At 39.6% G+C, this 60,948-nt stretch overlaps 2 protein-coding genes across 3 annotated transcripts; both read left to right on the top strand.

The window, feature by feature from the left end:
• The first annotated feature begins 817 nt into the window (after positions 1 to 817).
• Positions 818 to 31,863, top strand: ASB13 (ankyrin repeat and SOCS box containing 13). The gene is made up of 7 exons (XM_043968784.1): positions 818 to 1,052; position 2,380; positions 9,105 to 9,292; positions 12,140 to 12,290; positions 19,110 to 19,244; positions 27,007 to 27,198; positions 30,582 to 31,863. The coding sequence occupies exons 1-7, from the start codon at positions 846 to 848 to the stop codon at positions 30,707 to 30,709; spliced, it is 1,002 nt and encodes a 333-aa protein (XP_043824719.1). The 5' UTR covers positions 818 to 845; the 3' UTR covers positions 30,710 to 31,863.
• Positions 31,864 to 41,866: 10,003 nt separating this feature from the next.
• MMGT1 (membrane magnesium transporter 1) lies at positions 41,867 to 54,944 on the top strand. Of its 2 annotated transcripts, none has more exons than XM_043968293.1 (2): positions 41,867 to 43,105; positions 54,300 to 54,944. In XM_043968293.1, exon 1 carries the CDS (start codon positions 41,973 to 41,975, stop codon positions 42,366 to 42,368), a length of 396 nt encoding a protein of 131 aa, XP_043824228.1. In that variant the 5' UTR covers positions 41,867 to 41,972; the 3' UTR covers positions 42,369 to 43,105; positions 54,300 to 54,944. The 2 variants fall into 2 exon arrangements, with proteins under 2 accessions (XP_043824228.1, XP_043824227.1); XM_043968292.1 differs by having other exon boundaries at positions 42,366 to 43,105.
• The last annotated feature ends 6,004 nt before the right edge of the window (positions 54,945 to 60,948 follow it).

The raw sequence follows: 60,948 nt of genomic DNA, 5'->3' as shown, positions 1-60,948 counted from the left end.
ACAAGGAAGGGCTTATCCTAATTTGGAGTTCCTGGGGTCCTAAACCAACCCCCAAGGCAGGTACCTTTTTCTGTGGAGGTGTGTTTTTGGAGTTTACACGTCATATGGTGAATCTGGGGACAAGTTTGGCCTTTTCTGCGCATGTCTCTTTCTGATTCCCATGGTTTATTTCAAAATATCTCCATTTTTCATTAGAATTTCTATACCCTTGTCATTTAGTCTAAGGTCATCATGGCCTCTCTCCCTCTGTTCCCATTATGGGCACTGATTTCTGTAGGTACAAGAATCTAGTATGCTAACTTGTAAGTTATCCATTAACTGGGGTCTAACTCCCTTTTGGAGCTAATATCTGAATTAGAGCTTGGGTCTTAGGTTTTTCTATTAACCCCTTTTTGCCTCCTACATCATTAACGTATGTATTACTTTAAGAAGCAGTCGGCTGGAGTACTGTTAGAGCAAGGCTGTGCTGAGAGTCAAGGAAAGCCTGAGTTTCATGTGACCCCTAAGCAAGAGTAGCAGCTGCTCAGCATTAGTAGAGGTTATAGGAAATTCCTCATCAGAAGTTCCCTGTACTGAGGAGTTCAAGGGTCATGCAAAAGGAAAAAAAATGTATATACTTGTATTTGGTTATACACATTCTCCGAGGATCTATATGGTTAGCCTCCCTTCTTTCATTTTAACCAGCAAAACACCGAAATTCGAAATTCAGATCTAACCGCTAGGAGGCAGAGGGGGGGTCATCCAGGTTTGTGCTTCTACCAAACTAGAGTTAAAATGGAAGGGCACAGGTCCAGAGTGGGAAAACTACAACTCCCAGCGGCATCGGAGAGCGACCTTTACCCGAGATGCCCCCTCAGCCTCGGAGCTTGGCGATAGGCACACGATCGGCTCCGGCCCCACCGCACAGCGGGCTCGTATCCTCGGTGCAGTCCTCCTGGCGTCCTCCACCGAGTCCGGCTCAGTGCCGGCTTCCACGAAGGGAAAGCAGGGAAGGCAGGAGCTCCGTGGACATGATGGAGCTGCGGAATGCGGACGGCTCCTTGGAGAAATTGGTGAGTGCGTTGGAAAGGCATAAAGAGAGCTGGGAATAGGGGCAAGAGCTGAAACTCGCTCAGGTTCCTGCATCTGCAGGGGACGTGCCAGGGAATGGTGCAAAGTCTCATCTCCCTGGCCTCAAACTTTTCCATTCGTTATCCTAGGAATTGTGGTCCCCACTAAGCTGTCAGCGTCTTTGCGGGTTGGTAACAGCTACACACCTGAGCTACAGATGGGGCGGGGGCGGGGTTTGTAAAGTAAGATAGTCAGAGGATGCTTAAAATGCTCCTCTCTGTCCATACGCTGTAGGCCAACGTATGACCCTGAAACACAATGATCTCAGCCTCAGTTTTCTCATCTGTAAAATGGAGTTAGCAGCACTTACCTCAGTGTTGTTATGAGGATCCAGTGATTTAATTATTGGTGATCACCAAACCTTAAAGCACTGGTATAAATACTAGCTGTTATTATTTTGATTCCTCCAGTAATTGTAAGCGCCTTAAGAGGGGAGGGGCATTGGTTTTTGTTTTTACCTTCCCCAGAGGTCTTACACCTAACGAATTCTCGTTTAATTGAATTGCTTCATATCATAATGTTTAATACCTTTTGCCCTGTGAAAAAAGTATTTGTTAGATATCTAAATAATTTTAGAGTACTCACCTCTCTGAAGAAAGAAGGAGTATTGGTGTAATAGGAGAACTGAAAGTTAGAAGACCTGGGTTTGGATTTTGTTAATACTGCTGGACCAAGTGCCACTCACCAAACATATTAAGACCAGCCTCCTCGTCTGTAAAACTGAAATAATACTTGCATTACTTACTTCAGTGGTCTTTTGTGAGGAAAGGGCTTTGTAAACCTTTAACATTATATAAATGTGATTTACTATGTAATAAGCACCTGCTTGTATTTGATGCACAGCCAAACAAGTGTAACTTTGTAATCTCTCTGAGAAAGTATTTTTATACAAGGACAACCGAATAAGTATTGAATGAGTATTTGAAATACATAAATTTTAAAAATATTAAATGTTTATCTTCACATTCAGTCATATTTTTATTACTTTCACCTTTTCTCACAAAAGGAATGGATGAGAGTGTTCTGAACTCATGAGGTTTAATGTTCACAGTTCAGTTTATAATTAATTGTTGAGAATTTCATGCTTTCTCAGTGGTACTTCTTGATGCATCTCCTTCTTCCCCCCTAAGCTCTGCAGCACTCAACTGAAACGCTCAAACTCCAGCCAATAGTTATGCTGATAACTATATTTAACTCAGAAAAAATAATGTTGAACAAGGTTTTTTTTTTTTTTTTAGTGAGGCAATGGGGGTTAAGTGACTTGCCCAGGGTCACACAGCTAGTAAGTGTTAAGTGTCTGAGGCTGGATTTGAACTCAGGTACTCCTGACTCCAGGGCCAGTGCTCTATCCACTGCGCCACCTAGCCGCCCCCAAACAAGGTGTTTTTATGCACAGTAGCTATGAAAAACAATATATAGGCAATTCACAGTAATACTTCTGGCACAATAGGAATCATTGCCAAGTCGTCAAACACTTAGTAAGTCAACAGGCTTTATTAATAAGTGCCTTTTATGTGCAAGGCACTGTGCTAAGCCCTGGGAATATAAAGACCAGTCTCTGCTCTCAAGAAACTTGTAGCCTAATAGAGGAGACAATATGCAAACATCTCTGTACCAAAACAAGATATATTCTAAGCAATGATTAAGGTGGATTGGGAAAAGCTTTTTGCAGAAGTTGGGACTTTAGCTGAGACTTTAAGGAAGCCAGAGAAGTCAGGATGCCTGGAGCCCAGTGTCACTGGTTCATAGAATTGGTGGAGGGGAGTAAGGTGGAAGAAGACTAGAAAGATAGCAAGGGGCCAGGTTATGAAAGCTTTAAAAACTCAATAGGATTTTATATTTGGTCCTGGGGTTGATACAGAGACACTGAAGTTTAATTGGGAGATGAAATGGTCAGACCTGTGCTTTAGGAAGACCACTTTGACATGAGTGGAGGATAGACTGGATTGGGGAGAAACTTAAGGAAGGGAGACCCACTAATAGTCTCTTGCAATAGTGCAACTGTGAGTTATTGAGGATCTACATGAGGATGGTGACATTGTCAGAGGAGAGAATGGAGAATAAAACAAGAGAGACTGGGAAGGTAGATTTGGTGGGATTTGGCAATTGAGTGACTATGGAAAGAGAGAGAGAGAGGGGGGGGGGGGGAGAGGGAAGGGAGGGGGAGGGGGGATAGAGGAGAGGGAGAGGGATGGAGGAGAGAGGAGAGAGAGGGAGAGGGAGAGGGAGAGGGAGAGGGAGAGAGGGAGGAGGACTCCAAAGTTGTGAGCATGGATGACTGGGAAGATGGTAATACCCTTGACAATAATATGGAAGTCAGGAAGAGGGGAGGGTTTGGAGGGGAAAGATAATTAGTTCAGTTTTGGACAGGTTGAGGAATATTCGTTTATTATACTAAATCTTCAGATTATGTGATATGTAGTAGTCCCCTTCTAAAATGTATTAAGTGCTTCATGTGTCTCTACTGCATCCTGTAACCAGGTTAGGAATTTTTCTAATCCCTATAGTCCGCGACAATAAAGATAAAACAATGACATTCCTATAGTCTAGCCTTGTCAACTCATGCTGGAAATTTAACCAGGCCTCAGAGGCACATGGAGGTAAATGAGATAATAATAATAATAAATGAGATAAAATGGGATCACACTGATTTGGATCTTCTTTCTGCTAGTACATATCACACACCTATACATGACTATGGCATTCTGGTCTCATTTTCCTATAAATCATATAGTATCGATGCAGTGATGGAGGTCTTCATTTAGGTTCCATAGACATGTTTAAAAAATATTTAGTCCTGTGCATTTTATTTTATGTAAATTTAAAACATTATTCTATCTGAGCATGGTGGTTCATGTCTGAATTCCCTGCTTCTGGGGAGAAATGAGGGCTGGGGGATTACTCAAGCTCATTTCTCATCCACAGCAAGGCATAAAACTGATTGAATATGTCTGATACTAATTCTGGCACCTAATATAATAGCCAGCATTATATAGCTCTTTAAGGTTTGCCAAGTACTTTACAAATATTATTTCATCCTCACAACAACTGGGGGAGGTAGGTGTAATTCTTATCTCCATTTCACGGCTTAGAAAACTAAGGCAAATAGATGGTTAAGTGAGTTGCTAGGGTCATTCATCTAGTAAGTATCTGGGGGCAAATTTGAGATCGGGTCTGCTGACTCCAGTTCATCACTCTATCCTTGGGGCTCCTAGCTGTTTCGTGAGTAATGGCTAGCACGTTAGTTGGTCTGTCATTAATCATTTATCAAGTGCCTACGGTTTGTGCCAGGCCCTCCCTAAGGGGGTGAACCAGTTCAGGTCAGAAATGGAGCAGGTAAAAGTTTCCTGCTCCCATCAATAGGATAGATCTATGAGTTGCTTTCTGGGCTTAGATGAGATAGGGAGGACCAAGTCTCAAAAAATAAAGGGATTCACCCATTAGAAGGGGCCCATAGGTTTTACCAGTCCATGCAAAGAGATGCATGACACAAAAATGGTTGTAGAACACCAGTTCTGGAACATTTCTAGATATTTGATGGATCTATGATCTTACCTAGCACAATGATTACTTATTTATGATGAGTGCCAAGAAGGTTGGAAGCTCAGTCACCAATACCTTTACTTGGAACCTATTATGTTTTTTGGAACATTTTTATTCTGAGCTTAGACACCAAAATAGAATATTTCCATACACAAAGCAGAACCCCAAAGGAGGATTCTTTATAAAAATGTGACTTTTCATTTCATACTGGTTACTTTAAAATATATATGTATTAGCATATATGTATATATCTTTTAATAAATAAATTCTACACATTAATTTCAAAAACTGTCCTCTCTGTCAGTACTTCCTTCTGTTCCTTCTGTTCTCTTTCTTTGCATTTTATACCATTTTATACCATGTTATGGTGGCCCCTCTTTTTGGGCATCAGTTTCCCTCTGACTCTCCCCCCATTAAAAACTCAGAGAAAGAAAGTGAAAAAAACAAACCCTTGTAATGATTTAGTAGAGTCAAGCAAAGAAATCCGCCTAAAAAAAGTATGTCTCTATCTCTTGTGCCTTACCACCTCACTGTCATGAGGAAGGTTACGTACTTCATCAAGAGGCCCTCTGGTGATCGTTGGTTTTGAGTATTTCAAAGTTGTTTTTCATCAACAGTGTTGATGTTCTTGTAAAAATTGTTCTGGTCCTTCTTACTTCATGTTGTATCAATTGATATTATCCAGGAGTCTCTGAAATTTTCTCTTTTAAAATTTCTTATGGTGCACAACAATACTCTGTTTGCCCACAATTTGTTCAGCAACTCCCTAGATGCTAAGAGGCAAGCTAAGGTACTCTTGTGGATTCTAGTCTTTCCTTTTCTTTTTTCCTCCTCTTTTAATCAGAATCAGAGAGTTTGTTTGCTTGTGATTGTTACTATTTCCTTCCTGTTTTTATCTTCACTTACCTTGTTTTTCTATTGAGTGTGATGTATTTCTCCACCAAATTGTCTTTGTGTGTTCAACCCTTTTTTATCCCTTCTAGATAAGATGAGATTTATCAAATATGCACCCTCCTTTCTCCATGTTTGTATATTCTTCTCAAGCACTTCAACTATGAGGAAAAGGAGGTTCCATTTCCTTTTTCTTTATCTCTACATTAGTGTATTTCTCTTAACCTTCACTTCTTTTTCCCCTCTCCAGACCTTCAGAATAGCTAAATGCAATGACAAACCACAATTCCAGAGGACCAAAGATGAAGTGTGCTACCTACTTCCTGACAGAGAGGTGATGGCCTAAGGATGCAAGATTAGATATACATTTTTGGTCTTGGCCAATGTGGAAACTTGCTTTGTTTGACTATGCATACTTGTATCATGAGGATTTATTTTATTCTATTTTTTGTCCAATTGGAGTTCAGAGAGGTAGGAAGAAGGGAAATAAATGCTTGTTAAATGAAAAGAAAAAGACAGTAAAGTTTTGAAGGTAGATATCATCATACAGCTTTTTTCTGGTTGCTCAAATAAATGCATCTTTTCTGGATTTCTCTGGACCTTTATTTTTCTATTTCAGAGTTCCTAATCAGCCCTGGTCTTTTCATCAGAAATGCTTGAAAGTTCTCTATTCCATTAAAAGGTCCACTTCTTTCCCCCCTGCCCATCCCCTTCAGGATTGTACTCAGCTTTGAAAAGTAATTTATTTCTGGTTGTTAACTGATTTCTTTTGCCTGTTGGAATATTGCATTCCAAGATCTTTTGATTTTCGTAGAAACTGCAAAATCTTCTTTCTGGCGGCTCAAAGTGTTTTTTTTTTGATGTGGGAGCTCTGGCTATTGTCTGTGATATTTTGGGGACTTTTCCTGTCAGGGTTCCTTTCTGGACATAATTAGTAGATCCTTTGTCTCTTCACTTTGCCCTCTGGTTCTAATAGATCTGGGCAGTTTTCCTTAATGATTTTTTAAATATAATGTCCAGATTAAAAAAAAATTTCAGAGAATCCAGTGATTCTTAAATTATCTTTTCCTTGACCTGTTTTCCATGGCAGTTTTTTATATTATGTTTTTTATGTTTCAGATATCACACATTTTCTATTTTTCAGTCTTTTAATTTTGTATGAATTGGATTTAAGTGAGGCATAGTTGCACAAAGTTGTCAGCCTCACTTTCTCTTCCAGAGTCATCGAAGTCCAGTGCCAAGACAAAAGTCAAGATGACTGATGATGGCCCAGAATGCAATGGATGAACTTAGCATCTTCGATGTCTGACCAAGCTCACAGCCTTCATGGCCATTGGAACAAATTGTTCTCATCCACCCATTCGCCAGGGGAAGCCTTCACATATTTGGGGTAGATATCACCCTAACTCACCAACAGGTTTGAGGCCCGTCAGCCTGGTTTAGCCTGTCTGCCAAGACGGTTTTACTGGGGTGTGGCCGCTGTGCCTGCTACAGCTTCTTGGAGCCACAGGTGAGAGTTGAGTGCCAGGTGGACACCAAAGGTGCTAGTTCTCCCTGAATACCTCATATACTCCCTGTTACATAGTAGGCACTTAATAAATGTTAATTTTCTGATTAATCAACTCAAGGGCATAATGGAGTCTGGGCCCTACAGACTTGAAACATGCCCGAAAGCTGCATGAGTCACCATATTCTGCCCTGCTGGACATGATGGTGGTGGTGGTATTTCCTATATGTTTGCTATGCTATGCTATGTTATCTTTCTATGCCATGGCTAAGCTTCCTCTTATTAACTGTTGGGCTATAAATGTCTTTCTTGTTCCAGTATTATACCTAGATCACTGAGTCAGGCCCAGCCAGGGAAAAATAACAATTTATAGTGATCCAAGTGGATTTGGTTATGTGATTTTCTTTAGCCCTATTGAGCAACACATGAGTAAGAGCAGGAGAGGAGGTCAATAGTGGGAATGATCCAAGGTTGGGGTTTGGCAAGTTATAAGCATCAATAGGAAGAGGGGGCAAGGGATTCAAGAATAGAAAACAGTGCAATTAATGAAGGGAAAAAAGTGAAATTAGATTGAAGTTTAAGGGCAGTTTGGCCATACTTTACAAGAGCTAATGCCAATTGACTTCCATAGAATACAATTTTATATTTACTGGGAAATTCTATAATTCTACCAATTAGAGGTTTCAAGGGGCATTTTATTTACTTACTGCTTACAATGAACAAGCGATTGTATACAGGAACAAGATTTTTTTTTCTGATTATTTCTATCATGTCCTTATAATATCATTGAATGCTTATTTCAGAACCATACCCAACTATAGTAAACTCATTTTATTATAGACTCCCTGAAAGAAGAGAGTTAGTGTGGAGGGATATTTTACCACCTTCTTGAACTTTGAAAAAGGAATGGTTCGGGCAGCTAGGTGGCACAATGGATAGAGCATTGGCCCTGGAGTCAGGAGGACCTGAGTTCAAATCTGGCCTCAGACACTTAACACTTACTAGCTCTGTGACCCTGGGCAAGTCACTTAACCCCAATTGTCTCACCAAAAAAAAAAAAAGGAATAGTCACTTTTGGCCTGGAGGTTCTGGAAGGGCTTTCTGGAGGAATAGATCTTTGAATGAAGATAAAGATTTCATTAGGCATAGATGTGAAAGGAAGATGTTCTGGGCATGGGAGGACATCCTTTAGGAATGTGTGGAGAGTTGCAGAATTGAGATTAAGGAAATTAATTTGATTGAGATTGATTAGTTCATTTGACTGGAATGTAAAATATTTGAAAAGGGAGTAATAAGAAATAAGACTGTTGGAACTAGCAACTAATAAATTGGTGTAGTGTTTAGTGTTTTCCATTCTGCTTATTTCTCTTTATATCTGTTCATCTAAGTCTTTTCATGCTTCTCTGTATTCATCATGTTTGTCTTTTCTTAAAATCACAGTAATATTCCATTACATTCATGTGCCTCAGTTCGTTTAGCCATTTTTTTCTTTGATGGCCATCTACTTTGTTTCCAATTCTCTGTTCCCCTGAAAAGTTCATCTAAATTTTTTGGTAAATATGGATCCTTTCTTTTTTCATTGACTTTCTTGGGGGAGGGAGGTCTAGATTTTGCATATACTTTGCTTTATGTGTACGTATTGTCTCCCTACCTCTTCTAGAATGTAAGCTCCTTGAGGACAGATAGTTTTTCTTTTTTGTATTTATGTCTTCAGCACCTAGCAGTATCTGGCACACAATAGATACCTAATAAATGCTTGTTGTCCCATTTCCATTTTTAAATCTTGACATTCTCTGTTTCTATGCTAGTTTCTCCCTTAAAAAAAGACACGTGCACACAATAAATAAGGCATTTTACAAAACAGATATTGCGTGGGTAGAAATAAAAAATAAATTCTGTTTCTGTTTCTATAGACACAATTTTCTTATCTCTAAATGAGAGCAAATGTATGTATTGTATGAGAAATAGAAGAGATGTGGTGGTGAAGGAAAGAGTGTTTTGAGATTCCTTGAAGTTGTGTGGCAGTATTTAAAGGCTCCCTTTTTCTTCCTAGGTTTCTGGGTGGATAGGACACCTGTTCATGAAGCTGCCCAGCAGGGTGAAACATTGCAGCTACAGCAACTGATTGAGAATGGTGCCTGTGTCAACCTGGCCACTGTGGACTCCATCACACCTCTGCATGAGGCTAGCCTTCAGGGTCAGACACAATGTGTGAAACTTCTTCTGGCTGCTGGAGCCCAGGTTGTTCATCTTTGTACAGAGATATTTTTATAGGGAAGGGTGAATCTGCAATATAGAGATTCCTTCTGGGTTACTCAACTTATTCCTGAGGAGGATATGCTTTTGATAGTAGCACTTTTTTGAAATTATAGTTTCTTTCAAAGTTCAACTCATGTGTCACCTTCTATGACCAGTCTTTCCTGATCACCTATGTGGGTAGCTTTGTTGAAATGTATAGTTATGAGAATTGAAGAGGTTGATGAACTGGGAGATAAAGATTTTTAAGGGTATATCTCTATATATCTCTCTATATATAGATATATGTATTTTTTTTGTGAGGCAGTTGGGGTTAAGTGACCTGCCCAGGGTCACACAGCTAGTAAGTGTTAAGTGTCTCAGGCCGAATTTGAACTCAGGTACTCCTGACTCCAGGGCCGGTGCTCTATCCACTGTGCCACCTAGCTGCCCCCTCCCCCCCAATATATATTTTAAGGGTTTGGGGTAAAGAAGAATACTATGGGTTGTGTACTGACCTCTTTGAGAAAGGAGACAGTATATTCAAGAACAAACTAACTACATTTCTTTTTTTGATAGTATTACTAATAGTTAAAGGAGGGGAATGCTGTGGATATATCTTATTTAGATTTTAGAAAAGCTTTCAATAAAGTATTATTGTGAAGAATATAGATATGGATTAGATGACAATACAGATTAATCAGAACTGGTTGTATGGTTAGACCTGAAGTACTCGTTAATGTCTCAGTGTCAGCCTAGCAGGCAGTCTGCATTAGAGTACCTTAGTGATCCATATTTGACTCTGTACTGATTTAACATGTTTATCAATAATTACTTGGGTAAAGGCATAGATAGTATACTACTGTCATTTGCAGATTACACAAAGCTTGAAGTGATAGCTAACATGGTGGGTGTCACAGTCAGAGCAATCTTGACACACTAAAGTAATGAGCCTCATCTTATCAGATGATTTTCAGTAGAGATAAATTTAGTCTTGCTCTTGGGTACAAAAAAATCCAGTTTCACAAATGCAGAATGGGAAAACTATGTAGATATTGCTTGTTCTGAAAAATGTGAGTCAGCAGTGTGCTGTGGCAGCCAAAAAAACTAATGAAATCTTGAGCTGCTTTAAGATGGGGAATAGCTTCCAGGAATAGGAAGGTGATAGGGAGGTCCCCTTGTACTTTGCCCTCATCAGATCTCATCTGAAGTATCGTTGTCTATTCTGGAAACCACAGTTTAAGAAGAACACTGCATAGGCTGAAGAGTATGTAGAGGAGGACATCCAGGATGCTGAAGGGCCTTGAATCTGTGTCATAGGAGAATTGGTAGAAGGGCCTGGGCACGTTTAACTTGTAGAAAAGAAGACTCTTGGAGAGGTAGTCTTCTTTTAACTATCTTAACTTTTAGCTGTTTTTAATTATTTGAAGGGCTGTTTAGTAGAACAGGGATTAGTGTTGTTTTGTTTAGCCCCAGAGGGCCAAACCAGTAGCAGTAAGAGGCAGATTTAGCAGGAAAAATTTCCCAACAATTAGAACTGTCCAAAAGTGGAATGGCTTGCCTTGAGAGGCATTAGGTTCACCCTCCCTGGAGGTTTTTGAGTGGAGGCTGGACCGTCACTTGTTTAGTAGATCATAATGGGGACTCTTTTTTGTGTATTAGTTGGATTAGATGGCCATTGAAGTACTTTTCAGCTCTCAAGAGTCTGCGATTCTGTGACCTGGTAGATTATAGCAAATTAGTGATTTAACAGCCTCAGAGGACAGGTTTCTCAGTGATGATGCTGGGCTAGCCAAAGGAGGAGGAAAGTGTTGGGGTACTGACTCATCAAGGTCATGGGAAGGCAAAAGACAGTGTCAGTGCACTGAGGAGATGGAGGTGGTGGGAAATTTGGCTGAGTGTCAAGTAACTATCTAGTGATTGGGTCCTTTTTTTCTTTTTAATAATAAACATTTTTATTTATAGTTTTGGGTTCTAATTTTTATCCCTCTTTTCCTACCCCCTCCCCCTCAGATATGGGTTATACATGTTAGTGATTGGGTTCTTAGGACCAGGACTGAACCCATCAATGCTGAGGTGACTGGAGCTATGGTCTGGGCAGGGGGTATTGGCACTGAAGGCTGAGGGTTGGATGAGCACTAGCGGGGAGGAGAGGTAGCAGGACCTCACTCACATTGCTATTGATCAGACTTCAGTTGAGCTAAAGGGTTCCAGTCTGAGCCAAGAGAGGTACCTGTATAGACTCCTTTCCTCTCTATTCCTCCCATTTTATTCTCAGGAGAAAAAAAGAAAAATCCAACAACAGCAACAAATAACCTTCTATTTACTGAGTGTTTCTAGTATTGAAAGGAGTGATGGTGGACACTACATGCCACAGTACTCTCCCCTTGGGGCCAATACTGTCTGCTCCTGTAAATAACCCTTTTGATTTTATTGGGGAAATGAAAAGTGTCCTCACAGAGAGGTAAGGATGACATCTGGCCTAGAATAATACATTTGAAGGGGGTAGGATGGGTCCAGGGAACTGGGGTTTGGCAGAGCTTTATTCAGGCAACTCCTGGTATAGAAATGTCTTCAACAGTGTAGATTAGGAGCACTGAGACATGATCATGTAGCTTGTATGTGTAAGAGGCAGGATTTGAACCTCACAGTAGAGTTGTGACTACAGTGCAGTTCCCTGCCTTCTGGTAAAGCACTTTATACTCATAAATACTATATAAATGAACTGACAAAATAGCTGCCCTAGGGAATTTTTCTGTAGTAGAGATTCTTGACTATAGTGAGATATGTATTACCTGGAGATATTTTCCATCATGTGTTATGTTTGTGTGTGTTCTTTTTCCTCCTTTTGAGGTGGATGCCCGGAACATTGATGGTAGTACTCCTCTTTGTGATGCCTGTGCCTCGGGTAGCATTGAATGTGTGAAGCTGCTGCTTTCTCATGGGGCAAAAGTCAACCCACCACTGTATACTGCATCTCCACTACATGAAGCCTGCATGAGTGGTGAGTAGTCTTCTGTAGAGCCTCACTGACTTAGTTTTCTTTCATATTCTCTTGTTTAAGGCTCCACGTCAATCAATCAGTAAACATTTGTCAAGGGCCTACTATGTGTCAGACATTGTGCTAAGATTTGGGGATAAAAAGGGAGGCAAAAGATAGCCCCTGCCCTCTAGGGAATTGAATGGAAGAGACAAAATGCAAGCAAATGTATACAAAGCAAGCTATATATAAAATATAGAAGAAACATTTAACAAAAGGAAACCACTAAAATTGAGAGAGGTTGGAGAAGGTAGAAACCTATAAAAGTCAGAGAGAGTAGTAGGCAGATTTGAGGATACAGAACATTCCAGCCAGAGAAAATGATGAGAGCTTAGAGACAGAGAGTCTCGTTCATTGAATAGCCAGGAGGCCAGTGTCACAGAATCAAAGAATATATGTCAGGGGATAATGTATAAAAAGACTGGAAAGGTAGGAGAGGGCTATATTATGAAGGGCTTTGAATGCCAAAACAGTAAAATCACTTTAGTGACTGAATGGACAATGGATTCGAGTGGGAAGAGAATTGAGGCAGGCAGAACCACCAGCAGGCTACTGAAATAATCCAGGTGTGAGGTGATGAGGTATGAGGCCTACACTAAACTGATGGCAGTGTCAGAGGAGAGAAAGGGGCATATTAGAGAGGTTGCAAAGGTGAAATCAACAGACCTTGGCAACAGACTACATATGAAGGATTAGAGAGTCAGGAGCCCATAATGACTGAACCCGAGGTACTGGGAGGATGGTGTTGCCCTCTTCAGTAAGAGGGAAGGTAGGAGTGGGGAAAGTTTAGGGGGAATGAAAATGAGTTCTGTTTCAGACATATGGAGTTTAAGATATCTACTGGACATCAGTTCAAGATGTCTGAAAGGCAGTTCGAAATGCAAGATTGGAGGTCAGCAGAGATTGGAGCAGGATAAGTAGATTGGAGAATCATCAGCATAGAGTTGGTGATTAAATCAGTGGGAGCTGATGAGATCCCCAAGGGAAATAGGATGGAGGGAGAAGAAAAGAGGACCCAGAACAGAACACTTAGGGACACCTACAGTTAGGGAGTGTGATCTGGAGGAGGATCCAACAAAGGAATGAAAGAGTGGTCAGATAGGTAGGAGGAAAACCAGGAGAAAAGGGTCTTCTAGAAACCTAAAAGGAAGAGAGGATCAAAGAGGGGAGAGTGGTTAGCATTGTCAGAAGTTGCAGAGAGGCCAAGGAGAATGAGGATTGAGAAGAGGCCTTTGGATGTGGCAACTTAGAGATCATTGATAACTCTAGAGAGACTTGTTTCAATGGATGAACAATGGATTATAAAGAATGAACAAGAGAGTGGAAGAAGAGAAAGTAGAGGCACTTATTGTACATTGCCTTTTTGAGTTTAGTTACAAAGGATAGAAGAGATATAGGATGATAGTTAGTCGGGGTAGAAGGATTAAGTGACAGGAGATATGGGCATGATTTTAGGTAGTAGGGAATGAACCAGTAGACAGGGAGAAATTGAAAACAAGTGAAAGAGTGGAGATGACAGAGGAGGCAATCTTTTGGAGGAGATGGGATGGAATGGGATTGCTAGAACAAGTAGAGGGATTAGCCTTGGTAAAGAGTCAGGCCATTTCATCATTTGAAACAGAGGTGAAGGAGGAAAGAGTGGCAGAAGGCATCTAAGTTACATATAGGAAATGAGGAAGAGGGGAGAAGAGAGGGCTCACAGGATGACTTAATTTTTTATCTGTAGCATATGAGGCAAACCTCAGCTGGGAGAGTAGGGGAAGGGGAAGCCATGGGAGGAGAGATGAAAAGGTTTGGAAGAGCTGCTGTGGAGAGTGAGATAGGGAGTTGATAAGAAAGCTATATTGTAGGATTGCCTAGCATCAGTGAGGGCCCAGCTGAGATTGTGTAGTGGACTCAGTCAGAATGGTTGTATGATTTTCTTTCCCTTTGTTCAGCAGAACGTGTGTAGGAGCAAAGGCAGCAAATGGTAGAAGTGATCCTAGGCTGAGGCTTGGCTGGGTGTAATCAGCAATATGATAAAGGAGGCAGGGATTCAAGAGAGGAGGACGCTGTAGAGTTGAATTGGTTCACCAAAGGGTCAAGATGGGTAAGAGAGGAAAAAGTGCCTAGTGCAAGGGAGATGGCCTAGGAGAGAATTGAGGGGTCAAAGAGATCATGGGTACAGATGAAGAGTAGGGTTATGTAAGGGAAGGCGAAAGGAGAGGCAAAAAACCAATAGGTTATGGTTGGGTAAGGGGATTTGGAATTCTAGTGCATTTGCAGGGGATGGCAAGATCAAGGGTATGACCATCATTCTCTGTAGCTGAGGTGGGATGGAGGAATAACTCATGGAAATGAATAACTTGAGGAACTGAGTGGTTAGAGTGTGTGAGGGAGAGTCAGTATGTATGCTGATGTCCCCTACTATGAGGGCAGGAGTTGGGGAGAAGAGAAAAATTATGAACCAGGTACTAAACTCATCGAGGAAGGAAGAGGAGTGATTTGGGCCCAGATCTGTAGACAACAGCTACCAGGATTTTGATTGGGTAATAGAGATGAATATCATGAACGTCAAAGGAGGAGAAATGCAGGTAGGGAGAGAACCTGGAAGTGGCAATGGGGAGCAAGAATATTCCAACTCCCCTGTTTCAACCAGTGAGTCAAGGAGAGTGAGTGAAGGTGCAGCCAGGAAGGTTGTGTTGTAAGGGGGCAGGCCATATTTCAGTAAGAGCTAAGTAGGTGGAAAGAGTGGGTGAGAAAAAGTGGAAGGGCTGGGGTGGTGAGTTAAGTTGAAACTTTGGGGTAGGAGGGCAATGAGGAATCAGAGGGTAGGGGTTAGGAAGTGAGGAATGGGGTTTGTATGCTGATCTACAGGAGTTCAGAGTCTGTGGGAGAATCTTCAAGCTGCTTCTCAAGTGGTTTGAGAGATTCTAATCTTTGTGATCTTATAAAGTTTCATTTTTCTGTCAGAGATTAAGATGAAAGCAAAGTATTTAATAAAGTTGCTCATGCTAATAACCCTTTTAGATAAGATGTGATGTTTACTAACAGATAGTAGGATTAGAAGGATTGGAAACTAGTTCAATGACTGGACCCAATGAGTAGTCATTAGTGATTCAACATCAGCTTGAAGGAAGATCTCTAATTTCTTGCTTCAGGAATCTGTCCTGGGATATGTGGTGGTCAAAAAAATGTTAAAGATGACTCAGATGAAGGCATGGATATAACGTTTATCAAATTTTCGGATGACTAGAAATTTGAAATGACAACAAATGTTGAATAAAAAATCAGCATTCAAAAATATCTCAAAGAGGGCTTAAATCATGGGTGTAGTCATCACTAAGATGAAATTTAATAGAAATAAATGTGAAGCCCAACATTTTGATTCCAAAAATCAACTTCAAAAGTATAAGATAGGGAATAGATGCTAGGGCATAAAGAAAATGTCTGGAATTTAGTTGATTGCAGTTTCAGTATGAGTCAGTGGGGGGGCAGCTAGGTGGCACAGTGGATAAAGCACTGGCCCTGGAGTCAGGAGGACCTGAGTTCAAATCCAGACTCAGACACTTGACACTTAACTAGCTGTGTGACCTTGGGCAAGTCACTTAACCCTCATTGCCCAACCAAAAAAAAACAAAAACAGAAAGAAAAACCAGTATGAGTCAGTGGTTCAGCGTAGCAGTAAGAAAAGTTCATGTTAATAGATTACATTTTTTTAAAAAGCGAAATATTCAGACCACATCTGGAATATTAAGCTTGAGGCATCACATTTTAGGATCTGGAACAGAAAATGGGGAAGGGCCTTAAGGCCAAGCCATATGAAATTGATTTGAAGGAACTGGAGATATTTATATTGGAGCAGGGAAGATTGGGATGGGGAGGGTAATAACATGACAGTTGTCCTCAAATATGTCAAGGACTGTCATGTGGAAGTTGGATTAGACTTGTTCATAGGAAAAAAACTAGGTGTAATGTGTAGAAGTTTCAGGGAAACAGACAGGCTCAGAGTGAGGAAAAAGGGTCTTGAGATCAGTTTCTGCCCTTAGCTTCCTTCCTCCCTCCCCACCTATGATATGATGGTCATAGTTTTTTCTTCATAGGGGCAGAAATGTATGATTTAATTGTAGACATTGCCTCCCAAAAAGACACTTTTGATCTGGGGGAGAGCTATTTTATGTTATAATATGTTTTTTAGCTCGAGGTCAAAGTATTTGGCAGGAAATGGTTAGGGATCAATCAAGAAACATGTATCAACCACCTACTCTTGCACAACTCCCTGTGCTAAGAGCAAAGTCACATAAGATCCCTGCCTTCAGAGGCAGTAGAGTTTAGTTGGGAAAAATAAAGACAGGGCACATGAAATGATACAGGGCTGGATATAAGTGTCAAATAAGAGGCACAAACAGCCAAAGGGAGCAATTGCTCCCTATGATCTGCGGCGGTCAGTGGGAGTTTCATAGAAAAGGTGGGCCTTATAGAATGGGTTAGATTGAGGTAAGGCTAGAGAAGGAAACTTTCCAGATGGAGGGATGTAATGGCGGGAAGCCCATTAGGTTTGGAATCAAAGGACCTGGTTTTGACTCCCACCTCTACTAAGTCTGTGACTTTGGGCAAGTCATTTAACCTCTGCAGGCCTCAGTTTCTTCATTTGTAAAGTAATGAGGTGGCTCAACTCAGTGATCTCTGAGGTTCCTTCCAGCTCTAAGTCATTATAATACAGTGGAAAAAGACACAGAGGTAGAGATGTGCATAAAATATTCCTGACAGTGAATAAGCTAATCTTGATGGAACAGAGAGATATATGTTAAGAAAATAGCAGAATATAAGATGGAAAAGTAGCTAGAAATGAGATTACAAAGGACCACAAATTCTGATTTGTGAAGGAAGAGATGAACAGCTTTAGACATGTTATACACACACACACACACACACATTCTTGATCTCTCCTTTGATGCAGATTCACATTTCAACAACTTACTAGACATCTCCATTTGGATGGCCTATTGCAACTTAAGTTCAACATGCCTAAAACATTGTTTATTCTCTGAAAACTGTTCTTGGCTTCCTTCTTTCTGTCAGTGGTATTACCATTCTTCTTACCCATTCTCTTAGCTTTAAAGTCATCTTTGCCTTTTCCCTCTTGTTGATTCTGTTGCTTTTATATCACTAGCATTTCCCCCCTGCTCTTTCATTCTTTTTGTTTGTTTGTTTGTTTTTTATTTTTCTGAGGCAATGGGGGTTAATTGATTTGCCCAGGGTCACACAGCTAGTAAGTGTCAAGTGTCTGAGGCCAGATTTGAACTCAGGTCCTCCTGAATCCAGGGCTGGTGCTTTATCCACTGCGCCACCTAGCTGCCCCCCTGCTCTTTCATTCTTAATGCCTCTATCCTAGTAGGCAGTCTTCATCATTTCCTGAAGGTTTTGCAATAGCTGCCTTATCAGATCCACTGTCTCCTCTGCTTCCCTCACCCCTAATCCATTATATTGCAGTGCTGAGCAATCCTCTTAATACAAAACTCTGGTCTTATTGCCCCACTGCTCAAAACTACTATTGCCTGCCAAATAAGTTTGGACTCATCAGCTTGAAATCAAAGGCTCTCCATAATCTAGCTCCAGTTTCCTTTTCTTTATTTCATGATACTCATGCTTAATGGGAATATATATCCCATGCTTTCCTTTCTGGCTGTCTTTGCTCATGATGTGCCCCATTCCTGTAACATCATCCTTTCTACAGTAACCTTAATACCTCTGCCTTTTGAAATCCTACCCATGTGTCAAGGTCCATCCCAGATGCCAACTCTTCCATGAAACCTTTCCTAACCCTTTGTAGTGGGCACTGATCTTTGCCTCAAATTCTCATGGTATACTTTCATGTACCTTTTTATGTACATCTTTCATGTATTTATATTTTATTTTGCATTATAGTTACTTATGTGTATGCCATATATTCTACTGTAGATTTTAAACTTCTTGAGGGAAAGTACCATGTTATATGTATTTAGTTTTGCATCTCTAGTACCTAGCATGGTACCTTGCAAATAGAAGGTGTATAATATGTTTGTTGAATGATGATGACAAAACATCAAGGTAGAAAAGTCCATCAATCTTTTAGAGATACAGAGCTGAAACCTAGAAGAAAAGTCAGGGCTGAAGATGAAAGTACAAGAACTATCCACAGAAGAATGATATTCAAAGCCAAGATAGTGGGAAAGTCTCTGAAACTCATAGTATATCTAGAGAAGGGAGGACTGAATGTTAGAACAGACTCATTTAGGTCAGTAGAGGAAGAAGAACCAGTGAAGGGAATAGAAAAAAGGGAAAGAGAGCCAACATATTAGTGGAAGGTTGGTAGAAGGTTTATCCACAAGATCTTGGGAATGCCAGTACTAAAATATCTGCAGGACTACTTGTTTCTACAGTGTTTCCTGAGGTTAGAGGGAGACAATGAAATAAGGGATCATGAACATTCTCTTTTCCAGTCAGGACATCTCTAGGAGTAATGGAATAGGAAGTGTCTACCTATTCCCAAACTAAAGAGAAAATTCTCTTTATAGTTTCTCTACTCTAGCATTATATAGGCATGACTGAATAGTCTGTCCTGTGTCTTTGGTCTAGTAACTATGAATTGCTTCCTTAGAGTAACATGCTAAATGTAAACTGCTTACAGGGTTAGGATGGAATTATGACTTTGTCTTTTTAACCAGAACTTGGGGTCCTTCCTCTGTCATATTTATTACTTTACAGTAAAGAAAATAGTCTATATTTATTACCTTTCATGCTTGCTTTTTAATTTATTTAAAGGAAGTTCTGAATGTGTGCGGCTTCTCATTGATGTTGGGGCTAATCTAGAAGCCCATGATTGCCATTTTGGTACCCCATTACATGTTGCCTGTGCAAGGGAGCATCTGGATTGTGTGAAAGTGCTGCTTAATGCAGGTAAGTGGTTCTTAACCAATACAATTTTGACACATGACAGATGGGGCCTGAACACAACCCTTCCCCACTAGAGCTGATTGCTAAATTGGGTAGAGAGAAAAAGGCTTTAGCATGAGACAGACAAATTAAATCTAGGGATGTGAATCACAGTGAACAAGGCACAGCTTCAAGACTCTAGAATTCAGTTAATTCATATGATTCTCAGGCGTCCTAAAAAAATTCAGAATGGACAGTTTCCCAAGAGGGAAAACAAGGAATAAATAGAAAGCTGAGGATACACACACACACACACACACACACACACACACACACACACACACACACACACACACACACACATTTGTATATGTATATGTGTGTATGTGTCTATATATATATGTATGTATATATATCATGGGTTTTTTTTAGCATAGTCAGAGTTTAAGCTACCAAAAAATTTCCCTCATCAACTTTCCATAATACCTAGAATCATTCTTTCTGTGAAAAGGCTTTAAATATGAGCATTTTAGCTCTTTTGGTTGTGTCCTGGAGTTAGTCACATGGAACTGTTAAAAATAGAAAAGATAAGGTTTCTTCCCTCGCCAGCCTTCCAAACAAGATGGATTTTCAGTTGTTGAGAGCTTTTCTATTTGTGCTCCTGTTTTGCTTTAATATGCGTCTTTCAACTCTTATCATAGGAAATAGTCATACTTATTTTTTTTAAGTAGCTAGTGGGTTAAATTTATTTAATTATCTATTTATGTAAAAATGGGGAAATATCAATTCTGTTGAGCTTTTCAAATCAAATCTTCTTTCATTTTGTAGCTTAGGTGAAGGGAGGAATTCCTGACTGATTTTTCACTTCTAAGCATGGTCCAGATCAAAACAAAGCATACAGCCTGGATAAATTAAGGGATTCCACAGACCTAGGACATTAAGAGGCTGGAGACTATGACTCTTTGAAAGCAACAGAGTTTTTAGGATTATTACTTCATATCTGTTGAGAATTGTGGGACTCTGGTGATATGTTGGGGGCTGCAAGGTGACACAATGGATAGAGAACCAAGCCTGGTGTCAGAAGGACTCATCTATGTGAATTCAAATCTGGCCTCAGACACTTACTAGCTGTGTGACCCTGGGCAAGTCACTTAACTCTGTTTGCCTCAATTCCTTGTTTGTAAAATAAGCTGGAGAAGGAAATGACAAACCACTCTGGTATCTTTGCCAAGAAAACCTCAAATGAGGTCACAAAGAGTCAGACACAACCGAAAAATAACTGAACAAAACAAAATGGTGCTGTGTTAAGAGGTAGAAGAACGCGGATCTCCCAATAAGCCTCTAAGAAGAATGTAATAATAAGAAAGCCAAAGAAAACAGCTATAAGTTCTTTCATCCATTTCAGGCTTGTACACAAAAACTGCCAGAATCTGATAGAGGCTCTGAGTGAAGAAAACCGAGGGGTAGGTGATGGGCTCAGATCTATAGCAAGAGATACAAGGATTAATTAGACCACAGCCCAGGCAACAGTGCTCAAGTAGCCCTGCCTTGGCCACTATAGGAAAGAGGGCCAGATCAATGTCCAGTGCAGGCCTAGGAAGCCTGTACCTGATCTGCCACAGCATGGTGGTTGTCCTTCCTGCTGGAAGAGGACCAAAATGGCACCACTATGTCAGGGTCAAGGTACAGTGTGTGACTGCGGCTGATCAGACCAATATGAGCTTCAAAAGTGCTACCACAAGTCAGACACAAATAGTCCCTATGACCACTTGGAATGGAGATGTCTCTAAATTTGCACATCTCACTTTTCTCTTGAGCTACTATAGTTCTGCTTTGTTCATAGAGTACAGAGCCTTCTTTGATGCAGGCACGCCATGCTGTGCCAGTGTCTCCCATGTCTCTCACAACTAATTCCAGAGTTCTTCAGAGAAACCTTGAGAGTGTGCTTGTATCACTGAACATCTGCCTTGTGTGAGTTGTCCACAAAATTGTCTCTTAGGCAAACATATGTTTGGCATTCAAACAAACATGGCCAGTCCACCAGAGCTCTGCTTTCTGCGGTAGTTTGAATGCTTGGCAGTTTAGCTCGAGAATGGACCTCAGTGTCCGGTACCTTATCTTGCCAGGTGATCTTCAGAATCTACCTAAGACAATTCAAATGGAAGCAATTTAGTTTCCTGGCATGGCACTGGTAAACTGTCTAGGTTTTACAGGCATACAACAATGAAGTCAGCATAATGGCTCTGTAGACCTTCAGTTTGGTGGGCAACCTCTTCTTTCCCACACTCTCCTTCAGAGCCTCCCTAACACTGAGCTAGCTCTGGCAACCTCATCATCTATGTATGTACATCTCTGAAAAGTATACTGCCAAGATAAGTGAACTTATCCACAGCATTTGAAATTTCCTATTTGATGTAACAGATGATTCCACATATGGATGGTATGGTGCTGGTTGGTAGAGAACCTCTGCTTTCTTGATGTTAGGCCAAAATTAGCATGTTGCATTTTAGCCTCAGAGGCTGCATTGAGTGAACAATCATCTGTGAACAAAAAGTTGAGCACCAGCTCTCCCTCCACTTTAGTCTTGGCTTGTAGCCTTTTTAGATTAAATAGTTTACTATTAGTGCAGTAGCCAACCTTGATGCCATCTTCATCCTCATTGAAGGCATCCAACAAGATTGCTGAAAACATCATGTGAAAAAGCCTGGGAGCAAGCCCACAACCCTGCTTCATTCTGCTGGTACCTGGGAATGCACAAGAACATCATCCATTATTCAGAACCTGTGTGCAAGCATGCTGTCATGGAACTGGTATACAATACCATTACATTTGTCCAGGCAACCAAATTTTACATGACCTTCCACAAACCCTCATGACTGACAGTATTATTCTTGGTCAGATGGATAAATGTTGGGTACAGAGCTCTTTTCTGCTCTTGGCATTTTTCTTGGAGTTGTCAAGCAGCAAACACCATATTGATTATTCCTTGCCTCTTTCTGAAAGCCACACTTGGCTCTTGGGTAGACAACCATCTTCCAAATGAAGGATCAGCCTATTAAGAAGGTCTCTGGCAAGAATCCTTCCAGTTATGATTAAGAGAGACACCTCTGGGGCAGCTAGGTGGTGCAGTGGATAAAGCACCGGCCCTGAAGTTAGGAGTACCTGAGTTCAAATCCGGCCTCAGACACTTAATGCTTACTAGCTGTGTGACCTTGGGCAAGTCACTTAACCCCAATTGCCTCACTTAAAAAAAAAAAGAGAGAGAGACACCTCATGCCTCCCATCCCTGTGATTCTCATAGGACAACCAATTTTCTTTTTCTTTGTAGAGATGGAAAATGGAGGCATCCTTGAACTCCTAGGAGATAACCTACTCTTTTTTTTTCTGGGGCAGTGAGGGTTAAGTGACTTGCCCAGGGTCACACAACTAGTAAGTGTCAAGTGTCTGAAGCCGGATTTTTATTTTATTTTATTTTTATTTAAAATTTTTGTGGGGGGGGGGCAAAGGGGATTAAGTGATTTGCCCAGGGTCACACAGCTAGTGTCAAGTGTCTGAGACTGGATTTGAACTCAGGGCTTCCTTAATCCAGGGCTGGTACTTTTTCCACTGCGCCACCTAGCTGCCCTCGATAACCTACTCTTGTCATATAACCAGGAAGATTTTAGTCAACTTTGGTATGAGCAGCGGACCCCCTTACCTTGTAAATCTCAGCTGGAATAGAATCAGCACCAGCTGCTTTGCCGAATGAGAGAAGCTGAATGGCATTCAGAATCTCTTGTTTAGTTGAAAGTTCAGCTAGAGAGGAATTGACTTTAACTTGAAGTGAATAATCAATGTCTTCAGGGTTGGTTGATGATGGCCTGTTGAGAACTCTGTGGAAGTATTCAGCCCATCTCTCCAAGTTCATGTCCTTATCACTAATCAATATGGCTCCATCAGCACTGAGTAGTTGAGATGCACCATAGGTCTTTGACCCATAAATAGCCTTCAGGGCATCACAGAAGCACTTTGGATTGTTACTGTCAGCAGAAAAATGAATTTTATCTGCCTTCTTACTGAGCCAAGAATCCTACATCTCTCAAAGCTTTGCTTGCACTTTACTTTTTTGATGGAGTTAAACACTGCCTTCTTATAGACAGATGAACTATCCTGCTGGTAAACATTTTTTATTTAGCAGCTCCTGAATTTTCCCATCATTTTCATCAAACCAATCTTGATGTTGGCAGATTTTCTGGCCCAGATGAGTAAGTGCAGTGCCGTACACCAAATCTCTAAAAGTTGCTCACTCTTCTTCTGCTCCACTATTGTCAACTGTGGGATGGCTCAGCTTTCCCTCTAAGTTAGCAATAAACTGTCCACCTTCAGACATTAAGACATGGTGCTCACCCTCACTGTGGCCACTCCACAAAAATGTGCATCCAGCTCATACTTTGATAAGCTGGCCTTCATTTGCCAGCCTTGTTTCACTCAGGGTTGTTATTTGGATGAAATGCCTGCTGAGTTCTCTCACAACAAGAGCTGCTCATCTTTCAAGTCTACTGGATTTCATGTTGTCCATAAATGTGCGCACATTCCACGTACCAATGATCAGTGGAATCATCTTTGCAAAAGTTTTTGTACATTTTTTGTGTTTCAACCACAGGGTGGGATCCCTGCCTGCTGTGGTAAGCAGGCTAGAGTTGTGCGAATCTCACAATTTTGGGGGCACCTTTTCTAGTCCCTACCTCATGCCAGGAGGTGAGCAGTGTAGTCCTTTCAAAAGTCTGCTCAGACACTCAGGGGCTGCTGAATCCCACTGCTGTTTCAGTCCAGTGAGAAGATGACCCCATGGCCTGGGCCGCCGGCCACCTGTGGGCAGGGTTGTTACTATAGCTCCAAATGTATCTGCACACGCTGCTTCATCACTTGCCTGTTGCCACAAGACTTTGAGGTAGGTAAAAATGGTAAAATGGTAAGGGTGATATCTCTTTTCTTGTGCATAAATTGGATTTAAGCCAGGAGGAGTTGCACAAGGTCGTTGGCCTCATTCTTTCTTCCAGAGTTATTAGAGTCCAGTGACAAGACAAAAGTCAAGACAACTGGTGATGGCCCAGGATGCAGTGGATGACCTTGGGGTCTTTGATGTCTGATCTTGCTCTAAGTACTCCACAGCACCTGCTTCAGCTGCTTTCATGGTCGTTGGAACAAACTATTCTCATCTACCCATTCTACCAGGGAAATTCTTCAACATTCTTGCTTGGGCTAGATACCCCATTAACTCACTGACAGGCTTGAGGCCCCTCAGTTACCCTCAGCCTGATTTAGCCCATCTGCTGAAATGTTTTCCTGGGTGTGGCTGCTGGGCATGCTATTGGGGTCACAGGTGAAAGAGTTGGGCAGCAGGTGGACACTAACCATGAAAAGCAGCCCTCACATTAGAGTTACTAGTCTTTCCTGAACACCATACATTTCAACACCACCACATACCAAAGGACAAAACAACAACCCAGAAACTAAAACTGGAGATACAAGTAAACAGAAGAAAACACCAAACAAAATAAAGAAACATTAGGAGATTAGAGAAGCTCAAGAAACATAACTTGAAGAAGAGTTAACTTCACAACAACTTGAAATGGAGCTTTAGAGAAAAGAATGTTCTGACCACAAGGACTACAGGAGCACCTGGAGGAAATGAAGCAAGAGGTACAAAGTATAATGTTAAAAGAAACAAATGCTAGGGAGAAAAAAATGACAAGGAGATTTAATGGCTTACAACAGAAGGTGGTAAACCTTCACTAGGAACTTGACCCCCCAGAAAATTAGAATGGGCCAAACAAATCATTGACTCCATGAGACAGTAAGAAATATTAAAACAAAAACAAAAGTTTGAAAAATAAAACAGAAGAAATATAAGGCAAATGCTGTCAAAAGCAACTGATTTGGAAAACAGATTAAAAAGGGTCAATATTAAGAATCATCAGACTACCTGAAAATCACAGAGAGAAAAAGCCTCAATACCCTATTACAAAAAATCATAAATGAAAGCTGCCCAGATCTATTAGAGCTAGGGGGGAAAGTGAAAATAGGAAGAATCTACTATTGAAAACTCCCAGTAACATCATAGCCAGTACCAAATAATTTTGATAATTACTGCCTTATAATATAAGTTTAAGACCTCATTACATGGTTTTTTATCGCATGACAAATTGCAACTGGGTATAAATGAGTAACTTTGCTTTGAGTTTTTTGAAGAAGTTGAACAGAGGCTAATTAAGAAAATGTCCCTCCTCGGGGCAGCTAGGTGGCATAAAGCACCAGCCCTGGATTTAGAAGGACCTGAGTTCAAATGCTGCCTCAGATACTTGACACTTACTAGCTGTGTGTCCCTCAAGTTACTTAACCCTCATTGCTCTGCAAAAACAGAAAAATGTCCCTCCTACCCTTTTAGCTTAGTTTAAGGGGCGATTTTTTTAGTTTTAGTGAACTTTTCTTTCAATTCTCTTTAATCTTAGTAATTTATTCACCTGACTCCCCTTTGGTTAAGACTCTAGATATCTCGAAATTAGAAAATCAACAGATATGATTTCACTATAAGAGTAACCTGGTAATAGTAACCAAGATTTATTCCTTTAACATCTGCAAGATCATATGCATCTTGGCTCCTGCTTGAATTCAGAGGGCAAAGCTAGGACCAATAGGTAGAAGTTTCAGAAAAGCAGATTTCAGTTTAATATGAGAAAAATCTTCCTAATTAACAATAAGTGCTATCCTAAAATGGAATGAACTGCTTTAATAGGTAATAAATTCCTCATTCCTCTAGGTATTTAAACAAAAATAAAAATTATAAAGGATCATCTGTTGCAGATATTATAAAGTAGATTCATAGAGAAATGTATCAAAGGTATTTACCATTGTTGGGGATAATTTCCTTCCAAGAATCCAAATGGAAAATGAATTCCCTGTAGATGGTGAGATCTTCAAAGTCTTTAGGTTTGCAAGTGACATTGTGTTGATTTCATGAAGTCCAAGAATACAACAGTGCTTCTTCAATCAAATTTTCAGCCACTCAAAAGAGATCATCTTTTTATAGATGAGATCAGATTTTTATTGACATCTTTTGTTTTTACATTGCCTGGATTTTCCCCTTTATCTTTCCCCTTCCTCTTCCCAGGAGGGGGATTCATGTGACAAATAATTTTTCAAAAAATAAAAAGAGGAAGAGAAGAAAAAATTCAACAAAATGAATCAATATATTGAGAAGGAAAAAACGACATTTTGTTCAGTGTTCCTCGAATGTGGATCCCTCATCTCTGCAAAGGAGGAAGTGGGAGATGTCTTCTCTTTTCTTATCTTTGGTGTCAAACTTGTTTATAATTTTGCAGCTTTCATTTTTGAATGTTTTGTTATTCTTTCCTTATATACTGTTGTCACTATGCAGTGTTTTCCTGACTCTGCTTACTTCACTTCAGTTCATTTAAGTCTTTTAATGCTTCTCTAGATTCATCATGTTTTTCTTTTCTTAAAGAGCAATAATACATTCCATTACATTCATATATTACAGTTTGTTTAGCTGTTCCCCAATAGATAGGCCAGTTCTTTGTTATTACAAAAAAAAATGCTCCTGTAAGTATTTTGGCTTTGGTGGGCCTTCTTTTTGTCAATTACTTCCTAGGGTTATGTGCCTAGCAGAGCAATCTCTTGGTCAAAGGGTATGGACATTTTAGAAGGGTAGGAATATTATATTGTTCTCTTAACTCTATGATAATGCCTTTGGTACATATCTTTGTTTCTTCTTCTTGTATTTCAGGAGCCAATGTGAATGCAGCGAAATTGCATGAGACAGCTCTTCATCATGCAGCCAAAGTAAAGAATGTAGACCTGATTGAGATGCTAGTTGAATTTGGAGGCAACATCTATGCTCGGGACAATCGAGGAAAGAAGCCTTCTGATTATACTTGGAGCAGCAGTGCCTCTGCTAAATGCTTTGAGTATTATGAAAGTAAGCACTGTTTTGAGTTCTTTGGGGAGAATATTATTTTATGTTTTGCTAACCAGGACCTGGATCTATTTATTGTCCCAAATGTCTAATCCTTCATTTAATAGCCACAGTTAAGTATTCATCCATCAGTCATACTACTATGTTCTTTATAGAACTGATCAATTAAAAACTATTTATTTCGCTCATACTATGTGCCAGGTGCTGTGCTAGGCATTGGGATACAAATCCTGTGAATGAAACAATTTCTATTTGCAAGAAACTTAGATTCTAACCTGTTATATATACGCACAAGAAGACCACAATATGCACATAGTTTTCTAGCTGTAGTTGTGGTGTTTTTGTTGCTAAAACTACACTCTGAAGTTTCTTGTCATCCAGTCTTCCTTTTCAAGATAGTTGTCCAAGTAAAAGATTCAATATGACCTGAAAAACAGAGTGCTACTGACTGTTCTCTAAGAGATTAATCCTTTAACTTTAGCCTCCTTAGTCCTATACACAATGGTCTCCAGTTTTTTTGATTGTGTACCTCATCAGTAAAGAAATTTTTTAGTACCGCCCTAATATATCTATCCTTTTTTATTTATACATTGTATACATGTGCAGGGTTTTAAGTTCAGTTTATTTATTTTGATACTTTGGTTTTAATTTGCTGTTATTCCCAAAGTTACATCGTTCCAAATATGGTGGTTGTACTTGATAAATTTTAATACTCATTTTTCAGTCCCATCTATCAATTACACACTATTTTTGTTAAAATTCAGCTAGTAAATTTCTATTACCTGTTAAGGGCTAAAATTCTAGCTAGTCTGTCTAAAATATCTAATGAGTGATCGCCAATAAATTATAAGCTTTAGCAAGAGTTAAGCTTTTAAGCATTTATTATGCTTATGGTAAAGAGAGAGAGAGAAAGGCCTAGATTCCTATCTATTAAAGGGAGAGCACATTTCTAGCTCCCTTCTCCGCCAGAGTCCCCAGGAAAGAGCGTCAGAGCGAGTGCCAGTCTCTTCCTTCCTCCTCCCACTAGCCCGCGTCACTTCCTGACGCCAAAGAAAAGACTTCTGGTCTTGCCCTCAAAGACCTTCACTTCATGGGCGGAACTCTTCTACAGTAAGTCTCCAGCAGGTGGCGTCATTCCAATCGTTACATACCTCTCATGCCAGTGATTCTTGCAAACTAATCTAAAGGTGCTGTACTTTTATATTTTTAACAAAATGATTTGAAATATTTTTAAAGTTCGGTTTTTAAACAATGGTTTCCAGATTTTTAAAGTATGCAAATATTATAATTTTTAGAAATGATATGCATAGTTTTCAGCAACAAAATCATATGATGATACAAACATTTCCAAACATAACATTTTCAAAGTGCACTTTCCAAAGAATAAGTTTCTTTCAAAAAACAGTTATTTTTCCTCCCATTGTTAAAACATCATTTTTGTTTGATATCAGGCTATTTAGGAAAGAAGTATACAATACCAAAATCCATTTCCCACTGCATAAGTGGTCAAAGGAATTGAACAAACAGTTCTCAAAAGAACTGTATATTATTAACAACCATATGAAACACTGCTGCAAATGACTAGTAATAAAAAGTGCAATTCAAAACAACTCTGAGGTTTCACTCCATACCCATCAGACTGACATAGATAATAAAATATGGCAATAGTCTGCTAGTGGAACAGTAACTAAAATACCCATAACTTTTGATTCAGACATCCTATAGCTAGGCAGTAGATATATCACTAGGAGGTCAAAGATAAAAAGATAGGTCCTATATATGACAAAATATTTATATTTAATATTACTTCCCTCTAAGAAATTATGAATATAAAGGGAAGAATGGGAAGACTTAAGTGAACTGATGCAAAGTAAAGTAAGGAAAAACTGTATTTACAATAACTATAGCAATATAGATTATAAAAGAACAACAATAAAAAAGAAACTAAATGTTATGTAATTATAATGACCAGACTGCTTTGGAAGAGATGCTGCTGCTGCTGCTGCTGCTGCTGCTGCTGCTTCTCCTGCTCCTGCTCCTGCTGGCTAGCATTTATGTAGCGTTTTAAGGTTTGCAAATAGCTTTACATATATTATCTCATTTTATCCTTACAACAACCCTGAAAATTGGGTGCTATTATTATCCTCATCTTATAGATGAGGAAACTGAGGCACACTGAGATTTAAGTGATTTGCTCAGGGTCTCACTGCTACTAAATAAAGTCAGATTTTAACCCAGGTCTTCCTGACTCCAGGTTTAATGAATTATTCCTGTTCTTTCTTTCTTTACTCCCTGCCATTTATTTACAAACCTGGTGGGGACACATGCCCATCTTTATACTTTCCAAAGAATATAAGACATGAGAATTCACCTCCTTCCTTTGTTTGCACAGGAGGGTAACTATACTGAGAAGTATAGAGATAGCACTGAGATTGTGGACTTGGGTGACTGGGTTGTGCGCTTGACAGCACTGGGGAAGTTTAGAAGAGAGGAGGGTCTTTTGGGAAATAGAATGAAATCTTTAATGCAAATTGCACCCATGCATGCCTTTTCATTTTGAGCAATTCACACAGTCCTCCCAAAAAGGATTTAGTGGGGCAGAGCTTTTATTCAGACTATCTCAGAGCTAGCCGAGGGGTGCCTCATGTAGTCATGAAGTGTCCCGGGGGTGGGTAGCCTCCATTCCCTTCAATTCTCACACCCCACCCCCCAGGTGTGGTTTTTCTAGAGGGGGAAGGGAATTTTTCTAATGGTGCCTGCTGGGAGTGCCTTGGTCACACTTAAGCTATAACCACACAGAAGGGCTGACACCTGATGCGGAAAGTGAGAGGTTGGAGCTCGCATAGAGTGGGGGGAGAACAGAGTTGTGGAGTTTGGGGTCACAACAGGTGAAAGCTGTGATGCAGTTGTGTTGGAGACAAGTCCCTAATTGGGTAACCTCAGGAAGAATCTTCCCCACATTGTTTGTTTACTCGGTGAGTCCCCACTTTGGAGATCTTTGCCCATGGAAATGAGTTAATTATTCATACACTGATCCTGCCTTATCTGATAGGTCTGGAGGATCAGTTAGAATACCTTGTGTCCCAGGAACCACGGGGTAAAATCCCAATTCCTGCTCTTTATTCCTTGACTCTGTTATTTATTTACAAGCCTCGTATGAGTTCTTGTTCATCTTTGTACTTCCCACAGAAAATACTAGATATTTAATAACTCTTTGCTGAATGAATCAAGATCTTTTTGCTTTCTAATGGAGACTTTTTGAAAGGTGCATACAAGTATAAGGCTTTAGAATTTTGATATCTATAATCTTAAAGGGTCCAGTCACCTCAGTATTTGTTACTCTTTAAACTTTATTCATGTATGTTCTTGTCTTCTGCTTCTTCCAGAGACACCTCTAACTTTGTCACAACTTTGCAGAGTGAGCTTAAGGAAGGCTACTGGTGTCAGAGGGCTTGAGAAAATTGCCAAGCTGAATATTCCTCCAAGGCTAATTAATTACCTTTCATACAACTAAAACAAAGACATGGAAGACAGAAGTCATCTTGGGATTTCATCCTGTGTTGCTACTATTACTCTTCCCAACATCTGGCAAAGAAATGACTTTTGTGTCCGTAGTGGTATTAATACCATATACAGAACATTTCCACTTGTCCCTCTGTTCTATCAGAGAAATTATTTCAAATGTAATAAGAAAGTACTAACTCTTAGTTCTTTATAGTAAACATGCTTTTGAGATAGTGCATCTTGTAATTTGTACTTTAATCTTGTCACTGGCACAACCACCAAGTTAGTGAGTGGAAAGGAAGTTGCTATAGTCTGGGCTTCCTTTATTTGATGAACTTCCCCCAAAGTGACTCATAGTACAAAGTATAACTCAGAGAAGAGAGGGAAAATGCCAGTTGTGGATCTCTCTATGGAGACTTCTGAGGCTCCCTATCTTTCTCATAACTGGTAGGAATTCCTGTTGATGTTTGGTACCCTAGTATAACTTGATTCCATTTCACACTTAGCTTCTTTAGGATTATGTGTTTATAGATAAGGGTAGGTTGTGGCTCAAATGCCTTGGGAAAACTTAAGGGCATCCCTTTACATCATTGACAACAGGACTCTGAAATAACCGCTTTATCAATACCCGTCCATTTGGATACCCTGTTTTGCATAGTATCAGGGTATACAAAAGCTCACTGAGGCTAAGGGGATTTCTGTTTCTCAGGAAGCTTTTTATGAGTCTGAGTTGTGGAGAATGATGGCTGCAGCCTGGTAATGATGTTTGCATTGATTACAAGGAGTTCAGTCTACCAGTGGTTTATTTCAAGACTGAAGGCCTGGTGAAGAACAGCATACTATTTTCACAGGAGAAGAAGAACCCACTGCCTTTACAATGGCTGAAGATTTAGCTTTTTTCAAGGTGGTTCCCTGTCTCATAGGTAAAGTTAAAACCTCGTTTGGATAGTCTTAAAAACCTAGTTAATACACTGTTATAAGAAATTATAAAATAAATGCCTTGTTCATGTTTAGTTGCTTTTAACTAACTGAAAATTCTTCTTAAGCAATTAAGTATAATAACATTTGCACATAATAAAATACCTACTACCTTCCTCAACCCTACTTCACCCCCAAATCCAGACTTCAGTAAAAATCATCAGTCAATAAAGGAACAATGTTGTACTCTGTAGTCTTTTTTTTCCTAATGAACTGAAAACTCAACAGGATTTCAGGGATAATTCTCAGGACATTCCTTTGATGTAGGAAAGAATAGCTCTCATCTTCCTCATTTTTTGGAAAGAATACAAACTATAAAATAAGATCTTTAAGGATCCCAGTATTAGTTAACAAAATAGAATGGGAGAAAGCACAATATATAACAATATAGAATGGGAGTCAGGAGACCTGGCTCTGTCACAAACTAGTGGTATAACTTGGAAAAACTACTTCACCTCCCTGGGCCTTGTTTCCTACATCTCTAAAATAGGCATAATACCTTTCTACATAAGGTAGGTATTGTATAGTAACAGATTTTGTAAAAAGTGGAAAATGTAATACTAGAACAAAGTATTCATATTACTAATACACTGCTGCAATTGATCTAGTTAATAACTTACGTTCATTTATGTTAACTATTTTCACATATATTATCTCATTTAGTCTTCATCGCAACCTTGTGGGGTATATACTGCAAAGATTATGCCCACTTTAAAAAGGAGAATTCTAGGATCAGGAACACCTAGCATGCTTCAGGTCACACCTAGTATGTGACAGAAAACACTAGCTTTCTACTTTGGGTTCCTTTCTGTCATGGGAATATTACCATCCATTTCATGAATGACATATTGTGAAGTCAGCCTGCTTATGAAGTGACATGTAGAAAGTAGCACTGAGGCAGCTAGGTGGCGCAGTGGATAGAGCACCGGCCCTAGAGTCAGGAGGAACTGAGTTCAAATCTGGACTCAGACACTTAACACTTACTAGCTGTGTGACCCTGGGCAAGTCACTTAACCCCAATTGCCTCACCAAAAAAAAAAAAGAAAGAAAGAAAGAAAGTAGCACTAGAGGGCAGAATTATAGCATCTCAGAGATGGAAGGGACCTCACAGGCCCTAGATCTAGTCTAACCTATACCTGAATATGAATCCTTTTTGGGTCAAAGGATATGTACTCTTCAGCCAATTTTTTTAAGTAGCCTAATTACAAACTGCTATCCAGAATGACTGAATCAATGAATAGTTTCATTAACAATCTATGTGTTTGATTTTCCATGCCCCCTCCAACATTACATCTAGTATTTTCTTGAAGCTGTCCAATGAAGGTGGTCACACCAACTCCCCAGTGAGAAGCCCTTTTTACTTTTGGATAACTAATTGTTAGGAAGTTTCTCCTTATATCCAGCATGGCAGTTTGTTTTTGCAGTTTCCTTCTACTGCTCTAAATCTACCCATTGGGTCAAGAAGAAGTTGATTCTCTTACAAATGACAGCCCTTCGTGCATCCTTGACAATATCTCATATCTCCTTTAAGTCACAGAATCACAGAATTTGAAAGTAGGAAAGGACCTCAGAGACCATCTAGTCCAACCCATATATACAAAAGGAATCTCCAGTATGGCATACCAGAAAAGTGATCTAGCAAGTACTTGAAGATCTCCAAGGAAAGGGAACCCACCACTTCTCACTCTCTCTCTCTCTTTTTTTTTTTTTTTTTTTTTTGCGAGGCAATGGGGGTTAAGTGATTTGCCCAGGGTCACACAGCTAGTAAGCGTCAAGCGTCTGAGGCCGGGTTTGAACTCAGGGCCGATGCTCTATCCACTGCGCCACCTAGCTGCCTCTGGAACCCGCCACTTCTCAAGGCAGACCATTCCACTTTGGGACAGCTATAATTGTTGAGAAATGCTTCCTGACATTAAGCCTGATTTTGCCCCTCTGCAACGTTTGCCCACCTTCCCCAGTTTGGCACTCTGAGGCCAAATGAAACAAGTCAAATTCCTCCTGTAGACATGATGGCCCTTCAAATGAATCTTCTCTTCAGGCTAAACATGCCCAGTTCCTTCAACCAATTTTCACACGACAGACTCAGAGCCCTTCCCCAACCTGGCTGCCCTCTAACCTGTTTCCCAGAATATACCACAGTAATTCAAATGAGCTCTGATAGGGCACAGTTCAAGGGACTATCCTTTTGTTGCTTGTCCTTCGTTCTCAAAGAGGACCATGATATCAGGACTTGCAGTGAATTGGATTTAAGGGAGGGAGAGCTGTGGAGCAAAGACACCAGCTTCACTCTCCTCCAGAGCCATCTGGAGGCAAGATATACAGTGGGACAACTGGAAATGGCCCTGATTGAGGCAATCAGGTGACTTGCCCAGGGTCACACAGCTAGTAAGTGTCAAGTGTCTGAGGAGGAATTTGAACTCAGGTCTTCCTGACTCCAGGGCCAGTGCTCTATTCATGGTGCCACCTACCTGCCCCCGGGGGACTATCACCCCCTTATTCTTGGGAGCTATGTGCCCTTAATCCAGCATGACACTACATTAGCTTTTTTGGCTGCTACATCACACTGCTCATTCATTTTGAGCCTGCATTCTACAAAAGCTTCCAAATCTTTTTCAGAACTACTATCTACAAATGACTTCCCCATCTTGTGAAGTTTTGTTTTGTTTTGAGGGGCAATGAGGGTTAAGTGACTTGCCCAGGGTCACTCAGCTAGTAAGTGTCAAGTGTTTGAGGCCAAATTTGAACTCAGGTCCTCCTGAATCCAGGGCTAGTGCTTTATCCACTGTGCCACCTAGCTGCCCCCATCTTGTGAATTTTTTCTACCAAGTTTAAGACTTTAAGTTATTCCTATAGAAATTTGTATATTATGAATTTACTGCAATGCTTTAGCCTATTAAGATCCTTTTGGATCATTTGTGTTACCTATCCCTTTAAACTTTGTGTCATCTGTATGTTGCCCATGCTTTTATCCAAGTGATCGATAAAAATGTTAAACAGCACAGGGCAAGCTTACAGCTCTGGAGTACTCCACTGGAGACTTTCTGCCACATTGACTTTGAGGCATTAACAACTACTTCTGCAGGATGAATGTCACTGGTTCTTTTAACAGATTTTTACATGATATGAACTCCAGACACATCATCATCCTGGTTAACCTCATTTTCCAGGTTATTAATGACCTTACCTAAAATATGGTGCTCAGGGGGCAGCTAGGTAGCACAGTGGATAGAGCACCGGCCTTGGATTCAGAAGGACCTGAGTTCAAAACCGGCCTCAAACACTTAACACTTACTAGCTGTGTGACCCTGGGCAAGTCACTTAACCCCAATTGCCTCAACAACAAAAAAATAAATATAAAAAAAAATATGGTGCTTAGAATTTAACACAATACTCCAGATGTGGTCTGATCATGGCATGGTGATCATGGCCTAGCATCTCATTCACTTCCCCATTTGAATTCCCAATGAGTTCCAGAAGTCCTGCCTTTTTGCACAGTATGATTATTTCTGTAGTTCTGATAGCTTTGTCTTAATGCAGCCTGTGATTGCATTAGCTTTCTTGGCTGCCATATTATGTTGTTGCCTCATATTGAGCAAAAACAACAACAATAAAAACCCAACCTATTTTTAGGTGATAATCTTATATTCTTGGGCATAAACAGGATTCTATTTAGAAATGCACTAGGGTGGTCAAACCTGTCAGCTCTATATAAATGATGAAGCCAGCTTTTTCTTTCAGATGATAAGGTCTTTTTTTTTTTTTTTGGTGAGGCAATTGGGGTTAAGTGACTTGCCCAGGGTCACACAGCTAGTAAGTGTTAAGTGTCTGAGTCCAGATTTGAACTCAGGTCCTCCTGACTCCAGAGCCAGTGCTCTATCCACTGCACCACCTAGCTGCCCCCAGACGATAAGGTCTAGTATTTTGTTTCCTAATGTGATAAAGATCTCTTTGGCTATTGTGATTTTAAAATGAGGAAATGGGTTAAAAATGTTTCTTACAGACTCAAAAAATGGTAGAAATGCAAAGGATCCTAGAGATCATTTAATGTTGTCAACCACCTCATTTTAGAGATGAAGTAACAAGGCCCAAAGGAAGAGTGACTTTTCTTTAATTAAATTAGCACTAAACATCTATGAGGTATGTGGCTTAGCTCTAAACCTAACCACACTGCTCTGTGATAGTGTCATCCAATTAAATTCAGTAACCATTGATAGCCTGCTATGTGTTAGGCTTTTATTAAATTTCCTTTTTAGGTTATGGTTTACTCTGCCTCAAGGAGTATCTACTTTCCTTGGTATTTTTGAAAGTTTTAAGGTGTAACTTGCGGGGAAGACTTCAATCTTTATGCTTAAATCAAAATACTCTTGACTTGGAATGAACTTTAAGGAAGAAAACTGGTTTTGATTGAAGGAAGTGGGAGACAGCAGCTATTTCCTTCGTTTCTCTAGAGCAAACAGTCAATGCAGCATTTCTGTCTTTTGACTGCCCTCTGCAGGCAGAAGGGGCAGACTCTGGCCAGATTCTAACCATAGCATTTTATTCTCTTCTTGGCCTACATTTCTTATGAACTCTAGAAGTCCTTCCTCTCTTTTTCTCTCAAAGCCCTGCTGAAAAAAGAAGCCAAAATTTTATATCATAATAATCTACTGGCAAAAGAGTATCACTTATCCAACCTGAGATTCCTAGGCATCCAGCCTGAAGAGGGCTTTGGTGTTTAGGGGAAGAGGGAAAGGGAATAAACATTTATATAGCACCTACTGTGTGCTGGGCGTTGTGCTAAGGGCTTGGAAAATACATTTAGTTCTCACAATCCTTCAGGAGAGGAGCTGTTATTCCCATTTTACAATAAAGTAAGCTGAGGCAAACAGGTTAATGATTTGCCCAGGGCCACACAGGCTGAGGCTGCATTTGAACTTAAGTCTTGACTCAGGTCCAGAGCTTTACCTATTGCACCACTCTGCTGCCTTTGAGACAAAATATTCACCATAAATGTCCTCTGTGTGTGTGTGTGTGTGTGTGTTTATTTATTTATTTTATTTATTTATTTTTGCAGGGCAATGAGGGTTAAGTGACTTGCCCAGGGACCGGATCTGAACTCAGGTCCTCCTGAATCCAGGGCCGGTGCTCTATCCACTGCACCACCTAGCTGTCCCCAGCATATATTTTTTAATTGACTTGTGAGATTTTACATGTATGTTTTTTCCCTCATGTACTGAAACCACAACAATCGTTTTTAATGAATTGATTTCCTTTATTTTTAAATGTGAGGTGGCATAATGTATAGAAAGCTAACCTCTAAATTAGGAAGATCAGGATTTAAATCTCACTTCTGACTTTTACTGACTATTATGACCATGGGGAAATAAATCACTTGACCTCTCTCAGTACCACCAAGTAACTCTTAAGACTATAAATTGCAGAGAAGGTGCTGATCTGTACTGGTAGAAGTTTCTCATCTGGAGACCCTCACACCTATGAAATCATTGGTCTGGTTAAAAAAAAACAAAATCAAGATAGCATAACCTTGCAAGTTAAGTTCAGTGTCACTTAGAATTCTCTAAATCCATGATCTGCAAAGTATTTTCAGAATCTGAGGACGTTGCTTTTTAGCAAAGGATAATCCGTGCTGACCCCAATTGTTAATTAAGGTTGTTATGAGAATTGGCCATCTGATCTAAAGCAGTTTGGATAAAAATGTGTCTTTATTTACTCCAGACTTAACAAAGTGTCTTAAAAGAGCATTATATCTCAAAACAAAATAGAAAAGAAAAAAGGTATCAGCATGTCCCTTTTTCTTTTTAGCATTTTTCTTCAAATATTCTGTTCTTTTTGATTATTTACTTTAGAATTAGGGAGAGGATTTTTCTGACATTGAACCTAGCATTCTGTCAAGATGAGCAGTTGTCATTATGTGAATTAGGGATCTACAGCCTGGGGTATACATGTACCCAGGAGATTAGAGAAGGTAGATTTTAGGTTCAAAAAAGAAAAGTGCAATTGCTCCTTTGTATTAACCCAAATGTAATCTCCAAAATCTCTCTGAATCCCATTCCAGTTTATCTACCAAAGGAGTAAGATAGGAATATTAAGCCAATTTTATGAAGCAGAAGATAAAGAGGAAGAAGGGATGACTTTTGATTTTAGAGAAATAATAAAAATAAGGGCTCCCCAACATGTTCCCTAGATCAGAGCTTCTTAAACTTTTTCCTCTTGCGACCCTTTTTCAACCAAGAAATTTTTACATGACTCCAGGTATATAGGTTTATAAAGTAGGTATACATAACTTTTTACTGTTGTCAAATTTTTGTGACCATCACATTCAGTTACATGACCCCATGTGGGCTTGCAACCCACAGTTTAAGAAGCTAGGCCCTAGATGTATCAAGGGTTGCATATCCCTACTAACACAATGCCTACCACATTTTAAAGGAAAAATATAATTGAAAGATGTGTTCTTGGGGCGGCTAGGTGGTGCGGTGGATAGAGCACTGGCCCTGGAGTCAGGAGTACCTGAGTTCAAATCCAGCCTCAGACACTTAACAATTACTAGCTGTGTGACCTTGGGCAAGTCACTTAACCCCAATTGCCTCACTTAAAAAAAAAAAGAAAGAAAGATGTGTTCTCTTTCTTCTTGGTAGAAAGGGGACAAATACAGAAACTGGGCTTAGACCAATATCTCACACTGTATACTAAAATAAGGTCAAAATAGTTACATGATTTACACATAAAGGGTGATACCATAAGCAAATTAAGAGAGCATGGAATCATTTATCTGTCAGATTTATGGGCAGAAGAACAATTTAGGACCAAAGAAGATATAGAAAGCAAAACAAAATGTGAAATAGATCATTTTGATTATATAAAATTAAAAATTTTTTGCACAAACAAAACTAATTGTAACCAAGATTACAAGGGAAGCAGAAAACTGGGCAAGAATTTTTGAAACAAATATCTCTGATAAAGGCCTCATTTTTCAATTATATAGAGAACTGAGTCAAATGTATAAAAATACAAGTCATTCCCCAATTGATAAATGGTCAAAGGACATGAACAGGAAATTTTCAGAAAAAAGAAATCAAAGCTATCATAATCATATGAAAAAATGTTCTAGATCACTATAGATCAGAGAAATGAAAGTTAAAACAACTCTGAGGTATTACCTCACACCTATCAGAGTGGCAAATATAACAAAAAAGGGAAATAGTGGATGTGGGAGGGGATATGGAAAGTTGGGACACTAATCCACTGTTGGTGGAATTGTGAAAAGATCCAACCATTCTGGAGAGCAATTTGGAACTATGCCCAAAGAGCTATAGAACTGTGAATACCCTTTGATCCAGCAATATCCCTGCTAGGTTTATATCCCAAAGACATTCCCAAAAAAGAGAAAAAGACTCATTTGTACAAAAATATTTATAGTAGCTCTTTTTGTGGTGGCTAAGAGTTGGAAATCAAAGGAATGCCCATCAATTGGGGAATGGCTAAACGAGCTGTGGAATATAATAGTTAGGGAATATTATTGTGCTTTAAAAAATGACAAGCAGGATTGTGGGAAACAGTAATAGCTTGATACATGGTGGAATTTTCTCAGGGAAAGGTTTGCCCATGTGAGGAACAGCAAGACAGTATTATCTAATGAACTGTGTCAACTCGAGGAAGAGAAAAGTAAGTTTTTCAGGGCTAGAGATAGGAACCAGTTTGAGCTGACTCTTGCCAGTGTCCTAGAAAAAGTAGGTAAAAGGTTAACCCTGGTCTCTACGGTGCTTGCCTAATAGACTTATTAACTTCTCCTCTGTCTAAAATCTCCACCCCATTTTTGATCGTAAGTTGCATGAAGGTGTATATGTATCGGAGGGGTAACATATCGAGGAGGATTTAGCTAGAACTCTCCCAGGAAGATTATGAACCTGTGCCTAGCAACCTATGGTGGCTCAGGGGAGGGACTTAATGAGTCAGGCTCAGGATAAATACAGGGTGCTTACTTTTAGCATTTAGCACTCACTAATTGACTTTACTGTGGGTGTCCCATTCTCATGAGAATGTAATAAAGGCTTTTTTCATACCAAAGCTGCCCCTGAAAGAACTTATTTTGAAGTGGTCTACACCTGTTTCTCACAGGATGATTTCAGAAAGGCCTGGAAAGACTTGTATGAACTGATGTATAGTGAAGTGAGCAGAACCAAGAGAACATTGTGCATAGAGACAGTAATATTGTTTGATAAAGAACTGTGAATGACTTAACTATTCCCAACAATCCAAGACAATCCCAAAGGACTAATGATGAAACATGCTATCCACCTCCAGAGAAAAAAACTGATATTGATTGAAAACAGACTGAAGCATGCAATTTTTCACTTTCTTTCATTTTTTTCTTTTATTCAAGTTCTCTTGTACAAAATGACTAATATGTTTTATATAATTGCAGTTGTATAACCCATGTCTGATTGCTTACCGCCTCAGGGAGAGGATAGGAGAGGGAGGAAAGGGAAGATGAAATTTGAAACTGTTGCGTTGTGGATAGAGCACTGGTTCTGGAGTCAGGAGTATCTGAGTTCAAATTTGGCCTCAGATACTTAACACTTACTAGCTGTATGACCCTGGGCAAGTCACTTAACCCCAATTGCCTCACTTAAAAAAGTTTATTATTTTTTTAGATAAAGGGGATATAGACTAGGTGTCAAATAATATACCTTGTCATATACAGCCAAAGTATTTCTTTTGCTCAGTTGTCCTTTGTTGTGGGGGGACGATTCTAAATGTGTGGGTCGGTGGGTGGGGAGTCCTTGGGGCAGCTAACAATGTAAAAACATCAAAATAGTTTTTGATGAAATGAAATTTATCAACCCTTCCCTTAAAAAAAAAAAAAAGGGAAGGCCTGGAGGGGGAAGAGAAAGGAGGCAGAAAGACTTGTTGGGGTATACCTGCAATAATCCAGGTAGATGTTAAGGAGGACCTCTTAAGAGGGGGCTGATGCAGATGTTAGAGATAGAGTTCATAGGGCTTGGTAAATGGATGACAGAGAAGGAAGTCAAAATTTTGTACACAGGGGAATGGGTGGTGTTGCCACTGACAGAAATCCTTAAGTCTAGGAGAAACAGCAAAATGCATTGTTTTAACTTGCATTTCTCTGATAGAGGGAAAGATCCTAAGTAGACAATAAAATAAGTTAAATTGGAGGTGTCAGCAGGATAGTTGGAGATTCATATCTATCATCCATATCTCTCTCTATTACCTATCTTAATAATTTATATAGCTATCTGGTCTTCTCCCAGGTTTCTCCCATGGTCCTTTGCACACACTCGGTAATTTTATTCACTCTTAAAAGTTTCAAAAATTATCTCCGTCAAAATGACATACACACACATACACAATATTTGGAGATATATATGTATATACACACATATATACATTTTGAGATTACATATTTACACTATTTTGAGATGCTATATTCACGATACTTTGCTATATACACTATTTTGAGATTATACGTACATATATACTACATTTCAAAATTTTATGCAGTTTTTAGGTATGCATTTGGGGGCCATTTTTATGGAAATAACTTTTGCAAACGTTAGGAGAGAATAAAATTGCCTGGGAATAGTGAAAATGGCCATGGAGAGAAAGATGGGAGGACTGGGAAGAGAAAATTAGAACGAGGAAGCTGGAGGGAACGGAGTGAGGCATTAAGGTTCAGAGATAAAAAGGGACTTCAATAGCGATATGTAAATTCCAAATAGTATTTATTATTATCATCGTCATCTAATTATTTTACACATAAGATGGCGAAATTAAACCACAGAAAGAAAGAGGATCTCTCACGAGCGCTAAAGTCGAGTCAGGATTCAGGTCCCATGACGCACGAGCCACCGCCCTTTCCAGAGCGTCTGACAATCCCAGTCAGAAGCCACGACGTAAATTTTTTTTCAAACGTTACGTGCTGCAGAGGACTAAGAGGACGAGTATTGGGAGAAAAAAAGGGGGAAAAAATGGCTACCGGGCTTTTTTCTTTCTTCACGGGGCCCACAAAACCCCGCGAGATCTTCTTAGACTCTCGTGTCCTTTCCCGTAGTCGTCCCCTTCCCTTTCCCTCTTCCTCTGCTGCCTCTGTCTTCCGGTCCCCTGCCCCGCCCTCTCTTCGCCCCTCTCCCCTTCCTCGTTTTCCATTCGCCGAGGGTCGTGACGCCATCACCTAGCGCCGTTAGCACCTCAAGCGGCGGGCGCAGGAGGAGCTTCTTAGCGGTCGCAGTCACTGTCGTGGTTTCCGTAGCTGTTGCCTCCGTTCTTCGGGAATCATGGCGACTTCTCTGTGGAAAGGACTGGTGGGACTGGGCCTCTTCGCGCTGGCCCACGCTGCCTTCTCTGCTGCGCAACATCGTTCCTACATGCGTTTAACAGAAAAGGAAGATGAAGATCTGCCCATCGATATCGTTCTCCAAACGCTGATGGCCTTTGCTGTTACCTGCTATGGTATAGTCCATCTTGCAGGGGAGTTTAAAGACATGGATGCTACTTCAGAACTGAAAAATAAGACACTTGACACATTAAGGAACCACCCATCTTTTTATGTATTTAATCATCGCGGTAGAGTATTGTTCCGGTCCCCAGATATGGTGTATTCTTCCAACCAAGATGCTTTGTTGTCGAGATCTACAGTGAAGTTACGAAAACTTGAACCTCTGCGTCGTTAAGATGATTCATGTTACAATAACCCGGAAAACGGAGATATGATATTGGAATTTGGGGTATAAACCAGTTTTTAAAATATCTACAACAGACTTTATACTATAAATATAACCAAGGACTTTGTTTGTACACTGTTAATGAAATGGCTGAATTGTGACTTGGCAATGCAGTATATAAGTTATTGCGACAATTATGCTGTGAAACGTGACTGACCTTTCATACTTTAAACACTGTTTCAGTTGATTTTTTTCCAGTTAAAAACAAACTCATTTTTAAAGTCAGACACTTGAAAATTTCATCGAAGAACAATGGAGTGTTTTATAGCGATTTATTTACTTTGGTTTGCTTACACGGCTATTTTAAGGATTTTTTGTGTGTGTATGTGGAAATTCTGTGTGGACTACTGAATTTTGCATCAGAAGGGTGAAAAAAGCTGTTGGTCTTCAGTTTTTAGGGTTAAATGTGCTTTAACTGCAATGGTCCTTTGAGACCAAAATGGTGGCTCTTCGGAGTTTTTTTCCTGACCCTTCAAAAGTGGTTACACTTAAAGTTCCTTTTTGTCAGTGACTTTCTTCTCCCTGCTCTCACCTCCAAGCTGCACCTCCATCAATCGAAGATAACTGTCATGTTACTCGCTAACCTCTCTGGAACTTTATTCAATATGCTATTTTACTGGGCACTTTTGTGGCAGAGATTATTTGCCCTAACAGAAATTTATCTAACAAGCGCAACTTGCTTAAAGGTACTTGTGTTGCTTTCTTTCTCTGTAAAAATCTTCACTAGTTGTTTATGTATTATGTGTAGTAGCTGAGCATAAATCCTTAAAGATACCATCATTCAATTAAACTTCCTTTTTCATAGTTCAGGTAAGCAGTTTTCCCCTGTTCTTCATTAATTTTGTAATTTACTAAGGCAGTGGGTTAGAACAGTAGACAGACTCATTGTATGAAGAGTTCCTCTATTACATTTTTAAATAGAATGGGGACAAGTTAGTTCCATGGATTTGGAACTAATATTGTATTTAAATGATGTTCAAAATAAAGTATAATAGTATTGCACAACTTATGATTCATAGCAAGCTTTTTCATCTTCATTTTACATATTTGAAAGTGAAGATGAATTTAACTTGATTTCTGTTTTATATCATTAAGTAATTCTCTTTTTTTTTTAAAAAAAAAGAAAACACCTGGATCTCCATTCATTAATGAATTTCACATAGACCTCTTTTCTCTACCAGAATATTTTTTCACTATGTCTTAAAAGTCCAAATGAAGTTAGAGGTGGAAAGTTTACTTCCTTGTAGAATAGGGTCATTACTTGATTCTTGACAGACTGTTTAGATTTAAAAGTGACATCAGCAATAAAACTGCAGCTTTTCACATGAGACATTATCATTTAAAGTTTTGTGCTGGCACAACACTGACTCTACTTTTCTGATATAAACCAAGCTAGCTGGAACTCAGTTATAATGCCAGTGAAATGAGTTTAAATCTGAACTGTGAGGCTGAAATGTGGTAATCAAATCAAAACAATGTGCAAAAAATAGGTTTTCAGACTGGGTATTTGAGTGCTACTTTTTATGAAGTGTTACTGAAAAGGAGTCACTACTTTCTTCCCTTTGCCTTGGGTCTCAAAGATGCCAATTTTTGCTTTAATTCTATGTGTAGTGAGAAATGAGTAAGAAGTAACATCTAGGGGGCCCATTATTGCAGTGAAAAAAAAGTGATTGTCAGTAGCTTTAAGTATGGGTCTGATTCGATACAATGATCCAAGATAATCCCAGAGGACTAATGAAGCATACTTCCCACCTCCAGAGAAAGAACTAATTGGTTGAACACTATTTTTCACTTTCTTTCATTTTTTCGTTTTCTTATACAAAATGACTAGTATGGTAATGTTTTACAAAAAAAAAAAAATCCTTGAAGCCAAAAAAAAAAGGGGGGGGGGGTTTCGATGTTTAGATGAGACTGTTCTAATTGTTTTGAATAATTAGCCAAGTGTTGCCCTACCTCTTAATATAATTTGGGCATTCTGTGTAATGGGTGCTTGTGCCCACTTAGATTTAGTGAAGTTTTTAGGAAAGTGCTTGTCACAAACAAACAGTTGGATTTGAAACTATATAATATGCTCATTTGGGTCCTGCTTTAAAATTCTAAATAGTTTTGTATTCAGTCAATCAACAGTCATTTATTAAATACCTACTATGTACCAGGCAAAGTTAGAAACGAGATACAAAAACCAAGAATGAAATAATCCTTTCTTAAGGAACTTACATTTTATCAGGGGAGACAACACTTAGAAATATAAGCATATACAAAATAAATACAAGATAGCGAGGGAGGGTACCAGCTATTGGAGGGAATGAGGTAAAGCTTCTTGTAGAAGATGATACTTGAGTTAAATCCTGAATGAAGTAAGGGCTTCTATGAGCTGGAAGTAAGGAAGGAGTACATTCTAGGTGTAGGAGACATCCTATGCAAAGCCAGGAAAATTAGATATGAAATGTTGTATGGGAAGAAGCAAGGAGGCCAATTTGGATAGGCCATATGTAGAATGTTGGAAGGGTAGTAATGTATAATGAGACTATATCTGAGGCCAAGTTATAAAAGGGTTTTTTTTTTGTTTTGTTTTGTTTTTTGGTGAGGCAATTAGGGTTAAGTGACTTGCCCAGGGTCACACAGCTAGTAAGTGTTAAGTGTCTGAGGTCGAATTTGAACTCGGGTACTCCTGAATTCAGGGTCGGTGCTCTATCCACTGTGCCACCTAGCTACCCCTTATAAAAGGTTTTAAAAGTCAAATGATTGTGGTTTTTATCATTTTAATTTTCAGTTCCAAATTTTCTCCTCACCTCTACCTTCCCTGTCCATTGAGAAAGTAAGAAAAACAAAACCATTTACAAATATGTATAGTCAAACTAAACAAATTCCCATGTTAGCCATGTCCAAAAAGAAAAAAAAAGCATATATGCTTTCAAACTACTCTATCCATCACCTCTCTTTTCTGTAGGTTAATATTTCATCCTGAGCCCTCTGGACTGTGATTGGTTCCATTGTGTTTGTCAGAGTCTAAATCTTTCAAAGTTGTTTTTCTTTGTAAAGAATAGAGTTTGCATTTGGTTCTAGTATCAGTAGGGAGCCACTGAAGTTTATTAGGCAGGGAAATGATAAGGTCAGACATGCTTTAGGAAAATTGCTTTGACAGCTATTAGAGATGATGGATTGGAGTGGGGTGAAGCTTGAGGCAGGGAGATGAAGTAAGCAAGAAGTGATAAGGGCCTAAACTAAGGTGGTTGTGTGACTAGTGAGAAGGGAATACATGTGAAGAATGTGGAAGGAGAAATGGAAATTTTTGACAAATGATTGGATATATAGGATGAGCAAGCGAGGATGTGCCAGAGTGGTGAAATAAGGATGGAAATAAGGAAGTTCAGAATGAGGTTTGGTGGGAAAACAATTCTGTTTTGGACATATTAAATTTGAGATAACCATGGGAAATCTAGTTTGAAAAACCAATAGGTTTTAGTTATGCATAGGAAAGAGACAGTCAGGAAAGAGGCCTGGATATATAAATGTTGTAATCATCTGCCAATGGAAGTTCATTGAGAGAGTGTATTTAAAAAAAGAGGACCCAGGACAGAGCCTTGATGTATACCTACATACCTACAGAGCCTTTATCATGGCCTCTAACTGTAGGTATGTACATGACTCATGACTGATGATGAGCAAAGGAAACTAAGGAGAACCAAGAGAGATGAACAGTGTCATGAAAGGAGGGAGAGGATAGTAAACAGGGTTAAAACCTACAGGCAGACAAGGATTAAGAAAAGCCCAGTAGGTTTGGCAATAAAGAAACCATTCCTAACTTTGAAATAATGTTAGAAGCCAAATTGAAAAGGTTCGAGAAGGGAATAAGAGTAGTAGAGGCAAGAGGCATTCATAGCTTTTTAAGGAATTTGTCTGGAAAAGGGCAAAGAAGATCCTATAGACAATTAGATTTAGAGCTGAAAGGGGACTTTAAATACCATCCAGTGCAGCTCAGTCATTAAGTGTCTGGGGCAGGATTTGAACAGGGCTTTTTGATCCCAAGACCAAGGGTGTGGTAGGCAGTAGGAGGAGAAAGGGAAGGGAAGAAGCATTTATATGGTGCCTATCAGTTTTTACAAATGTTAACTCCTTTGATCCTCTTAACAACCCTGGGAGGTAAATGCTGCTATTATCCCCATTTTAAAGTTGAGAAAACTGAGGCAAACCATTTAAGTAACTTGCCCAGGGTCATACAATTAGTAAGCATCTGAGCCATATTTAAACATAGGTCTTTTTGACTTCAGACCCAGCATTCTACTCACTGCTGTTTGCTGAAAAAGATAGGAAATGAATCAAGGGCACATATAGAAGAATTGGCCTTGTCAAAGAAAAGGAATACCTCTTCATCAGAGACTGGAGTAATGGACAAAAGAACGAGGGATACGAGATTTTGAGATGAAGAAGATGAATAGGGAACTTACAGAGAATGGTTTCCATTTTCTTAGTAAAGTATGAGGAGAGATTGTCAGCTAAGAGCAGAATGGAAGGTTAAAGGTTAGGGATTTTGAAAAGAGAAGGTTCTGAACTATTATACTCTATAAAGAAAAGGCTTTGAGATTTGTCGATTGAGTTGTTGGTGACTTTTACAACATTTATTTCAATAAGCCGTAGGGATAATTTAGGATGAACTTTTGAGAAAATGGGTGGTGAACATCAGATTGACTACTTTTGTGGTAGACATCAGATATAGACTACTTTTTCAGGAAGTCTGGGCATAAGAGGAGAAAGATGAGATGGTAACTGGATGAAGTAGAAAATTAAAAGGATGACTTTTTTAGTCTTGGGGAGACACCTTAGTGTATTTGTAGGCAGAAGGGAAGGACCGAGTGGATGAGAGACTGAGTAAGTATGATAGAGAGTAAGTAGTGAGGTTCTAGGGAATCATGAGAGGATGGTATAAAGAACAAAGGTGAGATTATTTTTATTGTACATTAAGGCTTTTCCTCTGGGATGGGTGAAGAGAATCAATAAGGTAGCAAGTTTAGTGGATAGAAAGGAGAGGACTTGATGTGCAAGACCTACTTTTGAATTCCACTGACAGGTATTCGCTATTTGACTTTTGCTAAGTCACTCAACCTCAGTTTCCTCCTTGGTGAGATGGGAATGACAGGCAGTATGATAATGGATTAAGACTTCTGATCAGATCCTGTTTCTTACACTTAGTGTTTGTGTGACTTTAGGCAAATCACACTTAAACTCTCTGGTGTCCTAAGCAACTTGCTAAGACTATAAGGCTTAGAACAGGTGCAGGGCTGCATTGGTAGAGGAAATTCCTCACCAGAAACTACCTACACCTGTGAAATTACAGATCCAGTCCAAAACAAAAGTTAAATATAGCAGAACTGGTCAAAAAATAATGCGAATAGTAATACCTATAGTGCTTACCTCACAAGATCATTGTGATGATCAGATGAGTGAACATGTAATTTTGGAACTTGAACTGTTGCATAGGTTAGTTATTGTTATTAGGAGAGTTGAGGCCATTCAATTGTCTCAATTTTATTGGAGAAGATATAGTAAGTATTTTTTATTTTTTTATTTATTTTTTAGTGAGGCAATAAGTGTTAAGTGTCTGAGGCAGGATTTGAACTCAGGTACTCCTGAATTCAGGGCCAGTGCTCTCTATCCACTGCGCCCCCTAGCTGCCCCTGATATAGTAAGTATTAAGTGCTAAGCATTGTTCTGAGTAATAGGGATGGAAAGAAAGGCACCCCCCTCCCCCCAAATACCAGTTGCTTGGCATGGAAAAAAAAAAGTTCAAATAAGATCCATATGTGTTATATTGAAGATAATGAACAAAGGAAAGGAGATTAAGGTGGATTGCAAAAACCTTATAGAAGGTGGAACTTTAATAGGGGGAGTCCAGGAGCAGAGATGAGGAAGGAGAGAATTCTAGGCATGGGAGACGGCCAGTAAAAATGCCCAGAATGGGGCTTGTTCAGAGAACAGCAAGGATACCAGTGGCACAGGATCACAGCGAATATGGGGATAAATCAGGTGTAAGAATACTGGAAAGGTACGAGCAGACTATGTTATTAAGGGCCTTGAATGCCAGAGGACATGATCCTGGAGAGGGTGAGTGTGACAGACAGACAGACAGACAGACCTGCACTTCAGGAAGATCAGTTTGACAGCTGAGTAGAGGATAGGCTGGAATAGGAGACATTTAAGTCAGGGAGACTAACCAGTAGGCTGTTGCAATAGTCAGGCATGAGGTGATAGGAACTGGCACCAGTGTGGTGGCCATGTTGAGTAAGATGTCCATGAGACATCCATTTTGAGATGTATAATAGGCAGTTGGAATTTTGAGGCTGGAGGTCAGGAAAGAGGTTAGGGCTGGGAATCATCATCATAGAGATGATAACTGAATCCATGGGAGCTGAGGAGTTTACCAAGTTAAATGGTATATTAGGGGCCCAGGACAGAGCCTGGGCAAACACCCGTGGTTAGTAGGTACAACCTGGATGAAGATCCAGCAAAGGAGATTGAGTAGGAATGTCATGAAAACCTATAGAGAGGAGAGTATTAAGCAGAAGGTGATTGACCATGTGAAAGGCTTCAAGGAGATCAAGAAGGATCAAGAAAAAGTCATTAAAAGGCTGTTATCTGCTGCTTTCAATAGGTATATACGATGGTGGGGAGGTTGAACAGAGTGGAAAGTAATTTGTGGGCTTGATGAGAAAGGAAAGTTTGGAAAACAAAGTTGTGGGGATTTAGAACATAAGTTAATAGAATGCTGAGTTCTAAGCAGTAGTCTTGCATGACAGTTTAATTGTGGATAAAGTCAGCTTAGTATTTTTACTTTCTTTTATAATACTCAGCAGCTTTAGAGCAGAAGTGGAGAGATGAGATGGTGGAAATTGCCCAGGGCTGAAGGTTATCAGAATTGTAGGGAATGACAGAAAGTTTTTGTTTCTAAGGTGGTGGCTAGTGAAACTTTAAAGTGTCAGATAATGGGGTCAGGGCTTTGTGAAGGAAGTGAAGCCTAATTGGGAGATGAAGACTAGGAGAATGGGAAAGACTTTGGGTACTGGAGATCACTATAAATGTGATTAGGTTTATTGAGAGTTAAGGAGTGAGAAGGTGTAGGAATAGGAAGTTATGTTTGGAGAATAAAATTATAGAGTTCAGAATTTTGGAAGTGGTGTAGTACTATGGTGAGGTTCAGTACAATAGTGTGTGGCTAAAGTGGGAATGGAGAGAGTTGTTGGAATCGATAAGGTTGAGTAATTAGGGATTTATAATATCATGTGGTGATCAATATTGATATTGCAGTTCCTGGGGATGATGACTTGAGGCAAGGATAGGCAAGAGATTATAAGGTAGGTGCTAAATTTATTGAGGAATTTGGGATAATTATAGGTCATTAGATGACAACAAAGTTGGAGAAGGGATGCTTTCGTTGAATTGCATGGACACTGAATTGCATGGGCAATGTGATAGAAAAATACCCTGAGGGCCTTTGCTTGGGGAAACAAGACCCCCCCCACCCTACCCCCAGCTTACTCTGCAGGTCCTCTGAGTCTGTGTGAGCTTCAGAAGGATTGGCCTTCCAAGGAGCGGCCAAATGTTTTCATGAGACAGCCAGTTGGAAGTAGTTTTAGAATGCAGAGGGTTTTATTAAATATAAAGGTACTCAGTTCCCTCTTTTCAAAGGATTCTTAAATATTCTTTTGTAGACTCATAGACTTAGAGCTAGAAGGGACCTAAAAAGTCATCCTTGCCAACCCTTCCTTTGCAGATCAGGAACTGAGGACTGGTGAGGCCTCCTACAGCCCAGCGGTGTTTAGTGGGGAGAGCAAGGCGTCCACCTCGCTGTACCATTCTGGTCCTTTGAGAGGCAGGGCGGTACAGTGGAAAGATCATTTACTTAGGAGTTAGAAGATCTTGCTTCAGATCTCATTTCTGACATAACTGGATGATTTGGGGCAAGACGTTTAAGTTATCAGGACATTGGTTTCCTCATCTGTAAAATGAGGGGATATGTGGGCCTTTAAGGTTCCTTCCATCTCTAAATATGTGACATGAGTCTTAATGTGAGATCTGGAATCAATACCTTAAGTAGCATCATACCTCTCCTTCTCACTCTTGCCTTTTCTTACCTAAGATCTGACTCATAGATCAAAGGCAAGTTAGGAAACACAGAAAACATTGTATGTGGTGCCATTAGATGCAGCAGATTATGATTTGGTGGGAGAAGGAGTCCTCAAACTAAGGTCTTGATTCACTTGTGCTCTCTTCATGTTTTAAGCTGACATCAGTCTTAATAGCATCAGAGAATCTCATGAGAACTGCTCTCTGTAGCCCTCCAGAATATGTTCCCCTAGCTCTCGATATGGTAGCTAAGCAGGGGCTCCTGTTTTGTGACCTTCCAGCTCTATCATTTTTGGTCATTTCACCTCCAAACAACTGGCCAAGACTTGGAGAAGTCTGCCTGCTTTTCTGAACTCACAGTGAGAAACAGTTCTTCCCTTTTTGTATTGTTCAGTTGTATCCAACTCCTTGTGAGCCCATTTGGTTTTTCTTGGCAGAGATACTGGAGTGGTTTGCCATTTCCTTCTCCAGTTTATTTTATAGATGAGGAACTGAGGCAGATAGGGTTAAGGACTTCCCCAAGGTCACACAGCTAGTAAGTGTCTGAGGCTGGATTTGAACTCTATCCACTGCACTCCCTGGCAGCCCGAAGTTCTTCCCTACCTAGGTCTTAAAGCTAGCTGTCTTTTCTCTCTCTCCCTCCAGTTTAAGGCTTTAATATTTTCTTTACCTGTCTTGGAGGTCTGCATGTTCTTACTCCATCTAAAAGCTTTCCTTGCCTGTCCATCTCTTCCCTGAAAGCAGATTCTATAAGTCATCTCTGCCAGACAGTCCATCTCTTAGGAGACTAGTTTTTTTCTTTTTTATGTAGACCATATATACTTTGGCCAGTTTTCCTGATTTATGTCAGATTCTTCTGAGTCTGGGTCTCTTTACTTCATGGATACTTTGCCCCAATTAACTTGCTTTCTCTCATCACGAAACTGCTCCTAGGTAGATCCATTCCCCATTGTTGCACCAAGCTAGACTTCATATATTCAAAAGCCATTAGAAGTTGGATACCTGGGGCAGCTAGGTGGCACAGTGGATAGAGTACCAGCCCTGGATTCAGGAGGACCTGAGTTCAAATGTGGCCTCAGACACTTAACACTTACTAGCTGTGTGACCCTGGGCAAGTCACTTAACCCCAATTGCCTCACCACGCCCCCCCCCCCCCAAAAAAAAGAAGAAGTTGGATACCTTTGCTTAGTCATAGGTAGGATAGAATTGCTTCCCTACCGGAGTCACAATGCACTTGCCCAACTTGAGCCTTCTATTTAGGGAAGGGTGTTTGTGAATCTCAAAAAACACATGTTATGTTAATTTCAAATAAAAATTCATGGATGTATCAACATATTTCTGTACCCGTCTTTTCCCCCACAAAAGCTGGGTAGTGCAATTGTACTGTTATACATTTTGCCACACTTCCAAACCTGTCTGTGTAGATAGTAATAATAGCTAATATTCATATAATACTTTAGGGTTTACATACTACTATTAAATTTTTTTTTTTGGTGAGGCAATTGGGGTTAAGTGACTTACCCAGGGTCACACAGCTAGTAAGTGTCAAGGGTCTGAGGCCGGATTTGAACTCAGGTCTTCCGGAATCCAAGGCCAGTGCCCTATCCACTGCACCACCTAGCTGCCCCTGTGGGTACTACTATTAACCCTATTTTATATATAAAAAAACCTCGAGGATGTAACTTGACTTTGGTCAGGTAGTAAATACCTGAGGCAGGATTTGAAATGAGGTCTTTGTGACTTAAGATCCACCACTCTATCATGCCTGATAATGTGAGCATGGGATGGATGGTTTGCTGTTAAGAAATGAAAGTGGGCACAGGTACCTATGTAGAATTGTCATAACTACCAATATTTCATGAACATTTTCAAGAAAAGGGTCTTAAGGTTATTCACATGGTGAACATTAATCAACATCATGAGAAATGAGTTGTTAATAGGAAGTAGAAAAAAGTAAAGAAATTGACATCATTATTTCATAGATGCATTTAACTTATGCAAAATAATTTTTACAGTAAGTTGGTCAAAAGAGTCCAGAAACTACATTACCTAGACATTTAATGTCCTTGTCAAGCACAAGTATATTGCATCTAAGATTTAGAGTATAAAAATACAAGTACTGTATAGACTCATTTGTAAAACATTACAGAGAAAAGAAAAATAAGCTTATAGAGAGCTTAGGATCAGATTTAACTAATTAATTTATACTGAGAACATTTACAGATGAAGCCAGGAGGACAACAAACATAAAATGAAACATGTCAGGGTTTATATAGTACCATTTTCATCAGTGACAATAGTAGAATTATTACTTTTGGTCTGAACACTTCACCACTTGGTATACTATGTGAGAACATGGCAATGGTGCTTAAGAAGATGAGAATGGCTGAATCTGATGAAATATATGCAAGAAGAAATAAATGTAGGCAGTGATACAATATTAAAGACACTTAGGGATATATTTTCAAGATATCTCAGGAAGACTTCAAAAGAGTAAAAATAGAGTGTGTTTACCCCTTTTGTCCAAAACAAGCTTCCAAAATGATAACAACACCAATCTATATTCTTTCTCATTTTCTATAAAATCTTTATGTGTGACCTGTGCAAATATCAGTTTTTCTTCGATGAAAACATAAGCCAGAAACATACGGACTTTTGAAAACCATTTTCTTTACAGCAGATCACAACTTCCTACATTATAGCTGAGTTGTGGACTGTCTTTTTTTGTTGTTGATGAAAAAAACCCTCAAAATATTTGAATCAGTAAAACAATACAACCATAAAGTTTTTTTAAGCCATTCCAGACATATATAAAATTATTTTAATGTTTGATTCTCTCTTGGATTCTGTGGCATGCCAGTGTGGAGATGTGTTTTTGTAGTGTTCCACTGAGTATTGTCATCAAATGAGGCATAAAACAAAGAAATGTACTCACTTAAGAGATGCACTGTGGTGTGTTGAATAGAAGACTAGTCTTGAAGTTGGGATGACTTGGGTTCTGGTATTACTGGCTATGTAATAGTGGGATCAGTCACTTAACTTCAGCCCTAAGCAGCCCTCTAAGCCTCTAACTTCCAAAGGAGTTGCTGACTTGCATCAATGAAGGACATTTGCTTACCATGAGTTCCTTACCTATTAAATCACAGAACTAGATTAAAAAAAAATTTTTTTTAATGTGCTCACAGAAGTGTTCACCAAATGTCATGAAGGATATCCAATTCAGGGTAGAAACAGTATAATGATTTCCTATTGATGGCAAGGTTCTCCAAATACTCCAATTTTCAGGTGAAGACCCAGAACACTGGAAAGCATTGTCAGTGAAATTTATAATAATTTGAAAAATATTCTAAAAATCTAGACTGAAAAAAAAAGCAAATGAAAAGCACATAGGGACCTTTGCATATGTGGCAGGAATATGGGGAAAGACTGCTAGCTCCATCTCTCCCCTCTTAGTGTAGTCAAGTGCCTCCTTGAGGCTTATGAAAGCTTCAACGAAATTTGCATGACTTGGATGTTAGCTATTAGGGCATATACTCATCCTGTGAGGGCTAGGGGACCTTTGTTGGGGAGAAGATGTGAGTGAAGAAAGATAAAGGCCTAGAGAGATACTTGTGATCCTTTTGTTCATCAGCCCAGTGTGAGGAATTAAGGTTTGACTAAAAAAGAAGTTGAAAATGTGCGGATTAGTCCTTGAGCGCTGTTGGCACAGGTAATCTCACATAAGAATAACACTATTTCCTGTCTCCCTCCACTCACTAGAATAAGCAGCTGAAGCAGAAAATGACAGCCCCAACAGACCACAGATGGCAGCAGCAGCAGCAGCTTGGCAGAGAAGAAGGCACATGTAACAGCCGTACCGAAGGGATGGAGCATCTGCTGACGTGAAATGGAATGGCAGCAGCATGGGGGACTCTGGGAGCACGCTAGGGAGACTTTGAGATATGGAACTGAGAAGCACGGCTATTTGCTGGGAGACTGGACCAGGAGATGTGTTCTAGCTATAATGCAGCCTTCCTCATCTTGGAGTTCTATTGGTATTCCCTTCCCCACCAGAGTGGAAATATGAAACAGTGTACTTTTGTGTGTATGAAGGGTGGGGCTGAGATTGATTCTACCACTTTACTTTCCCTTATTTTCTTTGCTTTCCTTTTCCAATTAAATGCTTTGCTCTTTAATGTTCCTGTCTGGTTTGTTGGTAGAGCATATATTTATGGAATTTTTTTCCTCAAAATCCTTGTGAGTATGGATTTATAGATTGTATTGGATTGAACTAAAAATACTGCAGGGATCCAGTGAAGTTTTTTTTTCCTTGATTTTTTTTGAAGACGACTAACTCATGTGTACATTTGTACATTAGTAAACATGCAACAATAAATTACATTGCTTAAGTTGTTTATACTAGTAGCATTAAGGATTTATTTTTTCTTTCAATGTTTAAGTTATAATTTGGCAGCATTTTTTGTCATGGTTTGAGGTTTATCAGCAATCCAGGCACTTTGATTTAAGGAACCAGTGTATAATTGTGTTCAAGTATGTTGCATAAGTTGTTGAACTGTCATTGCTTACTCTACCGAAGTGACAATGCCACCACAATTATCCAGTTATTGGAAAGCTTGTGCTCAGTGGTGAGACTTGAATCTCATTCATGAAAGTTGATTTGGGGGTACCCCAAAACTTTGGTGATAAGGATATTGAAAAAAACCCTCACATTGTGTATGCTATGAACTCTTATGGGGGAAGGGGTGGAAAGTACTGGGCAAAACATACAAGAAAGAAGACAGCACAGTTTGTGAACTACCTGGAACTGTGGTGCATTTCCATATCCCCAAGGAGACAATAAATAAAGGGGATATTGGAAAGCATTTATTAAACCTTCACTGCTGACTTAGAGTTGCTGACTTTTCTTAAAGCTCTCATGACAAGAGAAGGATGGATTGAGGCTGATGTAAAAGCCTGCTCAGGAGAGGGACTCTCACCAACTGCCAGTGCCCCAGGGCCATCAGTCTTCTCTTTGGGCAGTGAATCGCTGTCAAAATGAACATTAGCTTAGAAAGTAGTTCAGCTAAGTGGTGTCTGATAAAGAGAAGGCCATTCTGATAACCTTTACCGCTTACCTAGAACACCCTCTGAAATTAAACGATAATGGGATTGATACAGAGAAATAGAGGTGATGATGAGCCTGTGGTGATCCATTCAATATTGTATGTGAATCAAAGATGTAATGCCCGCAGCTACTTAATGTTTGTGGACGCTAGATAGCCAGTATGATAATGTTAGTAGCAAAAGGCCTCTGACTTTCTGCTTAGGTTGAAGAAGCTGCTACAAGGTTCCTGGATCAAGTGTTTAAGTGTTTGTGGGAGGACATGGACCATATTCAGCTAACTTTAACTTATGCCTTAAGGAATGCCTTCCCCTCTAAGATTATCTTCTATCTACTCTGTAGATACCTTGTGTGTACTCATCTATATACATGTTGTGTCCCCATTAGAATGTAAGCTCCTTGAAGGCAGAGACTGTTTTTATTTTTTCTTTGTATCCCTAGTTACTTAGTCTAGTGCCTGACACATAGTAATAGCTTAATAAATGCTTGTGGATTGATTGATTAATTAATTAAGTACTCCAGGGTACTGTATATGACATCAGGTTCTTGGTGTATCTAAAGCTGCATAAGCAGCAGAAACATCCCTACGAACCCCCCACCCCCTCCAACTACTCAGAACTGATTCATTCAATTTGGGAAGTAGAGAGAGAGCCTATGGACCAAGAGATGTTTCTGAGACAACAAAAAGTAGCCCTATAGGACTCCAGGCAAGGGGGGCCGTTGATGCCAAAGTGCAAGTTTACCTCCAGATGCCGTATGAACCTGGCTTGCTTTTTACTGAACTACTGTTTAATTATTCTTTTCAGAGGGACAAGAAGGTTTGATTTTAGAGGTTGGTACAGTCCAGTTCAGGAACAGCAACAGAACACGGTGAAAGAAACAAAATTGTGCTTTGCTAAAACTGTGGATATATGCTATGGGCATAAGAGAATGCACTCTGAATCTTCTAGAAACTAAGGTCTACTGGACTAGCATTGCAAAATTGAGATAGTATCAGAAGTAGTGAAAAGAAAAGTATAGATTAAGAAAGGTATGGATATTAGAGATGTTACAGAGTTGAAACCAATTAAATTTGGCAATTGATTTGTTATGAGGGAGAAGAAAAAGTCCTGGATGAGGAGTTTCAGTTAAGATGACCACATGAAAGATCATACCTTTTTTTTTTTTCATTTTCTTTTTCTTTTTTTGCAAGGCAATGAGGGTTAAGTGACTTGCCCACGGTCACACAGATAGTAAGTGTCAAGTGTCTGAGGCCAGATTTAAACTCAGGTCCTCCTGAGTCCAGGGCCAGTGCTTTACCCTCTGTGCCACCTAGCCTCCCCCTGAAAGTTCATACCTTTCAAACACTTCAACAAATATTTAAAAAGTCACTAGAAGGGAAAAAAAAGACCAATAAAACTAAAGGGAAATTCCAATAAGTTCTTCTCTCCAGTCCAGGATTTTTACAAGATTCTGACTGGGGGAATTCCAGGGGTACGTGGAGCCAGTCCAGACTCTGGTAAATTGGCTTGAAGCCAATTGCATATTGAGCAGAACCAGCCTGAGCTGCAGTGTGAGAATGGAGTTAGCCCTTCATAGTTCAGTATACAGAATGTCAGAGTCAGAGAGAGATGAAACAAAATTCCTCTTAACTGATATTTTCTGGGCTTCTACCTTCTGTGACAGCCTCTCTTCCCCTGTGGGCTTTGAGGAGAAACTTCTAAATTATGGCTCTCCCATTGTAGTTGAGGTGATAGAGATGAAGTAGAGGTCATAAATAATAGAGTGAATGCAAGTAGCTATGAAAGGAGGATGGATGATGTCAAAGTGATTCAGAATGGCATGGATACAGGCCAATAAAATAACTCGGGACAGGAGTAGGAGCCTAGCTAGGTACCAGGACAGTATTTGTCCTATCTTCTTTTGACTTTTAATCTGTTGACCATCCTATTGGGTAGGGTGGTTATTTCACCTATCTAGGTGCCTATTTAGGCATGAGCTATGACATTTTATGTTTGTATTTTAAAAAATTAACAAATCTATTTTCTGCCCCCCCCATCATTGGGAAAAAAATCCTTGTAAGAAATGCATAGTCAAGCTGAACAAATTTCATCATTGACTGTGTCCAAAAATATGTCTCATTCTTGAGTCGATCACCTTTCTATTAGGAAGTAGCTAGCATACTTCATCATTAGACCTCTGGAAGCAAGGATGGTCATTACAGATCAGAGCTTTTATGACTTTCAACGTTGTTCTTCCAGTGCTTTTGTTATTGTATATATTGTTTTCTTGATTCTAATATTTTTTTCATTAGTTTATATCTTCAAAATTGTTTATTCTTAGAATATTGATATTATAGTATAAATTGTTCCATTTCTGCATACTTTCCTCTGCATCAGTTCATGCAAATTTTTCCATTTCTTTCTTTTTTTTTTTTTTTTGTGAGGCAATTGGGGTTAAGTGACTTGCCCAGGGTCACACAGCTAGTGTTAAGTTTCTGAGGCCAGATTTGAACTCGGGTCCTCCTGAATCCAGGGCTGGTGCTCTATCTCCTGCGCCACCTAGCTACCCCCCATTTCTTTTTGAAATCATGTATTTCCTCATTTAGTAGTTTATTCATTATATTCTTATAGCACAATTTGTTCAGCCATTCCCAAATTGATGGGCCTCCCTTTAGTTTTCAATTTTACAACTACAAAAAGATCTGCTATTTTTGTACATATGGGCTCTTTTCCTCTTTCTTTGATCTCTTTGGGGGTATAGGCCAGTAGCTGGGTCAAAGCATTATTTAACTTTTTGTATATGATTCCAAATTGCTTTCCAGAAACATTGGACCTGTTCACAGCTTTACCAATAGGGCATCAATGTACCTGTTTTCAAGTCCCTCCTACATTTTTTCCAGTCATACTTTTTTTTGGGTCATCTTTGCCAATCTGATATCCAGTTCTATAGGTATAAGGAGCTACGCTGAGGAAATTCCCTCTACCAATGCAAGTAGGTATCTGCTTTGCAATTTATAGTCCTAGGAAGTTGTCCAAAATCCTAAGGTTCCAACTCAATGAAAAAATACCACAAGTAGCCAGAAAGAAAAAGTTCAAACATCAAGAAACCAGTCAGGAAAAACAACTCAGAACTGTTCCCCCAAAGTCACTAAATTGTGCATATCCTTTGATCAAGCAATAATACAAGCACACATCTTAAAGAGGTCAAATATATACAAAAATATTTATAGTGACAGTATTTGTTTTAGTTCAGAACTGGTAACAAAGTGAGTCCTCAAATGAGGGAATGACTAAAGAAATTTTGTTACATGAGCGTAATGCAATATTCATGGGCTAAATGACCAAAGGGACAGATTCTGAGCAATTTAGGAAGACTTGTATGAATTGATAAATACTCAAGTGAGTAGAATCAGGAGGACATTTTATACAAATTAAGTTAAGAAATATGTATTAGGCACTTATGTGCTGTACATGCTAAGTATGCTAACTCACATCCTCCTGATTCCAGGGCCAGTGCTCTATCCACAATACCACCTAGCTGTCCCCTGCCTTCCTAGAAGCAAGTCAAAGAAAGACCTAAGGAGGATCAGAGCCCCAAGGTTCTGCCTCCTCAGTAGCAGAGAGGTCAGGGACAGCTCCCAATGGGTGTTAGCCAATAAAGGTATAACAGTTATGTATTAGAATCTAAGGGGTTCTCCCGGAGAGTTGAGGCTAGTTCTATCTCTGACATCCATTTGGGACCTGTTAGAGTAATAGGAGACAGATATTATGCAAGAATAAAGAGATACAGGCCAAAGCCAGCACCCACACAGATACCAGGAAACAAAAAAGCCAGGGGTTAGTTCAGCCATCTCTTCCATAAATACAGTGGCAGCATTATCCAAACTGAATAAGTGATAGGATCAGTCAGGGCCTCTCCACTTAATCCCAGAATTCATAAGAGGGTAGAGCCTGGCCCAGGCAAACTCCCTAGTTCAGGGAGTAATCCTGTAGATATGAGTAAGCAAAAGAAAATTCTAAATCCAAAGAAGAAATATGGGTTGGTCTAAAATTCTAGCTGTGATGTCTAAAATCTAATGAATGGTCCTCTTAAATTAGAAGCTTTAGCAAGAGTTTAGTCTTTTAAGTATTAAAGTGTATTAGGGGTGGGGTGGCTAGGTGGCGCAGTGGATAAAACACCAGCCCTGGATTCAGGAGGACCTGAGTTCAAATCTGGCTTCAGACACTTGACACTTATTAGCTGTGTGACCCTGGGCAAGTCACTTAACCCTCATTGCCCTGCCAAAAAAAAAAAAAAGTGTATTACGGGTTAGTGGAAAGAGAGAGAGAGATGTAAAACAGCCTTTGTCTAGCTATCTCTAAGAGCCAGCCTCCAACATCCTGCCAAGCCCAAGTCTGGAAATGAAAAGACCTCACTCTTCCAAGGCTTCTCCCAGAAGCCTCCTGTGAAACAGGAAACAGGGTTGTCCTCACACACAGCTCCAAGCTAATTGGTTGGTAGCACTGATTGACAGCACTAACAGGCAGCAGACACGACTTCTTGACGCTGATCTGACCTTTGAAACCCCAGAAAGGTCACTTCCAGATGCTAAGTCAAATGTAGATGCCAAGTCACATGCTTTCTCTTCATGGCAGGGCTTCCCTGCAACATCTTTCTCAACAGGTTGGTAGTGCTCTAATTCTCACAGTTGACAAACTCAAGAGATATATATGGAAAAAGTAACTCCATAATAATTATAAGTGGAACTTCAGGTCAAAAATGACTAAGTGACAAGGACACCAAGAATATGTGGAAGAAATCAAATGAGATAAAAATGAAATAATAGTTCATGAAGAAAAATATAGAAGGAAAATAAATAGGAGGTAGAAAACAACCCAAATCGTGGGCTCCATGATAAATAGCATTGAACAAACAGAACTCAATGATTTTATGAGACAAGAAATATTAAACAAAATTAAAAAACTGAAACAATAGAAAAATATGTAAGGTATCCACTATAAAAACAAAACAAAACACAACAACTGATCTGGTAAAAAGGCAAGGAAAGATTAAGAATCATCAGACTCCCTGAAAATGTTGACCAAATAAAAACTGCATACTATATTTCAAGAAATCCTAGAAAGAAACTGTCCAGATCTATTGGAACAAGAGGGTGAAAATAAAATCCTCTCATCATCTCAAAAGAATTCCTTCATTGCCCCCCTGAAGGAAACCCCAAACTGAAAACAAGGGATATTTATAGTCAAAATCCTGAGATTCCAACTCAATGAAAAAATACCACAAGTAGCCAGAAAGAAAAAGTTCAAGTATCAGGGAACCATAGTC

This window comes from Dromiciops gliroides, chromosome 5 (genome assembly GCF_019393635.1).
Source record: "Dromiciops gliroides isolate mDroGli1 chromosome 5, mDroGli1.pri, whole genome shotgun sequence".
Taxonomy (NCBI): Eukaryota; Metazoa; Chordata; class Mammalia; order Microbiotheria; family Microbiotheriidae; genus Dromiciops; species Dromiciops gliroides.
The sequence above is the reverse complement of the archived record's forward strand: the minus strand, read 5'-3'. Positions and strand labels throughout refer to the sequence as shown.

Excerpts from the sequence above, each read along its gene's own strand:
- MMGT1 (XM_043968292.1), top strand. The coding sequence starts at position 42,824 with ATGTGCTTTAACTGCAATGGTCCTTTGAGACCAAAATGGTGGCTCTTC. Across the intron at positions 43,106-54,299 it reads CAAGCGCAACTTGCTTAAAG|AATAAGCAGCTGAAGCAGAA; the intron begins GTACTTGTGTTG and ends TCCACTCACTAG.
- ASB13 (XM_043968784.1), top strand. The coding sequence starts at position 846 with ATGCCCCCTCAGCCTCGGAGCTTGGCGATAGGCACACGATCGGCTCCG. Across the intron at positions 9,293-12,139 it reads TTCTGGCTGCTGGAGCCCAG|GTGGATGCCCGGAACATTGA; the intron begins GTTGTTCATCTT and ends CCTCCTTTTGAG. Across the intron at positions 19,245-27,006 it reads GAAAGTGCTGCTTAATGCAG|GAGCCAATGTGAATGCAGCG; the intron begins GTAAGTGGTTCT and ends CTTGTATTTCAG.